Raw genomic sequence first — 72,089 nt, forward strand, 5'->3', positions numbered from 1 at the left:
TATTTCTTATTTATTTAGATGGATAGAACTTAAATAGGATTAGCTAACATTTTTTAGACCTGATTGTCATTTCATCAAAATATAACCATACAAGATCTTATTTTTATTAATTTAATTGTAATTAATACAATAGTACAATCGAATCGCAAATCAAATAAACAGTTTAAAAAATAATATCATTTAAAACGAGTTAAAAAATATTTAATCTAACTAACCAAAATAGATAATATCAGCAGTGATAAAACTCAACCAAAATATAGATAGCTTCGTCAAACATTTTTTGACAGCATTTCAGAGACATATTTCCTCAAATTAGTCATACCATTCAAATTGCCCTCCAACCGAACATCTAAAAAAATTGAAGTCATATCCCATCCAAAAATATAACTCATGAACTAAACACACCCTAAGTGAATGCCTTCAGAACACATAGAATACAGGCTTCGTCCAAACTCTCCCTTAGATGTCCGTATCATAAATTGGGTACTGATGGAAATCCACATTCCTCATTTTTGTTACTCTGATTCTTTCCAATACTACATATGCTTAGTTTGTTCCTCCTTTGTGATGAATACATGTCATTTGACCTCCAGACCTCGTTAAAACGATTAACAATGCTCTCTGCACAACCTGATGCCCGACCAGCAATGGAGGTTTTTTTTTTACACGCGACCAGCACTGATGTTTAAACTGTAAAAGAATAAGAACACATGCACCGCAGTCAGCTGTCAGCAGACGAGGTTCCAACCTTATACAGTTTTCCCAAGGGAAGTGTAGTTTAGAAAGAAAAAAAAGGGTGGGGGGGGGGGGCATGAAAACTTGGTGAATCAAATCTACACTATTGTGGTTGACCTCTGCTCACGGTAAACTCACTACCAAAGGCTCATAATATGTAAGTCACTTGTGCAAAAACAATACGCCAAGTAAAAGCATATGGCATCGGTAACCATCAGAACAACACGCCAAAATGACCAAAATGAAAAATAATACAAAAAAGGATAAAACAAGTCACTTGTGCAAACTAGGAGACTAGTGAAGGTAAAAGCATATGGCATAACATGTTACTTCTCAGTTGATCCAAGGTACCTAAATTAACCTCACGCAGCAGCTTAGACCTTCTGGGCCTTATTAGAATTCTTCTCAGAGTCGGTGTTCCTCCCTCGCTTCCCATTGAACTGCTTTCCTCCTCTGTAATTCTTTCCGGCCCTAGAAAAAGTTGCAAAAAAGAAGTGGGTAAGCCTCATTATCTTATGAAGAATAATGAAGATAACTTCTATGGAAGACGGGTATATGGCACCAGATAAGAAAGACTCTTCAACATAATTGAATAATAAATTGCAGCATCTACGACTTATTTGTCCAGAACTGCCAGATAGCATCACTTTGTAAATGAAAACTACATGTAGTTTGAACTTCTTGTTGGCTCCGCACCAGAATTAAGAGTAGAAAAGTAGGGGGTTTCACTTAAAAATGGTGCCGCTAGTTTTACATAAACAAGACTGCAATTTACTCTAAATTAATTATATTGAGTAAAAGTTGGTTAGAATTTTTTTTCTAAACATAGCATAAAACAACATGGTGGGTTGTTCTGTTGTGAACTTCCTGAGATAATACTGTGCCAAGCAGGACAAACACAGATAAAATCAAAGAATGCCAACCGAGAACACATTAATACCTTCCCTTGTAGCTTCTATTATCCTTGTGCTTCTCTTGAATGCCGCGAATTGTGTTCCAATAAGCCTTCTCAGCTTCACCTGCAGAAACAGATGAGCACGATCAGCAAATATAATTCATATCTGGTGAATTTAGTTACCACTGCCAAACATTAACGAAAACTGATCCCATCAAGTATAGCACCATTGAGTGGAACTACAACTTCTACAGCAAGGATGCTATTCATTAATTAGCTATGAGAAGTGAATCACCAAACAAAATTATAAAAACTTTACATGCAGTGTTTAAATATTCCCCCACATGGTCAAATATAAGTGTGTTCTTAGAATGGGTGCAGCCAAATTATTTTAAATTTGACCAATAATATCTTTACGAATATCAAGATCAACCATAGAAAAATGATTTTGATTTTTTTTGGAAAAGGGCTTTCATCATATCAAAATTTTATTAGGTTTATAAATACAACAGGATAGAAACTGGAGGTCAAATTAAGTTGCCTTTTCAAGCCTCATAAATGACCAAAAGGACACTAATGTGTTAATAGAGTGAATACTTTAAAGGTAAAAATTAAATTCAAGCTTCAAGAAATCAATGCCGATAAAGAAAAGCTGCAGTTCCTACCGGTCACGGGCTCCAAAGTAACAATGTGGTCTTTTATCATCAAGCCACCTTCATCAGCTAGTACAGCAGACACACGTGCCTTTTCAGCTGCCTTAGAATCTTCAAAGCGAAGGTATCCTGAATCATCCCCAATGCTGAAGTCCACAAACTTCAAGAGGAAAAATATTGTAAGAAAATATATAATATCAACAAGTGCCAAACAGTAAATAAGAAAACAATTCCAAAATGCAGAATCCATGCTCACTACAAGACAATGAAATTTCATTGAGTAGCAATGTGGCTATAAAATGTCAGGTTTGAATCAACAAAATTTCATAAGCATTTCCCAGTAAATAGTCAATTGATCCTAAGGAAGTTACAGCATCTTGAAAGGCAAAGGAAAGTATATGGAAAATATCATAAAAGAAAATTCCTTATTTGGCACCAAATAACTCAGTTCCATGACCTGCCACTGAAAAAGTGCCTACTCCTCCCATCCCATCTGTTTTCAAATTTTGTTCACTCCATACCATTGGCGTCATCATATTGTTCGAGTGCAGCCATTAAACATGTCAGAAGTTTCCAAAAACGGAAAAGCCCACAGCATGGCTACATCATTCTTCCTCCATTCCTCTACCTCCATGGCTGCAACTCCATCATTCTTCCTCCATTCCTCTACCTCCACGGCCACACTCCATCATTCTCCCACTTCCATGGCCTCCAGCCACTACCATGACGAGCAAAGCATCGCGGCAAGGGCAATGGTGAGGATGACAGAAGTGTGAGAGAAAAGGAATTCGGGGAGGTAAAGGCGAGAAAGGGAAGAGAGAGGTTCAAGCAGCACCAAGTTAGAAGACAGCACAGATAGAGTAAGATGGTCATGGTCTATCTATTTACTTGTGGGGCACTCATGGGCCCCACTGCAACAAGCATAGACAGAGCAAGATGAAAGAATGGCGTGTAGGGGCATGGCTGTTATTCACATGTTATGGGGCCGAAATGGTCTTTGTATACCCTTAATGGCAAACTATTGACCGGGTGGCTGACAGCGATGGCATGGATTGAACAAGTTATGAAACATGGTCTTTGTACACCCACAGCATACCCTTATAACTTATGAGCTGAAATTTGAGCACTCAGCTTCATATGTGAATTTAGAAAAGCGGTATACTTGCAACTTATATGATAGACTATGTAAAAGTGAAAAGAAACCCTGACTCATGTTATACCAACAAAAGCAAAATCCTGAAAGTGGTGTGAATTATCATTACCCGAACAGTTCCAAATTCTTTGAATGCTTCTTTTAGATCCTCCCTTGAGATTGGGTTCTTCATATTGCCAGAAACTCTTCTGCCATCCCTGCTCAATGATTCACTATCGCCACGCTTTTCACTTTCTACCAAGGCATCGCCAGTGCAGTTCTCCTCAGATTCTGTACCTTCCTTAGTGTTTACCCCTTTGTCTTTGGTCATGTCATTTGAGGACTTCTCTTCCTTTGTATCACTGTTCTCAAGGATCCTCTCCTCAGACCCCTCCCCTGATGGTTTCTCCATAGAATTGGAAGTTTCTAATTTGGTGGCAGAGTCATTCACTTTGTCTATGTTATTTTGTTGCGCCGCGGAATCAACCGTAATTTTCTTCAACTTGAAGGCCACAATTAGGCCTTTCGGATAGCTGCAACCAAATTTCCAGGACTCTTAATTTTAATTTGAACTCAAAAGAACACAATACCAATAGGCCAGATAGGCCGTAGGAAACTCACCCTTCATCCTGGCAGTCCTTGATAGGGTGTGCCTTTTCATATTTTTCTTTTTTAGACTCATGTTCAGCATCAAACTCCTTCCTTCATAATTCAGGCAAGGAATTACAAGTTAAAATATGAAAGGCGTCGCTTAATTTACATATCATCAAAACATGTAAAAAAGTAGGACGAACAACCTGTGTGAATAAAATGTTTGTTTGAATTTGAAATATGTACAAAAGCGGTTGTCTAGAATCAAGATACTTTTGGCTTATTTAGAAGAATCCATCCAGAAAACTTCACTCATCAACTCTTAAATAGATAGTAGCATTATGGCTGCTGCACTTAACTTTGGAAAGTTTTGTCCTAATACTCCTGTGGTGCATCACAGTATACTCTACAAATGCCCAAACGGATTTGTCTGACTTGTGGTCAACCAACACTGCTAAAGTTCTCTTTTGCAAACTCAAACAACTAACCAACACTGCTAAAGTTCTCTTTTGCAAACTCAAACAACTAACCAACACTGCTAAAGTTCTCTTTTGCAAACTCAAACAACTCCCAACAAATGGCCGCTCCTAGTTGGCAGATCTTTAACTTTTACCATATTACGGCAAGCATCTATTTCACTCAATCAACGTAAACTAACCTGCTTAGCACAGACCTTCATGATGAGAAAGAACCAAGAGAACACTTTCCCTAGTATCTTTAGGGTACAGCAAGCACCTAAGTGCCTGATAGTCTACAACTCAAAAAGATAATACAGGACAATGCAGCTAAAATTCGCATAATTCATTCCATGGCACTAAAAAGAAAGGAAAGCAAGTTCCCTATGGCAGGTGGCAGGAGGTTTGATCATTAGCCAACAGCTTCCCACTTTCCCAGTCAATGGAGGGGGCATAAATCAAAACTTACACCGAATTCGATGAAAGTATTAATGAAACATACAGGAATCCATGCAGTACGATAAGTTAGTGAGCTTACTTTGGTCTTATTTCCAAATTCACCCCAGCAAAAACCAAACTATTCTCCAAAATATTTGTTGCTTCCTCTTCTTTAGAAAACTCGACTAACGCAGTGCCACAGAAGTGTTTTTTGTTTGCAATATGGCGTGGCAGTCTCACGCTGTTCACCTATGAGTTTAAACAGGAGTACATAAGACATGTAACCATTATTGTATTTGCATTATATAATTCATCTATTTGCAGTACAAGATAACTTCAAAAGTAATCATAACACCTAAAAATCTCCAGACAACTATTTCACTTCATAAGCTAACAATAGAGCAAATGGAATCCTAATAGAACAGAATATATCCACTCCCCCTTGGATCTGAACACCAAATAATACAACAGCATTGCAGACCAGATATTTATATTGCTTTATGCTTAGCAGTTAGTCATGCTGCTTAAAATTTTGGTTAGGAAGTTGAAAATCTTTATATCATATTGAACAGATTGAATCTATGAAACCAGGCAATGCTATTCTCCACATTGTATTTCAATTCATTTCTTAACCAGACACTAGAACATTGACTACAGTATTTGAATGAAAAAAAGATACAGCACACCTTTGCATATTGTGTGAAGAAAGATTGGACATCTTCCAGCTTTACATTATAAGGCAGTGGCGATACAGCAACTGTCCTACAGTCTACTTGCTCTATGATCTCATCTGGCTTCAACAGCTCACTAGCTCTACCAATCCTCTTTCCTGCATTTTAAAATATGACAATGAAGTTAAGAGATACTAACCAATGAAAGTGAATGACTCTATTCATCCCAGTTCACACCTTAGAGCAATCATCCATTCTACAGCATTTTGTACCATGGCTTACAATAGAAAATTATACTAGCTTCTTGTCTATATTTGATGGCATGTGCTACACCAACACCTTTAGCTTTAAAGAATGTATACAAAAGAATGATATGGTTTACCGAACTAAACAGAAGATCCTAGATACTAGACTAGATAGAACACATGTGTAAGTGATACAAGGAAGACATGTGTAGCGTACATATACATAGACTTAGCATTAAGGAGCTCCAAAGTAAACCATGAACAAATAGGAGCAGTGATCTTAATCAAGTGCAAGGCAAGGCATCATCTTGACATGTGCTAGTTGTACATTCAAGTGCTAACCACAATTTAATCCCAATTTAAGCTCCAGGAGTCTATGTTCATAGCTACTGTTGTGGGGAATAGAACGATTTAAAATCACAATAAATCAGCAAATTGAGAAACACAAAGTTTACAATTGAAGAGAAAATATCTGCTATAAAGATAAGCAGTTTAGCATGCGGTAGTACTAAACCATACTCTCTAAAAATGGAGAGAAAAGGGAACGAATGGGGCTTACCATCCTCAGATACGCGGAGCAACGAAGACCCCCGGAGCACCTCAGCGACCGCGAGCACGGTCTCCTCCAGCACAGTATCAGGCTTCACAGCGGCGTCGAGCCCCAGGTGCGACTTCATCCGCGAGAAGGAGCATATCAAAGCCAAGCTAACCACTGCAAAGTCGCAAAACAAGACAAAAATTCAGCCGCTCGCACACAAAATCAAACAAAGTAATCAGCGGGGAGATGGAGCGGGCGAGAGATTCGTTACAGCCATCGTCGCTCTGCTCGACCGTCTCTCGCAGGAACTTGTCCCTGGGGAGGTTGCTGTCACTGAAGTAGAACTCCACCTGCGGCAACCAGGCAAAAATTGCTCAGAAGATCGCTCGAAGAAAAAAAAACAGCGGAGAAAAAAAGAAGAAGAAATCTGCAGCGGGGGGCAACAAGGCGGGATCGCGAACCTGGCGGAGGACGCTCTTCGCCTTGATCTCATCAAGCGGCGCTGCGGCTGCCATGGATGACTCCGATTGCGATCGAGCTGGAGACTGGAGAGGAATCGGCGGTTAGGGTTTAGGTGGTTTTACGAGGAGCTCTCCGAGAGGTATCTAACCCGGACCAGCCCATATGCCTAACCAGCGCCTTCAAATGGGCCGTTTCTTAATTGGGCCAGGCTCGAAGGAACTTGGAATTCTTTATTTATATTTTTAATATAAAAATACAAAACTATACATCCATTTTGAAATTTTGCAAAATAGGCTCCTCCCATCCGTTGGATGGCCAAAAAGTTATTTCCCACCCATCAAATAGGTGAGAGGTTTAAAATCACAAAAATATCGTGTTCTAATACGTATAACCTTCAAAACACTATCAAAATAGTCATAAAAAAATTCTAGAAAAAATTTGATGATGTACCAAATGCCATAATCTAGATGTCTAAAAATTTTCAGCTCAAATAATTAATTATACAATAAGAAACAAATAGATAAATTTCAGGATCTCTAAAATTACTTCTCATCCAACGTACAGGATGAGCCTATTTTTACAAAAAATTTCAAAACAGCCATGTAAATTTGTAATTTTTGAAATTAGAAAATATAAAAATAAAAAAGGCTCAAGGAACTTGAGCTGCGATAACCTCATAACCCGGCCCTCTAACAAAATTCTAGAAGTGGGGAATGCTTTAACTTGGACTTCAGAGTTTTCAGACAGAACCGTGGCGGCACGCCGGCACTGAAGAACTGGGGAGCCGTTGGCAGTCGCCGTCATCGAGGTGCCAAATCGGAGCGAAACGGGCGACGCGTTCATCGCGCTGTGCCTGTGTGGATCTGAATCGAGTCCGGATAGGGATGCTGCCTCCACTTACGTGTAGAATTCTAGTGTGGATAACACGCTCTAATCTCCGAGCAATTCTGCAATTTCTGATAGAAAACGGCACTCTAGTCTCTTCGGGAGAGGGATGCAAGTGGGGCGGGCTTTGAGGACCGTTTAATTATAATTATAGTTATATTTGTATTTATTTTTTATAGTAGGTAAAAAATAAAATAGCATGTTTGTATCTCTATTTCGTTAGCATGCTTGTATGTCCCCATGTCGTGCCATTTATGTGCTGATGTCTCTTTCCTTTCGTTCTAATCTTATCTTATTGCCCTTATGCATGTATATTTAGGTTTATTGGTTTCAGTTAGAGATTATGAAAAACAGTTTGTAGATTGTAGATTTCAATAAGTTGGATTATAAATTTGAATTGTAAAAGCTGAATTATGGATTGTTATAATTTGGTGAAAAATGAATTGCTGGATTGTTATAATCTAGATGTTGAATTGTAACAATCCAGTTTTTACAATTAGCTATTTGTTTCAGTTTTTGGATTATGATCACAATCCAATTTTTATAATCTAACTATTTATTTCAGTTTTTAGATTTTAGTCACAGTCTAGCTTTTATAATTCAAAACAAACAGGATCTTTATCAATTTAGCTTGCTTACATCTTCTCTTTCAACAGTCGGCATCCATTTGTGGAAAAATGAAACTGTCCTTTTTGTTGAGGTGATAGTGAAATATAGTACCAACTCAGAATTTCGAATTCCACCGAAGACTTCTTGTGGCACTAGTGATGCAAAGAAGTCATGGGATCATTGGTCCAATGCTTTGGCCAAAACCAATTTCGAGGTGTGACGGACGGTATGTACAGGGCCTGGGTACATATTCATAGCTTTTGTAATCCTTTCAGCTTACCAGAGCCTCCCTTTTTTATTTTTTTACTGAACGCATGGTGGAGGTAGGTCAGACACCGAGATGGGCTAGGCTAGGAAATCTTATGCCCTGTTTAGATCAGCTTTTTTAGCTTTTCTTTCCAAAAGCCGGAAGCCTATTCAAACGTGCTTAAGCCAATCACGACATTTTCATATATGTGTCTAGCTTTTTTCACGTACCGTAAAAGCCAGTCGAAGCTGGCTTCTGAGCTTCTTCCGCTACGAATGTACTAAATTATTCTCAAAGTTATATATTATTTACCCGTGTTTATCATCATATAAATATGGTTCCCCCACCTCACGTTCGGTTCCAGTATCTTCCATTTCTTCCCCACTCGCCCAGAGGTATCACTCACGTGCTTGCCTGCAACGTCGTTGCTCGTGCGTCCGCCCTCGCCGCCGCCTTCCACAGCTAGTGTTGTCATAGCAACCCGGCCAACCCCGTCTCCCGTGGCCAGTGCTTGGCCGGCGCACCGCTTGGGTGGGCCCGTCGCCCTCCTCGACTAGATCTAGCTACATGACCAACCTCTCGTCGCCGCTGGTCGATCACCCCGTCCGCTCGGCCCCCTTCTTCATCATTGCTTGGGTCCCTCCTTCCTCGATGCTCGGGCCATCTTGATGCCCCTGGACCACTAGATGCCGCCCAATAGTCGCCTCCTCGAACGCCCGGACAGCTCCATGACGCCTCCTCAACCGCCGCTGCTAGACCGATCGCCCGGAGGTCGCCTGGACACCTCCTCGACGGCACAACGTGTTAGACTCCGAGAAGCACAAGTGCGCCTCCACCCCCTTTTCTGAATGTGGTTGATTCTCTATTGGATGCATTTTACCATCAATTGTATCACTTGTACCCTCAATTTGCATCCAAATGGCTTACATGTGTTGTTGGTGAATCTTTGCCGAATGTGTTTATATCAAAGGATAGATGTGATGAGATTGATTCTAGTACTTGTAGCCTCATTTCGCATCTGCAGGTTACATGCGCGCTAGTTGATTGTTTGCCGAATGCATATGCATCAAAGCATAGATGACATGAATTGACTCATTTGATTGCATATTAATGTGAGTATTTAAGGTTTTCTTTCCCTCTATGTTCTGGACAACACTTATGCTCGATGATGATAAGTATTTGTTGAGATTGAGCATGTTTATGAGTACACTAGCATTAACATGTGTTGAATCTAGTTCTGTGATATAGCACCTTGCACCTGGAGGTTGTTTGGGTTGTATCTTGATTCTGTTTCTGTAGACCGAAATCTTTGTTGGTTTTGTACTCCAGTGCAATACATGTTACTTTGATCCCTGTGTATGTGTTGTTATGAGCTCAGTTTAACTGTTCTGGGGCCAATTATTGTTATGTTTCTGAGAGCACTCTTACTCATAATTTTATCATGTTGTCCATATCATGTTTTGCGCATGATTAGTGGTACTGAGAGTTCATTTTTTACTGTTTCTTACTATTAGGCTCACAACAAACTGGTTATGAGTGGACAATGGGACAACTAGTAGATGACAGGGATTGTTATTCAATGTTCAGGATGGCTCCAGAAGTATCCTATGCATTGCATGACACTTTAGTTGCAAACTATAACCTCAAATCAAGTAGGTTATGTACCTCAGTTGAAAGTTTGGCTATATTTCTATGGATGATAGAAGCAGGAGAATCAATTAGACAAGCAAAGAATAAGTTTAAGAGGTCTGAAGAAACAATTTGTAGAAAATTTCTACATGTCTTGTGTTCTGTCAATGTCTTAGCTGCACAAAACATTAGACCTAGGGATCCAAACTTTACCATCATGCATTCCAAACTGCAAGATGGTAGGTTTTTTCCTCATTTTAATGGATGCATCGGTGCAATAGATGGCACACATATACGGGTCATTGTACGTAATGATGAGATTGTCAATCACACCGGTCGACATGGCTATCCAACGCAAAATGTGATGGTTGTTTGTGACTTTGATACGAGATTTACCTTTGTGGTGGCCGGATGTCCAGGGTCAGCGCATGATACACGTATATTCAATGACTCATTAAGGAAATATGTGATAAGTTCCCCTCCCCCACCTGCAGGTAACCATTTTCACTAATCCATTGACAATTCAACTTTTTTTTAACTCACCGCTGACATGTGACCTTGCATGTAGGTATGCACTATCTAGTTGATTCTGGACATCCAAACAAACACGGATACCTTGCACCTTACAAGGAAAATAAATAACATCTTCAGGAATTTTGTCAAGAATGACAACTAAGCGGGAAGTATTAAAGTCATGCTCATTCCTCTCTACAAAATGTAATTGAGAGGTCATTCGGTATTTTAAAGATGAGATGGAGGATCTTATTGGGCATACTGACGTACCCAATGGTGAAGCAAACTCAAATAATTCTTGCATGTATGGCCCTTCATAATTTCATACGTGACAGTGCCTTACGTGATGAGGACTTTGAAAAATGTGACATTGATGAGGACTACATTCCGAAAGTTGCTCAAGTAGGAGGTGATGGCGACACCGCTATACAGCACAATGAGCAAGACATGAACCAGTTTCGTGATAGTATTGCTACCTCTTTGATGGCAAGTAGAATTTAGGAATAATTTGATTACATGCTACTACTAGTATTTGCCAAATAAGACTTCAGTATTGTAACGAGACATATCCTACTAATTGTCGAATATTTCTATTACATGCTACTAGTACTATTTGCCGAATTAGACTTCGGTATTGTAACGTGATATCCTACTATTTGTCGAATATTCTTTGTTAGGAATGCATGTATTGTTTGATGTCGTTGTTTGTACATATGTCCTTGCAGCTTTATCTATCAGGGTTCAAACAAGTCAATTACACTTTAACAACATATTTACAACTAATCAGCTAAAGCAGGGGTATTCCAGACATTTCCTCATTTAGCCACAACTACAGCAGATAGCCAGCTATCCAAACGGCTTTCTTCCCAGCTTAGAAGCCCAATAGCCACAGTCACTTTCCTAGCCAACCAGCCAGTAGCTGCTTCTACAGAAGCCGCAGCCTATCCAAACGGGGCCTTATTTGATCCTAGATATGTTTTGCTTCACGCAATTAGGAACTTCGCAGGCATATAGACCTCTATAGAGTGTGGAATTAGCTAACACAAATCAAAGAACTATTCATAGCGTGAGTTGTTCCTAAATAGTCTTCTAGATTTGCCAATATTTATGGTCATGTGCTACTAATATATAGTTTGAAGCATGTATGTATTGTATTCGGTGTTGGCCTAAACGATCTTCTAGGCGGTACAGATGCTAGTCAACAGGTTGGTGTCTAGTTTAGGAGGTAAACGCTGGATTAGTCACATATAGCATCTAAACCATCAAACTTAGTCATAAACGGTATACACCATAGGAGGACCGACCAATAGGGCGAGGTAGGGTTGTCGCCCTACTTTCCCAGCGATGAGACCTCCACGCCGACCACTTTGCACCGTATTTTTCATCTCGGTGGCACTGATTCATGGCTGAGCGGTTGACTCTGCCCTACCTATATTTTTAGGCTGGATCCGCTACTGCTACACAATAGGATTAGACTATTTCTAGACACATCTAGGCCGCAATGCGGGTGTTTGGATGGTCATCCATGAGATGGAGGATTTGGTGTGGCTACGCTGGAGTGGAAATTTTGGTCCCACGTCGATTAGTTTACGGTTTGGTCTAGGGCTAGTGTAGTAGTGCGGTGAAGATGGTTCTACTTCATGTTGCATGCAACTGTTTTAAAAATTACTAGTGGTTGATGCTTATAAGCTCATTATATATCTATTTATAAATTTAGAGGATGCCTCCAATATCACTTAAAAAGTCTGACATATAGCTATTTGTTTGCATATTTATTGCTACAGTACAAAACATCTAAACCCTCTAGAATTATCTAAACAGTCTAGACACTAGTCAATAGGTGCCGAACTGTGTAACATTTAAGTGATAACTGATTGTATTCTCTAGTGGCACACTTGTGTTGCGTCTCGTGCAAACATTTTTATGCGTACATTTCCATTAGTAAGCACTAATCGTGATTTCATATGTGAATGAGGCTGGTTGTCTCCCCATCCTATGGAAGAATTGCAAGACACCTAGAACAATCAGTGAGCAAGGTGGGTCCTCCCCGGTCCTCTCGTACTATGGACAAAGTTGCAAATGCACAAGGAAGCCCTGTCCTACGCGTAGGATCTGAATCTCACCGGGGAGCCAATGTTGACCTGGCACCTGCGTATCCACAAGGGATAAGGCCACTTCCAATGCTAATTTCTTAGACATTAATTAGATATTCATATAAATAAAAAGATGGCATGGCAAGTAATTTACAGATAATAGAGAATGAGCTTGTTTCTTATAAAAAAAAACTGGTTCTTTGAGCAATTCTAGATAATTGTGAGATAATAAATTGCTTTAGGACATCTTAAAAAACTAGTAAGACACATGCATACATTGTAAGCTTATTTTTTAACATTAATTTCTTACTTCCTCTCTCTTCTTAGACACCATCTAAGAAACAAAGCATTGGGAGTGGCATCTCTTCATCGTCACCAATTAACAAACTCTTGCTTCGATTTTCTAGGGTACCTTTCAAGTGTACCAATAAATATCTTGTTAGTAAAGTTTTGATTGCACGAGCAGCATAACAACATAACAGTTTTTCAAATCAGGCTAAGCCAGCTGGCGTCAAGCAAGCCACCATGGGTGAAGGGGACAGTTGGGTCGGACGCCCAGGACACTGTCTCAGTCGCACCAGCACCCCTATCTCGTGTCGCGCAATGGCGTATCGACAAGCGGCAACCATCACATCTTTTTTTGGCGCATCCAAATAGCTTTTCGCAAGCGAAAAGGGACGTGCAAGTGTGAAGGGTATTTGCGCATGAGGGTATAGAAACTATCACAACACATGGAGGAAAAACTGAGCCTTCATTTATTTAGGGCTTGTTTGGGAACTCCAATCCCGAGGGGTATCCCAGCCCATTCCCTAGGTGCGAAACCCACGAGGCAAGCTCTCTCGGGTTGGATGAATGCACCCTTTGGAAACTCACTGACATGGATTTCATGGCCCAAAACCCGCCATTTCCATGTGGGAATGATCCACATCTCAAGAGGTTGGGAATGATTCCCCGTCGCTGAGTTACAACCTCACCTCAGCCTTTGTTGCTCACAACGTGAGTTGCGATAGCCCCATCTTCGCCTCCCTCGCTCGCCGTCTCGTGGCCCCTTCCCTCACTCCGGTGATGGCATCCCGCGCATAAGGTGAATCTACTCTTCTTCCTCCCTCCTCCTCCTCCCGCATTTCATCTTGCGCTGTGAGTGATTTGGTTCCGCACCTCTAAACTTCTCAGATCTTAGCAACAGAGAGTAGGAGCTCGAGAAAGGCAACGATGGAAGGGAAGATCGTTTGGGCACGTAGGAGCTCGAGGAAGGGGACATTGCTGGGGGCTAAGCGGAAGGCCGACGTGCTTCTTCCTTCTCCCTCTGACCGAAGGTATGGACCAAAATCCTCTCATGTACCTCAAATGGGGTGGCGATAGAGGAGGACTGTACTTTTTCTTGGTTGATCTGGTAGTTACATGTGTTGATTTTGCGTAAAATTTGGTAGATCTGGTCGGGCTTTGTGGTTCAGTGTGATTTTGTGTTGGTTGTGTAGCTTTCCGGTGAATTAGTCAGATTTCTCTAGTTTGTACATATGTCTTTTGTGGTCTTTCTCATTGTGTGCTTTTAGTTGAATATGGTGTGATTTGCAAGGTTCCTCTGTCAATTGCGCTTAAGAATGGCAGTGAATGATCCTTTTCTTCGTGTCTTTCAAACCCAACTAGATATTTTCCTCCGATTATATGAGTAATTACAATAGCATGTTGATATTGTCCCCACTACTTCTCTCTGCAACCCTGTCGTTGCCTAATCGCCACTTGCACGAGTCTGTCATTGCCTATGCGATTGACCGGTAAGATGCTTTCTACATGTCTAGTTCGATCTGGTAGTTTGTGAAGATGTATTGTGTCATTTTTGTTTATATGTGTCTTCATGTTCGTCTTCAGTTCTTCGTATAGGCATATATGATCCATTTACACTGACCTTATTCATGAAACATTTGTATCTATGATTCTTTTCTTGTAATTCTTTTTATTTCCCTAATGTAGATATTATATATTTTCATGTACACTTGTTTACGAATCTTGGTAAAACGTGTGCTTCAATCTGATATGGTACACACATATGTTGTTTTTCAGGTTGTGTTTCGACATCCTAATCTGACAAGGATCATTCTTATGTGGTCCTTCTCATTGTGTCTTTTTAGTTGGATGCTATGTGATCTGCATATAGACTCCCAACATCATTGAATCATTAGTAGCTAATTTCTGCATTTTTTCAGTTTGAACAAACTCGTTGGGCGTTGTGCCTAGTATCTGCTATCAATTGATAAGGCAATAGGATAGGGTTTTCCACCATTATGACAATTGAAAAGCATGGAATTCAGATAAAGATGGAGTTTGTAGCAGACTGTATACAAACTCAATTGATTAAGTGGTATGATGTGTTCATGTACACGCGTGTATCTAATCTAGTTAGCTTTTGTCTATAATATGGGTTTATGGAGTCGCAGATGCTGCTTTACTTTGAGCTTGTGAGTAGGAGTAGGACTCTGCAAGAGCATTAATAATATGAGACAGATTATAGTAAGCAAGATACACCTGCAAAGGTGCAAAATCATGCTGACATTACACATACCAAATGAGCAAATGCATGTAAAGTTGTTGCTGCTTAATTTTGAATCTACTATGTGCAAAATAATCATATGCCGCCTAACCGAATTTGTTTTACTTGCTCCCTTGCAATTTCAGGTGCCGAGGGTTGAGATATCCAAATGTTGATGCATCATGGAGGTGTATGAGAGAAGGTTTTCTGACAACTACTTTACAATTTATCTCTTGAAAAAGTAGATTTTTTTAGAAGCAGAAGAGGATAGGGACATGCAATTTTTTGGATCAGAGATCTAGTTCAGTTGCAATAAGATGTATATGAGCATACCATAAGTATCTTAAGTTTGCTAGATAGAATGCTAATGTCATACTGTTCCTCTTCATAATTACGTGTGGTTTTGTTTATTACATCCTCATGCTCATGTTCTAAAAGACTTCTGTGAGGCAACACTAATGAAGTCACATATGCCTCATTTTGTTTTTGAATTATCTATGTGGATGTATGGATCGAGATTAACTTGGCTAGATGTTTGATGATACTTTAATTCAAAGTTTGCATGAATTGGACTCATGTCTGATTTTTTTATATTTGAAATATATGTGTGGCTATACGAATACAGCTCTAATTTGAATGTTGGTACAAATTTGAGCTATTTTTTTTCTTTTTTCTTGAATATTTCATGATTTTGTGACGTTGATGTAAATCATGTAACAGGTTTCTTATGTTATCGAATTTTTTGAGTTTTCTCTCTCTGTTTTTTTAATATTTTAGAACTTTTTTGTTACTAGGATTTTGACCCCTCCCGCTCCCAAACAATACCACGGGAAGGCTGTAATTCCATAGGGAAATGAAGTGCCCTCTAAATCCTCCTTAGTGATCCCCCCATTTCCCTCCTCTTGCATCCAAACAAGGACCGGTGTATTTGGTTGCCCGAGTCTTTTCATCCTAATTTGGTAAATACATATAATTTCATGTAGAAATGTGTTTATTTGTCTACATCTATTGTTTCAGTCTGAGTCGGTAGATGCAAATATACAGTATTATCTTGGCTCGGAAGTGAAGCTCAAATCGAGCTTCACTTTGCATCCTTTTTCGATAGATGTAAGCTCTACATCCGCTCATGCAGGCAGATCTATTTATTAATATCACAAATTATTTTAGTACGAGTAACTAATCATAATATCAAATCTTGCATCTACTCATGCGACCTCAGATTCAGTCAAAAAAAAATCAGCTCAACCTATCTAGACAGAGACAACAAATCAAATATTCTTCTTTTGAATAAATATAACTACGCTCAGCCTATTTATACTCCTACCGTTCAGAAATAATATGCGTATTTCTTTTAAAAAATCAAACTTTGTGCATTTTGACTAACATTTAATCAGATTATAAGAATATCTAGTGTACAAAAATTATACAACTAGGTTCACAATTCCAAATAATTTTATATTATATATGTTTTGTAACTATAAATGATATATTTTGTAAGAAAATTTTAATCAAAATTCAACTTCGAAGATCAAACAAAAAAATACACCTAATATTTTTAAACAGAGAGAATATGATACAACTTACGAAACCTTGTTCTGAAACCAAACACACCCTTAAATTTACAGCAAGTACTTAGTTCTTCTCTACTACTTAAAAAGTACGTAGTGGTTTCCGCACCCGACATGACGTCCTGCCTCCATGTCCTGCAAACTATCCTCAAACTTTACAGAAATTACTCACCCCATACCAACTCATTAAATACTCAATCATCCCCCCTGCCCCACACCTGCGCACTGAACCGCCGCCGCCCTCCCCCCTCCCCTGCGCCACCGCCGCTAGCACATCTCAACCAAATTAATGCCGCTCCCTCCACCCCACCTTCATGCGTCCCCGTGCGCCTCCGGTCGCCCAATCCGCTTGCCGCCCTCACGCCAAAGCCGCATGTCGCCTTCATGCCGAAGTCGCGCAGCCTTCCCGTGGCCCTGGTCCGCCTACGCGTCAAACCCGTTGTCAGTCGTGGCCCTCCGCTCCGCACAGCCGACGTCGCTGCCACTCCTCAGTGCGGCCCTTCGCTCCCCCACTCATCTGCGCCTGACCGCGCCTCCGCACCTCCGCGCACCCCACCGCTGCCCCCTTGCCATACCGCGCCGCTTCCCATGCGTTGCAACCCCCCGCGCCCAGCTCCCCCGATCTAAGCCCTGATTGCCTCCGAAGATGCTAGGCATCGCACAGAGGCGGCTCAGATCCGGATGCGTGAGTGCTCTCCCTTCTCTACTTACTCATTGAGATTTCTCCTCGGGGTTTTTCCCATTTCGACGTTGTTTGACTGCGATCTGTTCTGGTCGGTGCAAGTGCTGGGCAGCTGATGCAGAGTCTTCGCCCAACGGCGATGGCAAGGACCTACTCCGCCGCCGCGAAGGAGGTGAGCGTTTCACTGCTGTACCCCAGTTGGCTCCTGTGATTCTGCACGTCGTGCACGCGCACTCGTGGTGTCAAATCCATCTCCTCTGGATTTTTTTTCTTCGGTGGGGAATGGGAACTATCTCCTTGCCAATTCTCGCCTTCCCCAGTAGGTCTACGCCTCCAGCAGTCCGGTAGAGTGTTCTCTGACCGGCCAGCGTTGGGGTTAGCCAATGAAACGCGTTGTGTTGCACCTATTTTGTGTCGTGGTGGTTCAGTTCTAGAAATGGCTGGTCAGTGTGGGATTGACAAATGCTCTTGCTATGAGCGTCTTCAGATGACAGAAACTTTGTGCTGGCGAATGGTGTTTGTTGTTGAGCTTGATGGATTCGATGGTAGCTGTATCGGGAAACGGTTTGGTGGCATCTAAGTGTTTAGGTGATGAAGTAGCAGTGTATGAGACTGATAATTAGTAAGGTCATGGTGAAAATCAGCGGCAGTTGTAGATTATGGATTGTACTTCTGCCCCAAGAATACCTTTGCCGGTTAGTCCTCTGCTCCACGAATAATGTTGAGATATCTACCCCAGGTAGACTGTTGCGATCTCTCTGTTGGGGCGCTGAATTAGGGAATTTCAAGACGAGATCTCGTGTTGGTAGGGGATGCAATTGTGGAAGTGTTCGGTAGAATATCCGCATGTGAGTACGATGTACATCTCTTTGGCATCTTGACGTTGTTTCCAGTCCGATAATACCTAAATGCTCTTTTGCTAGAGTTGTGTCACGCTTGCCATGGTACCACGTCATTTTTATTTAACAAATTTTTGACGTCCATTGCATTACAACACACCGGTAGAAAACTTGTTACAGTAATAAAAAAAACACCGCTATTACGTGTGCGAGTAAATTGTACTAGTAAACTGTCCTGCGCCTGCTGATCTATTTGCCACTGCAAATTCATCCAAGATCTGCTAATACGCTATGCAGTCGAGTACACAGTTGTGAAAAATAAATACATGCATCGACTCGTCGAAATCGAAGTCCTTTTTCCGTGAAGGGTACCAACTCGAGTTGCTCGCATCGGCGGACAAACGAACAAAGGAGCAACCCGAGCCGCGGCCCAGGGGACAGCGAAAGGACGGCCATCCACTGGCCGCCCGTCTCGTGGCCGGGAGCCCCTCCACGAGCCGGCCTGGTCCCTCATAACGCCCCCGCCCGCCCTCGCGCGCGCACCAACCATTTCCGACGCAAACCCCCCCAAGATCCGCGACACCCACAGCTCTCGCTCGTGAGGCCAGACTCGGACGCCCGCGGCCTAAGCATGGACAAGGCGGAGAAGAAGCCGGCTGCGGGGTACTGGGGCGTGGGCGCTCGGCCGTGCGACGCCTGTGCCGCGGAGCCGGCGCGGCTGCACTGCCGCGCGGATGGCGCGTTCCTGTGCCCCGGGTGCGACGCGCGCGCGCACGGGGCCGGCTCGCGCCACGCGCGCGTCTGGCTCTGCGAGGTCTGCGAGCACGTGCCAGCCGCCGTCACCTGCCGCGCCGACGCCGCCGTGCTCTGCGCGGCTTGCGACGCTGACATCCACTCCGCCAACCCGCTCGCGCGGCGCCACGAGCGGATCCCCGTCGGGCCCTTCTTCGGCGCGCTCGCGGACGGGCCGCGGCCCTTCCCATCCCCGGCTTTCGCCGCGGCTGCCGCGGGGGTTCAGGAGGCAGCGGACGATGACGGGAGCAACGAGGCCGAGGCGGCCTCGTGACTCCTCCCCGAGCCCGACAACAACCACGAGGACAGCGCCGCAGCCGACGCGTTCTTCGCGGACTCGGACGCGTACCTCGGCGTCGACCTGGACTTCACCCGGTCCATGGACGGCATCAAGGCCATCGGCGTGCCGGTCGCGCCGCCTGAGATGGACCTCCACGGCGGCGGTTTCTTCTACCCCAAACACTCCATGAACCACAGTGTAAGCCTTGCCGCTATACTTCCTGGATCCGCAGTGGGAAACACGAAATGGTTTCTTTGATATTCCTCAAAAAGAAGGATTCTTTGTGTGGACGTGGTGATAATGTACAAGCTTTTAATCGCTTACAGGTGTCGTCATCGGAGGTGGCTGTGGTGCCGGACGCGGCGGCGGTGCCCGCGGTGGCGAGCAGGGGGGAGGAGAGGGAGGCGCGGCTGATGCGGTACCGGGAGAAGCGCAAGAACCTGCGGTTCGACAAGACCATCCGGTACGCGTCCCGCAAGGCGTACGCCGAGACGCGGCCGCGCATCAAGGGCCGCTTCGCCAAGCGCTGCTCCGCGGATGCCGAAGACGACGTGCTGGAGCACGAGGAGGCCTGCTGCTCGCCCGCGTCGTCAGACAGCCACTACGGCGTCGTGCCGTCGTTCTGATGAGGCCGGCCGGCGACTCTGCCTGAACTTTGGCGCTCCTCATGCACGCGGCGCAATTCAATGCATGCTCCGTGTAACATGAATAATTGTACAGTTGAATGGGTGAATATGCCTTGCATCTTTGAAGGAGATTGCACGGCGCTGCATGCGGGTTTGTCGTCTTCTGAATGGGATCGAGCAAGCTTCGGTTATGTGCTCAAAGAAGCAAAGGAGATCACTCGGATGCTGCCGGATAGACGCTTCAATCAAGTGAACAGGGAGAGGAATAGAGTAGCTCATGAGCTAGCACAGGTTGCTAAAAGGGGTGTGGCAGCTGCGGTTTTGCGGCTTGATTCGTCTCGATGTATTGAGAAGCTTTTCTCCCTGGAGATTTAAAGACATTAGACCTTTTTAATAAACTTCCTGCTCCACGCAAAAAAAAAAAAAAAAAAAGTACAGTAGTTCGATGCACGAACTCAATCGCAATCACACGGAACCCATGTACTCCTCGCCATCTGTGTAATCCCTAGCCTTGTACATTACTACCATCTAGCCTCTAGAGGTGTTGTTTTTGATGATCACGTCTACAACCTGCAAGTTCTGTCCATGCATCAGTGCCACATTGTATCATTCGGCTTTCAGAAACAGTATTCAGTAGCAGAGTAGCAGTAGTGTAGCTTCCCCGTTCGTTACTTCTGCAGATCGTCATGTACAACAAGAGGAAAGTAGAGCATTGAATTGAACATCAAAACTCGTGAAGTGAAGCTGTGAACATCAGAACATCAAGAGAGGTTCAGGGTTCACAAATTCAAATTACCATCGAAAACCGTACAGGTTGGTAACTGTACAGTAATTTGTTGAAATTTGGTAGAAACTAGTTAAATTCTTTTTTTTAATTTTAAATTCAAATTTGATCGGTAACTGTTTGGTTTCTAAATATGGTACGAACCGAATTAGCTGTTAACCGTGCTAATGTAACGGTTACTGTCGTATTTTCAAACCTAGAGAGGTTGCGGTAAATTTCTCAATCGAGCCATGGAATGAGAGATTGATGATCAACGGAGCCTTTTCAGCTACGTTGATTGCTGCCCGTGTAGTTGTACTTAGCCGCCCCTACCACATAGCAGGGTCAGTACTACAACCATGTGACTTGGAAGTGCACGCCCGCTGCCTGGTTTCATCTTTGGTTGCACAGGTGCTACGACACGGGAGCACGAGCACACCCAAAACCCAAATGCGGCAAAAACCTTTTTGGCAAGAGACGCGACAGGGATGGACAAGGCTACGCTCAGCTGTGTCCTGGCGCGCCACCCGGGACTGAAAGAACGAACAGCTTGTTTGCTAGGCTGCACGACCACACCAGTGTCGCGTCGCGGCCATGATTCAGTGCTGCCACCGCTAGCCGTCACTACGTGCTGGAAGCAGCAACAGGTTTGAACACGCCGCCCAACTATCTTGCTGTCATATGGGAGTGACCCTCTGAAATCACTACCCAACTGCCCGGCTTCCGCGATGAACATAACGAGATAAGAGTAGAGCATAATGCAACATTGCGCAAGATAAGCATTTTTGTCCAAATTCCAAGCCATCTAATCATACAAATCTCACAGGAAATAGACATTGTCTTAACAACTACAAGCGCTCAAGTCACATCCAGTCAAAAATCGAAACAGAAACGCTAGGTTCCTACCTCCACAATTGTATCAGCAGCGGTGTCTTCCCGGAAACACATAACACTTGCGAATGCAAAACTGAATCCTATGAGTTACAGTTGTTGAACCGAAGTGCTTAAGCAAGACATGCTGGGCCCCTTACATTTCCAGCATTGTGGAACTAAGAATTCAGGCATTATTAGCATATGGGGACTGCTCACGCTGGGGCTGCTGTGCTGGTGACCTGCTATAACTTTGGGCAGGAGGCGGTGGTGGTGACCTGCTCTGGCTTCGTGCTGGAGGAGGCGACCTGCTGTAAGTTCGTGGAGGAGGGGGCGGCGGCGACCTGCTGTAACTTCGTGCACGAGGGGGTGGCGGCGACCTGCTGTAACTTCGTGCACGAGGGGGCGGTGGCGACCTGCTGTAACTTCGCCTCCTTGGAGAACGATCCCGTGGGCTGTAGCTCCTGAAACAAATAAGGTTTATTGTCAGAAATAAACGCAACCAGCCCATTGAGAAAGCTGCTAGCGTGAGAAAGCAACATATGGGTAAGTGTTTTAACTATAAAGTCTCTCAAAGTGTCTCTAAAGTGTTCCTTATTTTACTTGAAGTCCTAGAATCCGTGCTGTCAACATTTCTAAAGTTTGACCATTAATATGTTCAAAATTATATAGATTTGTTATATGGAAATTATATCATTAGATTTGTCGTTAGAAATGGTTCCATAGCATCATAATTCTATTGTTTGTCTAAATCATAATTCTATTGTTTGTCTAAATGTAAAGCTATAAAAAAGTAGGAGTAAAAGTCTCATCTCGAGGACCGTGAAAAGTAAAAAATGTCAAGTAAAAAAGAATGGAGGTAGTATTATGTTTAGGTCACAACGCTAATGAAGCCGTAACAGACTGAGGGGTGTAATAAAGAAGCATCGGATCAATTAGTATCAATGCAAGATAAAGAATCTGACTCGGAATGCTCGTTGGATATGAAAGTTGATACATACCATTCAGCGAACAATTCAGTCAGGGGCATATTTAGTGATTCAACAAACAATTCAGTCAGGAACACTTATGTAGTCTTCATGCTTCATTTTTCCACATGCCATTTTAAATTTTCCTACTATATATATTTTTAAAATATCAATGAGTATAAGGGGCATGGAAGGGGAAATGTGGCGGCGACTAGACTGGTCATCAAACAAGAATATGGAGATGTCCAGATAACCCTTGTGCGATCTACACAAACTGCTTTTGAAACCATTACGTGTTACTCCCTCCGTTCTAAAATAGATGTCGTTTTAGGAATTTGGTTTTGTTCTCCAATAGATGTCATTTTAAGGTTTCCATGTGGTGTTTCCCTAAAGAGCCCTTACTAGCTATTGGAAATTGTAGTTGATATTGAATAAGTGTGATGGATTGGTGCTATTACCTTCTGCTGTAGCTTGGGCTCCTCCGATATCTTGGGCTGCGGCTGCGACTTCGGCTGCGGCTGCGGTATCTAGGACTCCGACTGCGACGATTTCCACTACCCAGGCCTCCCGAACCAATCCGTAAGCGACATTCACGTGCAAAGTGACCAGGTTCACCACACTCATAGCACTTCATATCAGAACCTCCATTGCGTTCTCGGCCACGGCCACCACCAGCTTTGGTTGACAGCTCAACCCTCCATCCATTCTTACCTATCAAGCACAAATCAAGACGAATATAAGCACGAATTCACAAATTGTTGAAATATATGAACATCACAATAGCTAACGCGCAAAACTTGTTTCAATCACCAACAAAAAATAAAAAAGGGTGAAACATTCTTCGTCAAGTAAGATTTGAGTAGATTAGCAGTTTAAAATGAACTTGACAGTTTATTTAAGTAAGTCTTGTACTAAAATCTTCCAGTTGTAGTACTTGTTTTTCAGGACATGGACATGAGTAGCACTTGCTACAATGTCAGCAAAGACATGGACCGGCAATGTAGAGTAGCACCAAGATCTTCACCATCCCAGTCATGTTGTAAGTGCTACTTGTTATCAACATATTACATATTGTATACTGGACACAGGTTAATTCCTACTCCTTTGTAACAGTACAACTGCCAGGTATCAAAACACAGGAAGTAACTTTGCTGGTTTCCTGCCGAAGACAATTTTTTCCTGTGTCATAAACAATAACTAATTTATCAGAAGGCAGTAAAAGCAGGAAATACATATGAGACCATCCAGCATGTATACTGCATTATATGGCCTGAATTTACTCGCAATACTTGCTAGCTGCAAGACTAAGCAAGGCTCCAGGGACCCAAAAAGATGTTCCGCTGCTAGCTGTAAGAATGTGTAGACAAGTGTACTAATTGGAATGTGGCACAGGGTTGATAAGAATAGGCATTGTCAATATTTTTCAACGCTGACCTTGTGTAAGCTAAAGCTACAACTTTATTGGAGACACAACTGTTGTGGCAACAAACGACTATATATTTGCAGAGAGATTGTTGAAGTGAATCTCAAGAAGTTTCTTTAATATTATGAACTTTAAGTTTCATTGTTACTACAAGGAAAAAGCGAGGAATTGTAAAAACGGTTTAATTAAAAATAATTTAATGGGGCCACAATATGCATAATGAGACTATCAGAATTAAAACAAACCACTCATGAGAAAGATGCACAGTAATAATCGCTGCACAATAGAGTAACGAACAAACATCCATGACTATTACCATCCAATTCACGAATTGCATCTTGTGCATCCCTGCGGTCATCAAAGTCAATGAAGGCAAATCCTGGTGGTTTTCTAGCAACCCATACACTGCATCGGAAAAACAAATTAGTACAAGTGAATGCATCTAATCATCTCATGTACAGAAAATATCTAAGAAACCATACTGTATGAAGGTCAATACCTTACTTGATATTGAATAATGAACAAAACAATTTTCTTATCAAAAGTTAGTGCCATCTTAATCAACAGCAACCAAGTGACAAACAACCCTTTGGCTTGCAAATGCAAGAAACAAAGCTTGATATGTTCAAACAGAGTTACCAGATTCACTGCACATGTCGAATGTATGTTGTTTTGGACAGGCTGAAGTCAAACTTTGACTACTAATATGAGGACATATCTACATTGACACTCTGACAGGGTACAGAATGTGATAGAAAATCCTTTCGACCAGAAGAATAGAAATATGTGATGTTGAGAAAACGTTCTTTAGAGTTAAGTATGTCTGAAAGTGTCATCTACTCTTAAATCAATTGCCGTACACTTCTAGTTATAACTCATAGCCATATAAATGCCCGGTCAGCAGTATGTTGCATGCACTTAAGAATTCCGGGCATGATTCCATCTTTTGCACAATCATCACAACTTACCTTCATTCTGCCTCTACATCTCTCACAATTTGTTTCTTACTCTTCATGTTCACCTAGTGCCTTTTACTGTGTTATCTTCATTACCGTGCAGCACAACAAATAAACTGTACAAATGCAAGTACACTGGACTAAGCCATAAATGCGCAAAAATGTACCTTTAATCTTTCAAAAGAAGTCCTACCGTTCCTTAAAAGAGGAAAATCACAAGCCTTTTGAGCTACTTCTGCAGGTGACCAAGAAAGCAGCTAAAAGCCTAAAACATAAAGTGGAGATTTTATGCTTGAGCTGGAAGCTGACTTCAGCTTGATATACCTAAAAGAATGCAATCAGCGTGGCTAACTAGATAAGGTCAAGCCCCATATGTTTTCATATGTTGAAGCTGCACTTGCCAACTTATCATGCAGAAGCCCAAATCCTCCCAAACTTGGCCTTAGCTCACATCAGGGCATAGGACTCCCACTTTTCCCTTCTATTCCAGTATTCCTCAAACAGTGAAACAGTAGACTTGCATTACACCAAAACCACCAGGTTCATCAAGAAATGGTCTTAACTCTCTACTGAGACCTGGCTACTCAGCAAACTAACAACCGCATATACATATGCATTGGTGTCGAATCACTACAACATCGGCCTTACTGATTTCTATACAATATCATATCACATGAACAATAAGTGGACTACTGCCCACCGTTCTACCACTTTCTCGCTCAGTTAAAAACTACGATACCCCAAAAGCCACAAATTATTTAGCATGCCTGAAAGGCATTCGAACGAACAAGCAAGCGCACAAAGACCAATTAATAGTTCAATAAAGGCAAGTCGGGAAAAGTATATGCGCAGTACTGCTAGCTTAGCACTTCCGCCATCAAAAAAGAAAAAGAAAAAAAGCATAGCACTTCCGAGCAAAGGTGCCAGCATCTCACCTCCTCAGAACCCCAAACGTGCGGAACTCGTCCTCGACCTCCCGCGCCGTCACGCGCGGATCCAGGTTCCCCACGTAGACGCGAGCCATGAGCGCGACTCTGCAAGAGGGGGAAAATTCACCAAAACGCTCACAAATCCAATCCAGGGCGCAGCAGCACTCACTAAGCCGAAATTTCTCTCGATTTAGGCCGAAACAGAGAAGAAATTAGACACGGGCTAGCCTAGGAACCAAAATCAATGGGGGATCTGTAGCGCACCTGCCTTCGCGCGCGAGTTCCCCTCGGGGGATTTGAGATTTGGGTCGCGAAAGCGACGGGGGTGTGGCTCTAGGGTTTAAGTTTGAGCCGCGGCCGGAGGAGAAGAGGGGAGCCAGGGGAGGGTCGGGAAGTGTAATTTTAGGCGGAAATAGTTGACGAGTCAGGGGATTTTTCGGAATCCTAAGTTAGGTGGAAAGAGGACCTCGTTGCTATTTTGCACTTTGGACTCGCTTCAGGAGATACGGATCCTTTGCAGATCACTGTAGCAGTCGATATAGTGATATGTGAGAGACGAACAATTATCTGCTATAGCAAGAGAATTAATAGATGAATGAATATTATAGATGATTAAAATAGATTATATATACGTAAGAGTATGTGAAATTGAAGTTTTTAACCCACCAATCCAGATAAATTTTAACTCCTTCACAAAGTACAGTTACATTTTAGTACCCATCAATTCGTATCAAAGTATGGTGAAAGGGAAACACGGTCCTACCAAAGAATACAAACAAATTTTGGAGAGTGATGGAGTTTGTGATTTAAGTGTTCGATATATAGAATGTTAAATTTCCTCGTAAAATCTAAATTTTCATCTAGATAATGTGTTATAACAAGCTTGAAAGTCTATATTGTTATAGAGTTAAGAAAATGAGCTAGGATAAAAATATCAATACCAATCTTTTGTTGTGTTGTTTGGACAGTAAATGGTATACTATGTTAGGCTACTAGCAAGATTTGTTTGGTGTTGAATAAGCGATGAGTTGGTTGGATAGTGATGATTAGCTCGCCGGCTCTTGCCCACAATAGATAATTGTACGTCATTATATTGAGAAAAAATAACGATTTGAATACAACACATAATTGAAAGTGCATCTAGACCTCTTGTGGGTTTTGGCTAATTGATAATAAACGATTAAGGAAATAATAAGTTTATCAAGTTTATGAACATATTTTAGTCCTATTGAAAAGAGGTTAAAAAAGTCAATGTCTCTCAAAAAGAAAGTAGAAGCGGCATGAAGAAACTCATAAAGTTCAATTCATTTTAATTTTGAATTTGAGTTTAGAAATATCGTACTGTAAAGAGGAATGCTTTTTTAAGTCTTGGTAGTGTCTCGGTGCTCAAAGTATTTTGTGAAAACCAATTTTGAAAGACACCATCGCTCACGAACACTGGGAAAATAGTGCAGAGTTGTCTGAGCCCTAAGTCTCCGGGTTGGTCTGGAAACTCCGAATTCTGTTAGGTGTCCCGGAGTCTCCGAGTGAGACTCCGAGAAGAGCTCTTGGTTTGGTTTTAATTCTGAGCCCGGAATCTCCGGGTTAGCCGGATACTTCGGACTGTGCTAGTGCTTCGGAGTCTCTGAGTGAGACTCCGAGAGAGAGTCTCGATTTCTCTTTAAAGTCTGAGTCTGGAGTCTTTGGGTTAGTCCGGATGTTGTTAGTATCCCGGAGTCTCCGAGTGAGACTTCGAGAAAGACTCTCGGTTAGCCAAGGGTGTTTTAGCCGGAGTCTCCGAGTTGGTCCGGAGTCTCCGGGTCCTCATGTTTCTGGACCTTCTGGGTATCCTCTGAACTAGCTTTCTAGCTGGTTTTCTCAAAGTGTTACCCGGAGTCTCCGGGTGAACCCGGATACTCTGGGTCAGTGTAACGGCTAGTTCTGACAGGTTAGGTGCGTGAGTTTCTGTGCTACCCGGAGACTCCGGGTGAACCCGGATACTCCGAGTCTGTCTGAATAGCACAGTAACAACTAGTTTTTGCGGGAATGGTATAAATACTTCTTCACCCCCTTTCATGTATGGTTGCTGAACCACCAGTGAACAGACACTCTCTAGAGCATTCAATAGCCCTCCTAAACCCCTCTAATGCTTAATCTTTGCTAAGATTTGTGAGTTAGGTTTGGGGAGTGAGACTTGGAGCAAGAGAGCAATAAGAAAATCTTTGAGCACTTTGAGTTCTTGTCAAGCTACGATTTGCGTTCTTTTCTCTTGAACCTTTGTGCTTCTAGACGACAAAAGGCCACCCGTAGAGCACTCAATCGTTGTGTAGTGTCACGGGAAGTTTGTATCACCCACGAATTGAGTAAGAATCCTAGCTCGGTCTTTGTAGTCGCTTGGGTGAGGATAGGGTTAAAAAGACCCGCCTCTTTGTGAGCTCCTCAACGGAGACGTAGGCACTTCTTTGTAAGATGGCTGAACTTCGGGAATAAATCTTGTCTCCATTTAATTTTCTTGCAATTTACTCGTTTAAATTGTTTCTTGAGGATTTGCCTCAATATTGTTGCGTACAAGTATTTAAGTGCAGGATTATTGTTGAAAGGAACTTATCTATCTTATAGAGATAATGGTAGCTCGTAGACTTCAGTAGATTTACTTAAACTTACTTTGATTTCGAGTTCCTGTATAGTCCGGATAATCCGGGTGAACTCGGATACTCTGGAACCTAGAGTATCCAGATTGAGCCGAAGTCTCTGGACACTGTCTGATCCGCTGCTGAGTTTTAAATTTTAGAAATAACTATTCACCCCCCTAGTCGACATCAAAGACTTTCAGCAATAAAGAAAGGAACAGAGAAAAACCGACAAACGAACAAAAGAAACATATCAAGCATGAACTATCATATTTAAAAGGGATAAAAATGACGAGTATCTAAAAATTTAGGATGAACTATCATTTGTTCACCCCAAACTTTAATTTAACCCCTCTTGATGATAAACATACCTCATGACTAAAAATTACTAAGGTGCGCTATGGCGCATTTGTGGGTTACTCGGAGTCTTTGAGTATATTACTTTTGAAACTAGGGATTATATTACTTTCGAATATCTGGAGGACATCTTCCTTATCCGAGGATGATTTTCGTGTACAACATGATAAACTGTCTGGAATATCAACATATGTCTTATTTACCTAATAGCGTCTATAAAACGTATACGATGGTAATCTATCTTCAGAATATATCGTATTTATAGTAAATCCTTAATTATCAATTATTAAATCCTCACTTTATACAATTCTTATGAAATCCCTTTATTTTAAACAGTCCCTAAAACAAACATGCTCACTGTGAAGTGGAACAGTCCCTAAAACAAACATGCTCAGTGTGAAGTGGAACAGTCCCTAAAACAAACATGCTCAGTGTGGAGTGGAAGAGTGAGCAGAGCATTTAGGAATTCCAACTGTACATGCTCAACCTTTCTAAACAACGTAAGAATCCATACCACATACGCTCAGCTCTTTTGCCTGTAAAAACAAATCCTAAAACAAATGATGTCATCAAGTGCTAATAATCTGTTCCTGATTTTATCAAGTCGAGTTTGAAGATATGCAATGGCGGACGCAGGATTTAAGCAAAGAGGTGCTAATTTCTAAATACTAAAATGACAGTACAACTCATCATAAGGCTAAAGGCCGAGGCAACAGGCGGCGACTGGGCTGGGAACGAGGTATGGGGAGAGCTGGCCACCATAGTGGGGATGCGCAGTGCCAACGATAGCGTAGCGCCAACGATAGCACATAGGCCAGAGGAGGAGGATGCACGGTCGCGATGGGCGTTGGTGGTGCGAGAGCCGGCCGCCGGGGAGGGGGGGGGACAACCACATAGAGATCAGTAGTGCCGCCCGTCAGAGGCTTCCTTGAACCAATGCTGGATTGGGCTAGGCTTTGGGGTGCTATCCCTAGGAATATGCTAGGGCCTCTAGCACAGGCCGTAGGTCCACCCTTGAAGACATGTCACTCTCATATCTTGTTGGCATGTGGACCCTAAATCCACACACTAGCAACATACATACTCAATAAATATAGTTTTCTTTTCTTGTAGTTCAAACACAACTATATAAACAGATGGGAAATCAGATATTTATTTTTACATTTATTTAAATTTTGCAATCAGAAGAAACAAATGCAAATATCCTTTGCTTGGCCTCCAATATTCACCTATGACCATCAGTAAATGTACCAGTAAAAAGAAATCATATTATGAAAGTAATTTGCTCTAGATGATATACATGTTTTTTATAACAAATTCAGACATAGATAATGACATGTGAGGTAAAAATTAGAGAATAAAACATTCTCAATTACATCAAAGGGACCATCATTTTGCTGTAGTATATAAGATATTCAGTCAAACCAAATTCACCAAAGTACTGGGAGAAAACTCACCAAGACATTAATCTCAAATTGAAGTGCTTCTCCTCTAAACATGTAGTAGGTAGGCATGCAAAAATAGACTATGACAATAAACTTTACACCGAATACTGGTACTCTGCTCAACCAACACGAAGGTATACATAAATAACACTTGAGCTGCCCACATTATCATAGTGACATCAAACTTTATATCAGAATACTGATACTCGTACTCAACCAACAAGAAGATATGCTGAAATAACACTTGAACTACCCATATTATCATAGTGACATCAAGTCACGTGCTAGCAATAGATTCATCACTTCTATTTTGCAGATATCATAAGCTAAGGATATACAAGCAACCAGACATAATCTCTAATTCCAAGCCACCTCTCCACTACAAGCTTAATGGTATGGGCAAAAGAAGAAAACAAGTTCTCGATTATTTAAATCATTCCCATTATACATAGTATGAATAGAACCGCTATTTAGTAATTGCTAAATAGTATCATCAGAAAGTGTTGAGTACATAGAATGAATTTGTTACACTGTGTATTAATGTTCAGCCCATGCTAACACGCTTGATTAAACATACAAATCAGCGTGTGTTAACAGCCAGCTAGGATTAACTCGGAAAAAATTTGGGTGGATCCATCACATAAGATTCAGACAAGAGCTCTCCTGACCAAGGAATGTGAAAAGGACATCTCCAATCATGATCCTCTATTGCCCAAATAAACTAGAAATAGCCAGGAATGGATAAGCACGTGATCACATATTATTAGTGTAGAACTGTTGTTAACAGTTTGGTTTCTAAGTAATTCAGGTGTTTAACATCAGATATCACAGCTATCAATTATAACATTTCTCAAGCAGTAATCAAGTTGTTTGTTATGATAAATATTTGTATACTAAGAACCAGAACTCCTCCTACATTCAACTTAAGTTCCTGTCCCAAGATACCCTTTCCTGTCTGACCTTCCACTATCAATCCAGCAGTCAGTCCTATCATTGTCAATGCACCGTAAATCGCTTCTACTTGACGGCATCTCTGCAAAAGAGACCACAATGATTTGGTTAGAATTTGAAGAGTAACAGATATAGATTGATTTTGGAATTTAGACAAGGATGCAGCAGATGGGTTTTTCAGGACAAACAGAGACCAATTAATGGTATTGTATGAGGAAATGACTATTTGTTTACAGAAAGTGGAACTACTATCTTAGGAAAATAATAAACACATATGTATCTTGTAGCACATAAGGATTTTCAGCATCTCTCTTATAACTCATGTCCATGTCAACATTACTGCAGTGGACAGTCCACTAAGTATATGATGTTGCATATCTTTTTGCAATTAGGTTAGATGCCTCAACTGCAAAACATGCCATCATGTTTTGGCCCACACAAAGAAGTTTATTAGGAATTAGGAAATTGCAGGACAATATCTCTAAGAAATAAAGCATGGCAGAATTGAACACGAGACACGATTTTTACGGGAAAAAACCACGGACGCCAATCAGCGATCTTCACTGTATCAGGGATGTGTATAATACAGGGGATTACAATAAGTCTCTCAGCTCTCCTTGCAGCTTTCAAGATATATTTATAGGGGTGGACACATACGACTCGAGTCTAATACGAACTGTTCCGGAATATGAGCCGAATGCGTCCCTTGTATGGCCCAATAAGAATTCGGATCATAATCCAACAAACTCCACCTTGAGATGAATTCCATCTTGTAGCAAATAAAGCATCATCAATGAACTCTCTTCAATAATAAATATCACCGACCCCAAAAACCTATATGACTCAAACTGTAACACCAACTAAACTTGAGCATAACTCAAATTTAGTAGCAGGAACTAACTTTGTCATCATATCGGTAGGATTATCATGAGTGCTTATCTTGCATATTTTAATATCACCTTGAGCAATAACATCTTGAATATAATGATACATCACATCAATATGCTTTGTTCTTTCATGAAATATCTAATCCTTTGTAAGACAAATAACACTCTGACTATCACAAAATATATTAATGCAAGAAGTATCTCCACAAAGCTCAGTATACAAACCTCTCAGCCAAACAATTTCTTTGCATGCTTCAAAAATAACCATATATTCAGCTCCAGTAGTTGATAAAGCAACAATAGCCCGCAAATATGCTTTCCAACTAACAGCACAACCACCAACGGTGAAAACATAACCTGTGAGAGATCTCCTCTTATCCAAATCACCAGCATAATCTGAGTCAACATAACCAATAAGTCCATCTCCAGATTTTTTAAACTGCAAACAAGCATTAGAAGTACCACACAGATATCTAAAAATCCACTGAACAGCTTTCTAATGCTCTTTGTCAGGATTAGCCATGAATCTACTAACAACACTTAGTGCATAAGATAAATCAGGACGAGAGCAGAACATGGCATACATAAGTGAACCAACTGCACTAGAATATGGAACTCTAGACATGTACTCAATATCATACTCTGACTCAGGACATAGAGCTGAAGATAATTTGAAATAAGCAGTTAATGGAGTACTCACTGGTTTTGCATCATGCATATTGAAATGGCGAAGGATCTTCTCAATATAACTTTGCTGACTAAGATATAACTTGTCAGTTTTCCTGTCTCTAATGATCTCCATACCAAGAATTTTCTTTGCTGCACCTAAATCCTTCATCTCAAATTCATTACTCAACTGCGATTTTAATTTGGCTATTTCTGATTTATCCTTTGCAGCAATCAACATATCATCGACATAGAGAAGCAAATAAATAGCTGAACTATTAACAGTCTTCAAATAGACAGAACTATCATAATTAGAACACTTAAAACTATTAGAGAGCATAAAGGAGTCAAACTTCTTGTACCAGTCTAGGAGACTGTTTCAAACCATAAAGAAATTTCTTTAATTTACAAACAAAGTCTTCTTTTCCAGGAATAACAAAACCTTTAGGTTGATCCATATAAATGTCTTCATCTAACTCCCCATGTAAAAATACAGTTTTAACATCTAATTGCTCAAGTTCATAATCATGCATAGCAATAATACTGAGTAAAGTGCGAATAGAACTATGCTTCACAACAGGAGAGAAGACATCATTATAATCAATACCTGTAATCTGGCTATAGCCTTTTGCAACCAAACTTGCCTTATACCTTACTGCTTCATTAGGAGAAATACCCTAATTTCTTTTGAAAATTCACTTGCAACAAACATGCTTATTCTCTTTTATCAATTTGACTAAATCACAAGTACCATTCTTTTCAAGTGACTCCATCTCATCTTGCATTGTAATCATCTAATTATTGCAATCAGCAGAAGTAATAGACTCATTGTAATTAGAAGGTTCTGCATTACCTTCACTTCTTCTACACAACCCAGAGCATAAGTAGGAATATTACACTCCTCAATTAACCTCTTGAGCGGATTAATTTGTCTTCTAGGCCTATCGACTGCAATAGAATGTTGTGTAGGCTGCACAACGGATGAAGAATGTGGAACACTAGATAAATCATGATCAATACATAAATTTTCAGCAATAGGTGTATCTTGGATAACGATATCTGGTTTACTTTCTGCATTAATAAAATGCTCCACCTGCACGCTAGAACTCTGCTGACTCTAAACAGGAGCATTTGGCAACATAGCAGATTCATTAAAGACAATATTCCTGCTAATCACCACCTTTTGTGTTGCATGATTCCACAATTTATAATATTTAACATTAGATTTATAACCAAGAAAGATGCACTTAATAGCTCTAGACTCCAATTTACCATTATCAACGTGAGTATAAGCAGGACAACCAAAAACTCTCAATTCTGAATAATCAACTGGAGAACCAGACCATACCTCAATTGGAGTTTTCTTATCAATGGCAATGTTGGGTGATCGATTAATAAGATAGCAAGCAGTGGAAACGGCTTCAGCCAAAACGCCTATGCATACCTGCATTAGACAACATGCAATGGGCCCTCAAGATGATAGTTCTGTTCATACGCTCAGCTACACCGTTTTGTTGTGGAGTACCAAGAACAGTGTAGTGCCTCACAATGCCTTCAGACTTACAATATGAATCAAATTCATCAGAACAAAATTCCATCCCATTATCAGTGCGAAGTTTCTTTACCTTCTTTTCACTTTGTCTTTCAACCATAACCTTCCACTCTTTAAATGCTTTAAATGCTTCTGATTTATGCTTCAAGAAATAAGGTCAAACTCTTCTTGAGTAATCATCGATAATAGTTAACATATAACGAGAACCACCTAGTGAAGATCTACGAGATGGTCCCTATAAATCTGAATACACATAATCAAGAATACCTTCTGTTGTATGAACCGAAGTATTGAATTTCACCCTCTTATGCTTGTCAAAAATATAATGCTCACAAAAATTTAGCTTGCTGATGCTATGTCCATCAAGAAGACATCTCTTGCTCAATTCTACCAAACCAAGTTCACTCATATGCCCAAGACACATATGCACCCGTGATCGTAGTACCTCGGAGATGATATAAATTGACAGACTTTAAATCACCTTTCATTACAATAAGGGAACCTTTTTTCACCTTCAAAATACCATATCCACCTGACCAATTATACCCTTTATTATCAAGAGTACTCAAAGATATAAGATTCATTTTCACACCTAGAACGTGCCTCACATCTGTCAAGGTTCTAACAATGCCATCATACATCTTTATCATAATTGATCCAATTCCAACAATTGGACATGGGTTGTCATCACCCATCCTAACAAACCAGCATCTTGAACAGAATTATAAGTGGTGAACCAATTTCTATATATGCATATATGGAAAGACGCAGCAGAGTCAACAATCCATTTATCACCACTACTAGCACATCCAGCAGAAGCAACGAGAGTCTCTCCATCAGAACTATTATCGGAAGCAGCTACAGATGCTTTACCTTCTTCATTTGATTTAACTTTCCTCTTTTCTTTATTATTCAACTTGTAACATTCAGATATATCATGATTATTTTTCTTGCAATACCTACAGAATTTTTCTTTGCCTCTGGACTTTGAACGACCCCTGTAACCGTTCGAACTTTTATCTCTTTGGCTATTATGCGAATTCTTCTCCTTTATCCTGCCACGCACAATCAAACCTTCTCCATTGGAAGTAGAGCCATCAGTAGACACCATCTGTTTCATCTTTTCCTTGGCATGCAAGGCTTCATAAACTTCTTTCAAAGTTAGTGTATCATGACTGTATAATATGGTATCTCTAAAGTTTGCAAAAGAACTGGGTAATGAGCACAAAAGAATAAGACTCAAATCCTCATCATCATATTTTACCTTCATAGAGTGTAGGTCAGCAACGATCTCCTTAAAGACCGAAAGATGATTCAACATAGAACCACCCTCCTGTAATTTGTGCGTGAACAACTTCATGTTCAGATGCATTTTACTGGTTAGATCCTTGGACATGCAAATCAATTCCAGCTTTAGCCATAAAGCAGCAGCGGTTTTCTCCTGCAAAACCTCCTGTAAAATATTATTTGATAAATGAAGATGAATTTGTGACAAAGCTTTACGATCCTTTCTCTTTTCTTCATCGGATTAAGACTTTTGATCCTTGTTCCCAAAATTATCAAGAGCATCATCCAAATTAGTATGCGCAAGAATAGCCTGCATCTTTACTTGCCATAAAGAAAATCTTGTATCTCGGTCTAGCAGCAAAATATCATACTTCAAAGAAGTCATGATGAAGAATAATCAGCAACAAAAATAGGTTGCAAACCCTCTGATACAGTCCTGTGTGCACGAAGTAATAAACTGCACAAATCCTGTACACTTCATGTACGCGCATCAATCAAATCAGAAAACAATTCTGGTAACTTTCCTCAGGTGCACGTAGCAAAATCGCAAAAACAGACAGATGTGATCCGCACGGCTGGTTGTGTACGACCGATTAAAAAATCAATATTGAGGAGAGAAGAAACCTGTCGCGTGGAGTAGGAAGTTCGGTGGAATAAAAAAATTGACGATATGACTACTCGCCGCCTTCTGTCTACTCGCTGGCTTTCGTCTACTCTTACGGTGAAACTTCTATCAGCAGCCGTAAGAAAAGAAACTAATATTTTTTTTTCTCGTAATCTTGTGTAGATCCAATCCGACTCTGGTACTACTTGTAAGAAATAAAGCATGACAGGATCAAATATGGGACACGATTTTTACGTGAAAAACCCTTACGAGAAAAAATCACGGGCGCCAATCGACGATCTTCGCTATATCAAGGATGTGTATAATGCAAGGTATTATAATGAGCCTCTCAGTTCTACTTGCAACTTACAAGATATATTTATAAAGGTGGATACGTACAACTCGAATCTAATACGAACTGTTCCGAAATATGAGTCGAAGACGTTCTTATATGGTCCAATAAAAATTCGGATTACAATCCAACAAAATCAGCAGGGGAAAGCCTAGTTCTGTTTCCAGTTATAAGAAATAATGTTGGCTCACATTTAATCACCTAACTATTGGTATAAACAAAAGAAAGATTTTTTCATTATCATGAAGATTCCTTCCTTTAGCAGATATGATTGATTTAGAGGAAGTATATGAAATGACACATTCCAGTACAGCAATAGTGAACCTTCAGCTTTTCTCTGGCTCGAATTTTTTGCATTTGTTTAGCAGCTAGGCGCTTAGCTCCCAGTGGATCAACCATTATCACGTTACCACCTGAGCTTCTTTTGCCTTGTGGTGCCTGATTCATTTGGATAAGAGAATATATAGAATAAGGACGCAGCAACTGGTACTACAGAACGTTGAATAATTTACTCCAGGATCTAGGTTAGAGTAATGCATAAAGTCTAGAGCACGAAGGCAATATGGTATCCTGCTTGGGATCTAGGCCTAGCCAAACTAAACCTTGAGCTTTTTTTTAAGAAAAAAATCAAAATTACACAAAGTTAGATTCAGTAAGCATTATATGTACTGGTAACGGCATAGACCTACCAGCTCGGCGTGAAGGCCGTACCGAGCCGGCGGTGCGTGTCGCTCCTGCCATGGCTAGAGGAGCGGTACGAGACCGTGTACAGCAGCCACCCGGGGTTCTAGACCAGCACCAGGGCCGCCGAAGAAAAATATATGAGACTTTCCATAGAAAGATTTTTTGTAAGATCTTGATTCACGTTGTTTGTTCTGAATTCAACGATCTCATTGAACATATATAAAAAAAAAAGTAGAGAACACGTGTCATACGAAGATAAAGGTCTTTCTGTAAAATCCGATCTCATATAATTTTTTTCTCTGGACCGCTGCTCCCGCTCGAAAACCCCTTCCCCACCACGCTCCCCGAGAACCTCTTCGGTGACAAGTGGGCGTTCGTGCAGCTCCCCTTCTCCGGTCAGTGCCTGCCTGCACGCTTGGAGTAAGATTAGCCACCTGAGTTAGAGCAAGCAGATTGTGCTTAATCGTTGCGTGCTTCCTCTGCAGCTGCGAGTGAGGAGGTGGAGTCATTGGAGAGGAGGTATGCGTTCGGCGCGGGGCTCGATTTGGGCCTGTTGGGGTTCGAGCTTGACGACACTACGCTGGTCCCTGGAGTCGCTGTGGAATCATCGCGCGCCAAGCCTCTAGCTGGTAAGTTCGTGCTGAATCCTCGGCCAACGCCAATTCTAGATTCTGGTTAGAATGCTGGAAAGTTTGTTGTGTTGGCTTACTGATCATTATAATTTTTGGCCAACGCCATGTTAGTATATGGTTAGTATTGAGCTGCATATACCTATTAATTCATCCAAAAGTCTAGACGAGAAAGAGAGTCAGTTGTAAATTTTTTTAATTATGTCAGTCAGTACTCGAACTCGGGACCTCTAATCATGATATCATATTGAGTTGCATGTATCGACCAACTCATTCAAAAGGCTAAGCGATAAAAAAAATAGACAATTCATTTATACTTCAATAGTTAGGAGGGTGGCGAATTTGTTGTGTAGGGCTTGCTGAATCCAGTGATCAGCCAGAACTTGGAAGCTCGCAACACACTCGAAATGCCTGTGTTTGGGTGGTGGAGTATTTTCCATGATCGATGCTGAATTGCTGATGCATAGGAGATTAGGAGCCAGACTATTTCGATGCGTAAAGCGCATAGCTTCAGATTACATGGTGAAAATGTTCTCACTGTTCAATGAAGGAACTCAGTATCCATAAGTACTTGCACATCAGTCGGCCACTTGGCCCCTATCTAGAGGAAATATGTTCTGGGGTAACTTGTTATCAGGATCAATATGAGAACTAATACTAGTTAGTAGTCATAGGTAAGTCCCGGTACGTCAATGGCATGATCTTATTTTCTTATCTTTGTGGAATTGCAGTACTACTAGTTTATCTGTCGAAGAAATGACTGTCCCGGTACCTCATAATGAACCAACTGAAACCACACATTTGATTTTTTACAGGTAATTACACTCGAAATGCCTACTGTTAACTTGTAGCAGAACATTTTGGAAGAATTACACCAGCACCGCACCAGCTGGACCATTGTTTCCATGTTCGACCACATCCTCTTCAGAAACGATGTCAGGCGGCTCAAGCTAAATCTTTGTGTGTTTTCAGCTTGGATGAACGGTCTTGAGATTTGCGCGATGGAGGTGGACACCGGCAGGGCGAGCCTGATCCTGTCGGCCGGGGGTGTCTACGAGGTGGTACATCTACTCCGGCTACCAGAAAAGCCCCGCGGCGACGCAAGAGGCGGAGGCCTGGGAGGCGGCGAAGAAGGCCTGCGGCGGCCTGCACTTCCTGGCCATCCAGGAGAACCTGAACTCCGATGGCTGCGTCGGTTTCTGGCTCCTGCTGGACCTGCCCCCGGATGCTAGTTTGTATCGTGAATTTTTGTCAAGAAATCACCGTAGCATGCAGTGCAAGTGTAAGATTTTTGGGAATGCGATACATGATTTTGTTTCCCCTTTGTATTGTCTACGACATCTGGGGTTTCTTCTCGGGATCGACGTAGGTTGGCTGACTCGGTGCGTGTGTGTGGTCAGGCGAACCGTCGATGGTCCAACAGCACCATCGGCCCGGGGCCGTAGCAGCGCGGCACCAGCCTTCCCTCCCAGGCCCAGCGTATTCCTGGCACCATTTTTTGCCGGGCCCCCACGTGCGAGCGAAGACAACTCAACGGAGCATCTCGTCTCGTCGTAGCAAGCCGGGGGCGACCTCCCTCGGAAGATGTAATAATTTAAAAAAATAAAAAAATAAAAGATAGAGATTTGCATATTAAAAATTTATAATGTGATCATATAATTTCATGATGAAGAAGAATATCGAGTACCTGATAAAAAAGTGAGAGTTGGCCTGTCAGTAGTAATACTGTGAAGATGATCAAGGTAACCGATTTTTTAGATAAAAACAATTCATTAATGTAAATATAGCGCGACGGATGTAACCTCCATGATAAATGGCGATGGAGGTGACGTGTGGGCGGTGACGTACTGTCGGAAGGTGAACTCCCCAAGCAGAGATTCGGATGGACCCCCTTTGAGATTCGGTCGGAGGATGATTCTGAATCTGTTTTGCGGGTGAAATAAATGGGCGTAAATGCGACGCAGGTGGAATGGAAGGATCGGATGCAGAAAGTAGCCAATACTCAGGAGGTTTTTAGACAGGTTCAGGCCGCACTGAGCGTAACATACTACTCCTGTGTGTATGCTATAAATGCTCCGAGAATGCATCTCAGAGGTTCTGTTGGGTTACAAGAATATTTGTCTAGTCTAGAGTTTCGGGCTCCTTGTTCTTCGGTACTCGTCCGGCTTGTCTTGGGCTCAAGCTGGCTTGAAGTCGTACCTCCACTAACTTGGTTGTAACTAACTTGTCTTCTTCGGGGAGCTCACCCCGCCTTAAATACCCGCCAGAGCGGTAGCGAAAGAGAGGGCGCGAGTTCTAAGATGCCATAAATGGAAACTAACCATCATAGGTTGCTGCGCGAGGTAACGGGGAGGGTTAAAAACGTGCCCCCGTCCGGTCTTATTCGTCATCATGTCGTTCTTCAACGGGCGTCGCGGGGAGGGTCCACCGGGCAGCCACCGAGCGGCCTGGCGCGCCTGCCCGGTCTTGTACACCTGACACAGCAGAGCGGCAGGCGGGGCGCATTGGGCTTTGCGATGTTATCCCGAGGCGCGCCGGATGTCCCGCGATAGGACCCGTGCATTAAATGTCCTCACGCCCCTCTACCAGAACGTGGCAGGGACTAACAGCAAGCGTGGGGGAGCAGTTGGAGGTGACAGGTCACGCGCCCTCTTAAATGCAGCATCGAGCCTTTCACCGGTTGACACCTCATCGCTGGACCTCTGTGGGAGCCACCAACGAAGGACTTCTTAGGCCCTCGGGGAACCAAGTGCTCGGGGGCCACTATTCACAGCTCCGAGCACTCTCTCCCGGATATGCCCTTTCTTGTTCCTCGGGGAACCGAGTGCTCGGGGGCCACTATTCACGACCCCGAGCACTCTCTCCCGGAACTGACTGTTCGGGTCCTCGAGAAACCGAGTGCTTGGGGGGTTACTGTTTATGGCCCCGAGCACTCTCTCCCGGAACTGACTTCCCTTGGTCCTCGGGGTACTCGGATGCTCGGGGGCCACTGTTCGCAGCCCTGAGTACTCTCTTCCCGGTACTTAGTCTTCTCGGGTCATCGGGGAACTCGGGTACTCGGGGACCACTGTTCATGGCCCTGAGCACCCTCTCCTGGGACTTAGTCTTCTCGTACCTTGCAAAGGTGATCCCGCAGGAGGGCGCCACGTGGCACTTTGCTGTTCTGACCTCAGGACTTAGGGACCCCTGGTTCTTATGTCACCGACACGTATCCTCTCCAGAAAGTTGATGTTATAGGCGAAATGCGGGAGGCGACGTACCTTATGGAGAAACCTGACGATGTAGACGAAATGTCCGATGACAAATGTATAGAAATTAAATATTAGACATCTAAGTATAAAAGATAAATAATAGAATATTAAATATATTTTTAGAATGTATGAAAAACAAATATTTAACGTATAAATGGAGAAACCTGACGATGTAGACGAAATGTCCGATGACAAATGTATAGAAATTAAATATTAGACATCTAAGTATAAAAGATAAATAATAGAATATTAAATATATTTTTAGAATGTATGAAAAACAAATATTTAACGTATAAATATAAAAGATAAATAATAAAAGATTAAATATATTTTAAAGAAGAAAAGAGATCTAACTATGCACGAGTTCAACTTAAGTAGATAATAAAGATTACCACTACTTAATTTTTATATGAGTATAGATTTGCTCTACGTCGCATGACGCGCACCACGCACGCGTGCCTGCTAGTTAGCATGCGCTCGCTCGCGTATCTTTTGAACAGGATGATATGGCGAGCGCGTTACGAGCGTTGTGCATGCGCAACCCCACTCTCGATTGGGTGCGGCACGCGGCCACAGGCTCCGAAGCACTGGCCGGGGTATCCCTTTCCCTCATCCAACCCCATTGGTCGCGCGTGATGGAGAGGCTATCGGCTGTTCTGGTGTGGCCATCATCGGAGGCTGAGCAAAAAAAAAAAAGAAGAGTGAGCGCAACATAGATAGCTCTATTTCTAGTAGTGCTACTGCTACATAGAGTATACTTACTATGCAAGAAGCTAATAAATAAGATACGATATTAGTGACGATTATTTAAAATATGTTATAATCATACATGAGTGACGGGTTAAAAATGACGCGTCAATAATGATAATATTAGGCTCAGATTCATCTTAAATGACAAGTCATTAGTGACGAATCTCAAGTTGATCTGTCACTAATAATAGCAGTGATGGGTCCAATTATTACCAATCATTTATGCATAAGTAATTGTTGATGCATCAATAAATAGACCCGTCACTGATGCGTTACGTTGAGCAGAGGACAAATATCTCCTCCCACCCAGCACCCTGTCATTCTCATCCACTTACTCATCTCATATCTCTCTCTTCGTCACTATTGCCCCCTCCCCACCGCACCTCAACACCTGCTTACCTTTCCGGCCTCCGCCGCCATGGACCGCCGGACGCCACGTCAATGAGCCTGCTAGAGCTCCTCCCTCCTACATTTATTTTGTTCCTTCTCTCCTTCATTTATTACGTTCCTTCTCTCACACCTCCCCTGTTTTCTCAGATCCAGACTACCGAAGGCGATGACTCTTCCAGGCAATCGCACGGCGGCGCAGAGATGCGGCATTCGTGCAAGAAAAATGCGACACCCACGTGAAGAGGCGGTGCCTACGCGAGGAGGGGGCAGTCACGAGGCCGAGGCCCACCACAACAAGGTGAACAAAGGTAGGACCGGGCCCATCCGGATCCAGCGGTGGCGAGGTTGAACCCGCTCAGATCCAGTAGGTGCAAGGTTGGGGTCAACCAGATCCCGTGGCAAATGGCAGTGGGGCGAGACGACTGGACGAGCGGTGTTTAGGGGTGGGGCGAGGTGGACAGCGGTGGAGTGTGGTCAAACGAGGTGACTCGTGGTGGAGCGTAGTGCGGCAATGAGGTGCATCAAGTAAGCGAGGCACCAATCAACCTCTTGATGCTCTGCTCTACCCTCCTCTGCTCAGGTACCCCATCGCTGTCTCCCTCGCCTCGTCGCGCAATCCCTGACTGACCCAACCCCGTGCCGCCGGTCAACCGCTGCCCCCTCCCCAACACCGCCACGGAGTCGATCCACACCGGCGATGGGGGGGGGGGAGAAAGCTAGATTGACCCATGGCGCTGTCCCTGCCCCTTCATGATGTCCCTGACCTCCTCTGGTCCTCTACGCCGACATCAGCCACCCTTATTAGTGCATTCAACCAGGTCACTGGCCACGACAATCATTGTCATCACGTCACCCCTGCTATCGCATCTGAACGGGTCACTCGCCGTTGAACACTGCCAAGTTTGAATGTAAGTTCTTTTGTCCCTTTCCCCATCTTTTTTCTCTGAACTTGTTCATGTGTTCATGACACACGCACTTGCAATCCAATTAGCCTTCTTTGAATTTGTATTAGTTTTCTCTGAATTTGTCCGTGTGTTCATGCCCTGAATCTCTTTGTGACAAAGATGGCCCTTTTCTAAATGGAACAAATTGAATTATATAGCTCCAGATGTGGGAATCACATTTGCTAAATAATTTAGAAAAAAAATCCAACCATTGGAACCTCATAGGCTACCGTGTTAATATACTCCCCTTTCAATTTATAGTAAATGCTTCTTATAATGTCAAGGTATATCTCCTCTTTGAATTAACACAGTAGGTACGATATGTAGTGCTCGATATTGACTTAACATTGCAAATGCCATTATAGGTGCAACTATAGGTCTTCAAAGGTTACTTAGCATTGCTCAGGAGGAGCTATGTGTTTTTGTAATGTAATGTTTGTTTTGTAAGCTCTATCTGTAACAAGGAAAATTGGTTGGTTCCATTGGCAATTAAAAATGGTTTCCTCCGACTAACAACCACAATATGAGACTGTAAATAACATTAATCTATATGACTACATATTGTGATGCTCTATTCAATTTCGTCTCATTTCTGTATGACTGCATATTGTGATGCTCTATTCAAATCCTATTGCAGTCATACAAGACAATGTATTTTGGGGCTGAGTTGACTTACTGGATAAGACTCTTTTGAATGTGAGATCATTGTTCTTTTGTTTACTTTTTATGTCCAATTTGTAAAGAGAAAATTTAGTATTAAGCTAAAGGCTGATGTACATGAACACTCGCAGAAGGTTGAATTACCATTGCAGCTTGTGCCCTTCTTGAGCACGATGATTCCATTGCATGCTAGAACTATTGTTGTTTGTTACAAGCTTTTTGCTTGAAATCATAGTTGTCTGAATTTGAGAAAGTTTATCATTTAATGGATGTTATCTTAGATAAATTATTTCTTTGATAGCCCTACTCTCACATGAATCGCTTGTAATTCTTAAATGCAAGATTGGCTCTTACTCTAGTTCATATTTGTAACTAATGCATATTTGCTTGTAACCTATTTTATTTTTTTGTTTTTCAAAAACACGTCAGTGATGAGTCTAAATTCAACCCGTCACTAATATACATTATTAGTGATGGGTTTGGATCCAGACCCATCACTAATGATTTGTCACTGATATAGTCATTAGTGACATGTCTGAATCTAGATCCATCATTGATATAGTCATTAGTGACGGGTCTGGATCCAGATCTAAGACTGATATACGTCATTTGTGACGGGTCTGTATCTAGATCCGTCACTGATATATAGTCATTAGTGATAGGTCTAGATCTGTCACTAATGTGTCCATATTACTGACGCGTTCAGAGTGACAAGGATTTTACTTGTCACTAATGAGGTTTATCACCCGTCACTAAAAAGCTATTCTGATGTAGTGACAATCGATTACACACAAAATATGCAATCAGAGGGGGTGAATGATTGCATAACCAAAATTTAAATTTAAATATATCATGATCAAATATTCAATTTAATCTTATAATCAGTTCGAGACAAACTACTATCACGTCACAAAAAATGATATATAAAAAGATCTGACAATCTGATTGCCCTTAAATTTTAATTGTAGAAACTAGATAACGTTATGAAACTATTCCAATAAGATTTAAGTCAATTGGATCGCTTGATAAGAGTTGTGATTTTCACAAGTAGACTATGGCTGATGTTGATAAAAATAGATTAAATCTTAATTTCATGATTATGCAAGAATTACAAAAATTTAGCCAACCAAACTTTTCGGAACTTTACCTTTATGCTCGAATTAATAAATGAGCTAGACGTTTCTCTTTTTTTTTTTCAAACTTCCTCTCCATGAAATATGATGAAAATAATATTATTTTTGAAAACAAATTTCAAAAAAGGTCTTAGAATTGTCTCTAGTTTTTTTAAAAAAATTTATAATTTTTTAATTTTTTTTTGAATTTTTGGGGGTGTTTTTACAACAAAATCAAACCTTGGAGATTTTTTTCGACAAAACAATTTTTAAGGGGGAAAATTAAAACCCAAGTGACTTTTGGGTCTACATTTTTCCCTTTTATTATCGGTCGGCACTATTCCCGTCCGACACGGCTACCATCTGCCCAACTGGACTTGCTCGGCGCGCCTCTGGGCCTCAAGCGCACGCCCGATCCCGCCTGGGACGAGTGCTCCTGCTTCAGCCCGTTCCCACATCAGATCACCTCACACCCTTGGGCAAAACGTCCACATGGGCTTCAGCCAGCAGACCTCGGCCTGCTCCGCCCGCCTGGGCCTACGGCCTCGCACCACCTGCACTGGACCGAGCCAGCCCCGCACGCGACCACTCCACCTTGGGCCGTGTTGCCGGACCGCGCCTAGCGTCAGCTGGGCCATTCTGCGCTGACAGGCCACCGTCGTCCACATGGTGCCACCTGCTCTGCATGGGCTGACTCCACCGTGCAAGCCACCGCAGGCCGAGCCACACAGCAGACCACCACCTTTCACAGTACCACGGGAACAGTACACTTTTTTTTTCATTTTTCTTTTTATTCCAATGCGCACACACTCATGCTCCATGGAATAAAAAACTTTCGCACCATACGCCCAATGACGTAATTCTTCACACCACGAACTATACAACACTTTTTTATACGCCCCTGGTGTAATCTATTTCCACTATATTATAACATGTATATCTCTCATGTACATCTTATAGTGTGATCATTTTCACTTGCATCATTCTCTAGCCTGAATGTTACGCGTGACTTCCTGATCGTCTTGATCTCAGTTTCTCCCTGAACGTAGTCCTGATCCTGTCATTGATGACGTCCGTCCTAATGACACACCTGCACATAACAAAACCAAAATCAATTGTGAGCACAAATTTGAGCCACGTCAACCCGCATAGCACTAATCACACGTGTGTATTACATATATCAAAATCACAAATATCATTATGCTATCATGAGCATATACAAGCTACACATAACAATAACACATGCACATCATCAAAATTCAATTAATTTTTCAGTGTAAGGAAGGCAATTCAATTAATGAAGCGAGATATGGATGCATGAAGAATTTCGTGGGCCGAACAGTGATTTCATAGAGCTTTTATTTCCACAGAATAAGATTTGGCAGCAGGAAGAGCATGCATGGCTATTTCTAGCTGTACGCAGGGGTGCACCAGGCTAGCATGCAAGAGGTAGCTCTTGATGGACCTTCGGTCCGAAGAGAACGAGTGAATATTCTGGGCCCGCTGGCCATACGGTTCGACCTCAAATGCTTTTGGAAGGAAGAGAAACCAACAATATTGGAGTAGGCTGCTTAGGCGCAGCATGTCCCCCCTTCCAATCCCAGAAAACACGCGCCGTAACACGCAGCATCCCATGCACTGCTCCGTTCGTTCGTGGCCAACAAACAAAACGGCCATGGCCGCCGTACGCACGTGCAGTAATGAGACGACGCGACCACTTCTCGTCGCACAAGCAAAGCCTCTAGCTACAGCTAGCTATATACATAGCTTTGCAGGAGGAGACACGTACTGCACGCACGATCTTTTCCCACTCTAGAAAGCCGTACGTGGCAGGGCTGGATGCACCAGTCACCACTCGCACCCGGTCGGCGGCGTACGGCACGGCAAAGTAGCTAGCACTAGCGCGCAGCCGCGCACAGCTACGTACTCAGGCTCTTTTAACTTGGGGTGCAAAATCCTCCTTGGCTGCCGCGTAGACATCGATGCTCGCCGAAATCAACCGGCCAGCGCGCCGATCCATCCATGCATGAAGCATCGAATCCATCCACCCATCCATCAGCGCCTCAGGCGTGCGTGCATGCATGCAGATGCAGGAATCAGGACGCAGCTCGGTCTTGTGTTGTCTCGTCTTGGCCGGCGCGGGGGAAGCTTTTCTGTTCTGCCTGCATGGAAGCCGAAAGCCGGCTGTACGCGCGTGAAACAGCGTGCATGCAGATGCAGCGGCGATGTGAGAGGAGAGGGGAAAGAAAGGAGGAGCTTCAGGAGCATCATCTCATGCAACGATCGATCGATACATCCGTTTGCCAGCGAGAGGAAGGAGACGTAAGACACGGTGGTACTGTACTAGGGGTCGATTCTCTTCCGATGCAGGTAGCGTTGCCCGATCGTCATGATCACGCCCCAGCTAGCTAGTATATAGGTGTAGATCGAGAACTTAACAGAGGCTATATATGGCCACATGGGTCTTGTCCCAATAGCACGTAGTGCACGTAGGTAGATGCATGCAGTAGTATGTTGCATGCATAGGCTGATCGGAGCACGGCAACCCGGTCTGTGTGTCTGTGTTGAGCTCTCAGATCATACAAGTACGTACTCGTACTGCTTGGATATTTGGATGGAACTACGTGAGTGGAATGTGCACCGTGCACCTGTACGTGCCCCCGGCACGTCCAACTGCATTATAATCTCAATCTGCCACAGCCTAATATATAAGCTTCTGAATAGTACCAAGTACGAACAATATTGGTCTCTCAGTCCTGCGCAGGAGATGTATATATATACACCGCATATATATAGAAGATTAAAAGGTCGATTGATCAGTGTGACCGATTAATACTCTCTAGCACATGCACGGCCAACCCTCTAGCTCAATTTTTTTTGAACGAACAAGCACGAGATTGTGCTTATTTCATTGATAAAATAGAAATTTTATCTCCACGGCACCCTGAGAGGCGTCTAAAGAAAAAAGAAAAGGCTATACAATGTGATCAAGAAAATCACTTAGCCACGCTGCTCCCGCTATGCGCCAAGTTCAGGCTTCCTCTCTGATCTTGTTCTCGAGTGATGTTGCCGATAGGTATAGCTGTTGGAAGACGTGTGCATTTCTCTCCTTCCAGATCTCCCATGAAGTTAGCAAGATCAGACTTTGGATGGCTTTTTTCGGCACGCTTGGAGCTGTGGCGATTGATGTCCACTAGTCATGGACCGAGTCACTTGGTGGCAATGCACCGGCCTAAGCTACGGGTACCCAACCCAGCTTGCGATTACATCCCAGATGCGTTTTATGAATCTACATTCCGCAAGCAGGTGGTGAGCCATTTCCGCCGAGTGGCCGCACAGCGCATAGACCGAGTTGTGTGCCCAGTTTCTGGCCACGATTCTATTGGCCATCCACATTCTATTCTAAATGATTAGCCATGCGAAGAATTTGTATTTTGGTGGCACCCATGTTTTCCAAAAGAGCGCATGGTAAGCGACGCTTGTGGACCCTAGGAATTGAGCCTTGTATTCATAGGCCGTTATGTACTCCCCGTGTGGTGTGAGCCTCCATGTTATATCATCTGGGGTGTGTTCCTGCAGCTGGATGCCCTGAACCGCCCCCCATAGTTTTACAAACTCGCCCAAACGGTCTATGGAGAGGTTTGCATGTAGGTTTAGGTCGCGGATCAAGTTGCCATTACTGAGTACATTTCGGATGGTTGCCTTTTTGTTCTTTGAAATGAGGAATAAGGATGGTGTTATGTCTTTGGGGGCGTTCTCCATTTAACCAGGCATTGGTCCAGAAGGTCGCCGTGTTCCGGTCTCCTATTGTTATCTTCATGCATGCCGCAAAGAGGAGCCTACTAGTCTCGTTGCATGGTGACTTTGTCCCTACCCAAGACATGTCCGGGCATTTCCATGCAAGCTAGATCCATCTGAGGCGCAGTGCCCTCGCGAACTTTCCAAGGTGGAGGATTCCCAAGCCTCATGTGGTCGTTGGTCTGCAGCATCTTTGCCAGTTAACCTTGCATTTGCCCTTGGTGAGTTCTTTGTCCCCTGCCCATAAGAATCTTTTCTTGATCTTGTCAAGGTTCTCTAGGATCTCATATGGCACGCGCAGGGTAGTGAGAAAGTAGATCGGCTGTGATGATAGGACCGCCTTGACTAGAGTTGTGCGTCCAGCCTGGTTTAGGTTCTTCCTGTTCCATCCGGTTAGCATGTCGACCGCCTTGTCAACCAAGGATGGAAATCAATTTTATGCAAGTGGTGTAAGGAGAGTGGTAGGCCTATATATTTCACAGGGAAGTTAGTTCTAGTGATTGGGAGGTCAGCGAGGATATCTTTCAGGTCTTCCTACTCGCATCTGATGGGCATCACCTGTGTCTTCTATAGGTTTGTGTTGAGAACCGTGACTGTCGGTGACATGGGAACCAGAGGTCCCCGAGTCCCGAGGCCAGGATAGCAGAATGCCACGTGGCGCCTTCCCTTGGGGACCATCTCCCCGATGCCCGAAAAGACCCAGTTCTGGGAGAGGTGCTCGGGGCCATGAACAGTGGCCCTTGAGTATCTGTAGTTCCCCGAGGACCCGAGAAGTACTAGTTTCGGGAGAGGACGCTCGGGGTCATGAATAGTGACCCCCGAGTACCCGTAGTTCCCCGAGGACCCGGGAAGAACCAGTTCCGGGAGAGGACGCTCGGGGCCATGAATAATGGTCCTCAAGCACCCGTAGTTCCCCGAGGATCCAAGCAGAGACATATCCGGGAGAGGACGCTCGGCGCCATGAACAGTGGTCCCTGAGCACCCGTAGTTCCCTGAGGACCTAAGAAGCCCCTTGCCGGTGGACCCCACAAGGGCTCAACGGTGAGGTGTCAATCGGTGGAAGGTCCGATATTGCATTTAAGAGGGAGTGTGTCCTGTCACTTCTAACCACTCCCCCTCACGCCTGTCGTACCGAGTACGCCGGCCCTTACCACCGCCTGGCAGGGGCGTGGGGATATTTAATGCGACGGGTCCCATCGCACGTCACCCTGCGGGGCCCATGAAGGTAACAGCTTGGAGATAACATCACTGGGCTCGAGGCATATCGCCTGCCCCCCTGCTGTGTCAGACCAGCTCTGACCGAGCGGGCATGCGGGGTTATTCGGCGGCTGCCCGATGGGCCCCCCACTGCACCGGCTAAAAGTTGACGTAATGTGCGACAAGACTGGCCGAGGGCGCATTTTTAACCCTCTGTAACATCAAACTGCAGCCCCATGATGGTTGCTTTCCATTTATAGCTCATAGGAACTCGTGCCCTCCTTTCTGGGTACGCCAAGCCTTCCCGAACAGGATAAAAGGGGGGTGCACCCCGGAGAACCAACCAGGAGAAAAGCTGAAGGAAGACCTGAACAAGCCAAGCATACAGCACACAAGTCTGAGAAGCTGAGCAGAGGTTCACCAAGCTCGAAGCAAGACCGAAGCTATAGACTTAGACATAAAACATTGTAACTCAAAAGATCCAGAGAGAGGCATTTTCAGAGCATTAATAGTATACACACAGAAGTAGGGTATTACGCTCCGTGCGGCCCGAACCTGTCTAAAATCCCTCAAGCATTTACTCGCACTAGCAGTCGATCATCCATCCCACCTACATCTCATATACTCGTATTTAATCCACGTACGAGGTAGATTCAGAATCATCCCCCCTGTCGAATCTCAAAGGGGGTCTCATAGGATCCCCGTTTGAGGAGTTCATCCTCCGACAGTGACTTTCCCGAATCCCTATAGGAGTCACGCGAGACCCTGTACATCATCCCTTGTCACTCTGATGAAGATCGCTTCATCATCAGCATATATGGATGCCCAAGCCTAGGTAGCCTGCCGCCTCACTTGGACAGAATTCTCATCTCATTCGTCTCAGATAGCAGCGCTTGTAGGGGATCAATTGCGAGGACGAATAGGAGGGGGGGAGAGGGGATCCCCTTGTCATAGCCTGCGTCCATGCTATATGGCGATTGATGGAATGCCATTCATGAGTACTTTGGAGGAGGATGTTGATAGTAGTGCTGTGATCCAGTCACATTAGCAAGCTAGGAAGTCTCCTTTTTCCATAAGCATGAGTAGGTAATCTCACCTAACTGAGTCAAAAGCTTTTGAGATGTCAGGCTTGAGGAGAAGGCTAGGTCATTTGCAACGATGTAGGTGTCTGGCCAAGTTTCTGACGCATAGAAAGTTATCCTGGTGAAAGTATCGAATGGCCCAAGAGGGGGGTGAATTAGGCAATTAATAACTTCTACCGAAAACTAGAACAAATAGCAACCTTAGCCTAGATGAAAAGAAATACAACTACACGAACAAGTTAAGAGAAGACAGCTAAACAAGAAGGCAAAGACACCAAGAAAATGCGGAATTGAAAGCTTGAAAGAATGTAAATGCTCAAATTAAATTGCAGAATAGTAAAGAAAAATGGACAAAAGAACAACAGATTTTTCCCCTAAGGTATCGAGGAGTTGGCACTCCCCCTAGTCCTTGTTGGAGCATCCACCAAAGATATTGCTCCCCCCTTGAGTCACTAAGACTCAAGTTCTCCCTCATGATTGTCACTTCACCATCTCCAAATTGGTGGGCATCAAACCAAATACATAGCTCTTCTTGGAGCTCCCATAAGAACTCCAAGAGCTCACCGAGACACCACCAATCACCAAAGACCAGCTAGATGTTGCCAACCACCAAGAGTAACAAGCCAATAGCTTCAATTGACTAAGATCAATCCTAGACTATAGCTAGATGCACACTTGCTACTCTCCAAGCACTAATGATGTCATTAATCTTCAAATAGGGACTTAGAAATCAACTCAAGTGCTCTCTCTTGCATTTTGATGACACACATAGTGTATGAACTCCTCTGAATCGTGAGAGAGCCTAATGAAATCAAGTGGAGAGGTATTTATAGGCTAAAGATCCAAATTGTAGCCGTTGTCTAACCACCTACTTTTTTTCTGTTTACACCAGATGATCTGGTGAGTATCTCCTTACTCACACCAAATAATCCAGTGAGTACAAACTTTCATTGCCATTGTGCCTGTTGTTATTAGCCGTTACTGCTAAGAAATAGTCTGGTGTCATACTCCGGTGAACACAAACCTAACACCAGACCATCCTGTGCGTACAAACTAGCTAATATTGCCCGTTGTAACCCTCTCTGGAAAATATACGCTCGTGATGATTTCATTGCCATCACTGGACTATTCGGTGGGTTAAACTTGTTCTTCCTTCAAAATCTTCTATGGTAGAAAAGCTCTGATGTGCATATATGTCCATCACTAGATTATCCGGTGTGTAGAACTCCTTCAATCTAACCAAAACTACCCTCTCTGGAAATATTATTCCGGTGATCTATTCTTGCCTTTACCGAACCATACGGTGAACTGAGGTTTGTTCTGCCACAAAAAATTGTTCTATGCAAGGATTGGTCTGGTGTACACACCATGATCACCAGACTATCCGGGGAACTGAGCTTTTGAATTCTTATCTTTGAATCGCCTCTGGAATAAATAGTCTGGTGCTATCATCATTGCATCACCGCATCATTCGGTGAGTTGAACTTCAATTTTTCCAGGTAATGCCCCTTCTGCTGAAAATAGACCGATGCTCTCACCACACTAACACTGGACTATGCGATGTAACACTTCTAACAATTTTGGCCATGTGTCAACTAGAAAATCATAAGGTGATTACATCACTTTTTTCATTGGAGCATCCAGTGCATCTAGAGTGTTTTCTGTCTGAGATAACCATATGCTCCGGTGAAATCACTTCACATAGACCGGATCATCCGGTGAGGTAAATTTTCTCTGAGCTTGTCCAATTCAAACTTTCTTGAGCTCTAGCTTCTCAACATGTCAACCATGGGCTTCTATGAGCTACCTAGTGCTAGAATTAGGCAGCCTGCCACCTAGCTTGGACAGAATTACCATCTCAGTCGCCTTAGAGAGCAGCGCTTGTAGGATGGGGAGAGGGGATCCCCTTGTCATAGCCCGCATCCATGCTGTATGGCGATTGATGGAACGCCAATCAGGAGTAATTTGGAGGAGGATGTTGATAGTAGTGCTATGATCGAGTCACGTCAGCAAGCTGGGAAGCCTCCTTTTTCCACAAGCATGAGTAGGTAATCTCACCTAACTGAGTCGTAAGCTTTTGAGATGTCTAGACTCACTAGGTCAAGCTACCACTCTTAGCTTCTCTTTATAGTACAGTCAAAAGACTAAAGAAAAGTTACATATAGTACTCTAAGTGTCGTTCATCTCCTTTATAACACTTAGAACTAGAAGATCCTTAATTTTGATGCACAAGTCATTTGATCTTCCACATAATCGCCTTATGAACCAAGAATACCTAATTATCATTATGAACTAAATTTTTTATTTCCTTCAAAACAAATTATTAGTCACAATGATATGATTATCATTAATCACCGACACACTTATCACTTACCTAGAGGCCTAGATGCTACATCTAGATACTCATCCCTTTTATGAAGGCGCTCTGTCTGGAGGAGACCAGGCTATTCATGTGAGGTGTAAGATGCAATCGCCCAGCCACCTTCTCTTTGAATTCTTTGGATGTGTTTTTTCCATCCCCTCCCATTCGCTCTTAGGTGGAAAAAAATGTGTGTTGGCATCTCCCTCCTTGAGGTAGCTTATTCTGGAGATCTATTTCTTGCGAGCTCTTTCAATGACTCAAGACCAAGCACCTTCTTCTTCAACTCACCTTCTTCTTCAACTTGTCCCTTAGGTTGTGTTCATTCATCATGAGCGCTCTGTTTTCCTGGGCAGTGTCTAGTTATAGGATAATTTCTTGGGCCATATGTAACTTGAGTTTAGCCTCAGAGATGATTGTTTTGCTCTAGGCTTTGAGATGCCTTGTAGTGGTAAGGAGCTTGGAGTGTATTCTGTGGAAGGGCTCCTTGTTCTGGTTTGGTTTGTTCCAATCTGTTTAGATTGCCTGTTGAAAGCCAGGCAAGTTGATAAAAAAAATTCTCGAATTTGAAGGTTTGGGGAGGTCTAGGGCCACTTTGATTGGGGAGAAGAAACGAGCACTAGTTAGAGAGGGAGGATGAAAGGGTGGGGACCACATAGTTCTCAAAGGAAAAGTCCCATTCTTCATTGCAGAAGATCCTATCAAGGCAGACTAGGGCGGGGTTTCTGCGCTCGTTGCTCTAGGTGTACTTTCTGTTTTGCAGGTTGCTCTCTTGGAGTTTGCATAATTTTAGAGTCGTTCTAAAGCGCCGCATGAGGTTGAGGTTTAGGTTTCTATGTTTTTGTCTTGCGCATGATAGATTTGGTTGGAGTCTCCCATAATGAGCCATTTTCCATCGTTATCGGGTCAGGCTCGTTTTATCTCTCTTAGGAAGAAATGTTTGGCGGTCTCCCTCATGGGGCCATACACCACCGTGAGGAAGAAGGATGTATTAGATTCTTTGACTGTCACTGCCATCGTGACTGAGTAGCGCCTAATAGTCACATCTTTGACGTCTATGTTTGTGTCATTCCAAAGGATTAGAATGCCCCTCTCGTCCCCCTGGATGGCTTGAAGGCGAAATTCATTAGGCGATAGGCATCGAGAAAGGTTGCGAGTTCGGCGTCGACATTCCTTAGTATAGTTTCCTGAAGGCAGACCATGTAACATGGCGTTGCTGCTATTATCTCATGGACCATGTTGTATCTTGCCACATAATTTAGGCCTCGCACGTTCCAATATATTGTTTGAAGATTGACATTATTCATTGATAGTCTTTGGCCGCTCTCGATGGCATCATTGGCATAGCTCATGTGGCAGGAACGGAGTGTGAAACTTGATCTCAGTGCTAGGATCACGGGGTTGGCAATTCGAACTGTTGCTGCAATGATCATTAAGCAGGAAGGTACCACATTGCATGTAGATGATATTCATGGGTGAGTAGACATCTCTAGTTACAGATGGGGGCGCTCCTGATCAGGCCGCGTCTCCGATGGCCTGCTGTCCAAGGTTGGCCGTGCTATCTCTTGTGTACGCCAGCAACGCCTCGTCTAGGGCTGCTCCGTCATCATCGATGATGTCAAACAGGCCCGTGAGAGCCGAGATGATGTGTTGCTGTAGGGGGCCCAGTAACATAGCTTGGTACTACGTGAGGATGTCCGCTACCGGTGCTTCTCCTTCATTGAGCTGACCCAAGCGACGCCATAGATTGCATTGTGTGTGTTCCATAGCTGGCATGGTCGGCATCTTAGCGAGGCAAGCACTGTGTCAAAGTGTTGATGTTTCTAGAGAGGTCGCACACTGCTATCTTTGCTGCTGCAGATTGTGCTTGTGGTCCTATTGTGGCTCCTCACGACGCATGAGGTCCGGTTCCTATTCCATGAACAGCCGGTCAACCAGCTGTGCCTTGGTTGCAGCTGGCGTGGTCGGCGTCGGCTCAATAGCCGGTAGGGTGTCATTGGCGGTTGGTTCAGAGCTCTGGATTGGCCTTGAGAATGCAATCGTGAGGGACTTACATAGGGACCCAAGCTAGATCCAGGCCTAGCTAATCCTTCTAAGCTATGCCCATCATTACAACGAATGGCCACATTCCACTTGCCCTGTCGGTCTGCAGGGTCTGTCCCATTGCTCCCATGCACACGCCATCCTTATCGCCTAGTCTGCCAGGTCTCGTCCCCACATGCTGCCTGCGCTCCTACAAAATCTATTGCCACGCCTTGTCAGGTCGTCCCATAGTGTTTAATGCTACGGGACGAGACACGGCAAGTTTGTGCCAGCCACGCCTAGGTCCGCCCGGAAGGACGATCTAGATAAGAGGAAACACTTGAGTGGAAAAGTATGTAACGAATTATACTGATTAGGCACATATTTCCCTTTGAGACCTAGGGACTGATCGAGAAACTGGTCGTGTGGTCGTTGGCTGGACGCGCCGGGGGACCATGCTCCTACTCAATCATAACGTGTAGAAAAGGTTGATATTTGACTACCGTGGGTCCCCCTGCCATGGGACCCTATTATTCTTTACACCGACATCACTATTCTTGTCGTGCTGGTTGCGGCCCGTCCCACCAGGACTGCCCGTGTGACGTCGTTCGTCGGCGTCAGCCACGTTGCTGTCATCTTCATATCGGTGATCATGGCCACAGTAGTGCCTTAGGTGGTCATCTCCATAACCACCCCAGGCAGGGTGCGGACCACGGCGTCGATCCTCGTCGTGATTGGCTCCTCTCGACAAAGCGTGGACAGAGCTCCAGCCATCAACACTGAAACGTGATGAGAGGGGGTGCCTGGCTGGGACCGTGGATGGCGCATCCGGTGGTGCCCCATTGACCACACCGTGTCGCCAGTCCAGCCGGCGGTGAATCGGCTCGAAGGTGATCGCATGAACATTGGTCGACCGAGGGTTTACTTTGCTTGATGCCATGGTGTAATCATGCACCCACTCGAGGTGTACGATCACCTGGTATTTGTTTTCATGCTGCCATTTGGAGAGTGGCACAGAGGAGACGAGGACAGAGGAGGCTCTACCCGACACTCGATGAGTGAAGGTAAGCCAAACAACCTTTGGAATTTTGCTTGGGTTGTTGGTCCAGGCCATTGGTCAATGGTGCGCGTGTCAACGGGGTTGCCGAGGCCAGTCTCCACACACTGCATAGAGCATGAGCGACATAGGATCCACTCGACCACATCTGATGACTACGCGTGGATGGGGACGTCGTCAAGGCGCAGCCGTGCCCTGCAGAACATCTCGATGTCGATAGCCTGGCTAAGGCTCCTCCACGGGCGGAGGCAAAGCTCAATGCCATTCTTCTTGATGCAGCACTGCTTGTAGGCTTCGACGCAGTGGCCACGGTGTCGAAACCAGATCAAGAAAGGCTCCAGCTGGTGTCTGGTCACCGAGATGACGTCACCACGCCGTAGACCAAGGTCCGCCAGCATCGCATTCTCTACATCCTGTGCCGTCACGCCCCGCGGTAGACTAAGTGCCCAGGGGATGAGGGCGATGCCTTCCCACTCCCGAAGCTCCCTCTTAAGGTCAATGGAGATGGGGATGTAGCAGATGTCATCGTCGGATCGCATCTCTGGGTCTCCGATGCCCATTGCCGCCGAAGCTGAAATAGCATGGCCCGTCGGTGGTGAGTTGCGTGTCACTGAGGCACGGTAGCGGGAGGTTTTGTAGCCGTAGCAGGAGCACATGAAGCGCCGAACGGGGCCACGACACTGTGCAGCCCGGTGGTCGTGGCCAAGGCACATGAAGCAGCAGCCTTGTGTGAGCTTTTGAAAGCACATGAGGGCAGCAAGGTCTTGGCCTTGCCCTGGTGAAGTGCCGCACCGGTCGAACGGTAGGCTGCCAGGGGTGAGCGCCTCGGTCTTGTTCCCCACGAAATGTCGTGATACATCCCCTCTCGTGATGAGCGGCGAGTGGCGTGGGGGTCTTATCGTGCAGCGACACCCTGGCCGGGGCCGCTGCTGACATCTTCGGTGAGGTGTAGGCATCCTTGGCTCTCCATGCAATAGAGATGGCAGGGATGAGCCATTGAGGGAGGGGGTGGATGGCAGTGAAAGGAGCCCCTCTAACCACATCCGTGTAGGACAGCAACAAATCTGGCGCTGGAGGCATGAGATCCACCTCATCGGGCCTCCAGTGAGTGGGTCTTGGTGGCGGGGGAGATGGGGTTTCTCGCCAGAAGTGATGGATCGGATCTGGGCACGTTGGGGATTTTTTGGTGGCCTCGATGCACATCACATGGCGCTAGGGGGGTGCGGGTGGCCAAAGTGGTTGAGGAGGGCTGGACCGTGTGGCTAAGGATGCAGATTGGCAGTGGGTTGCCCGACAGCAGCGCCATGGGGAGGGTGAGGGACGAGTGACATCTCCCCTTTACTGGTCCCACCCAATTTTATGCATAGCTCAAATAATAATTGCTGCATCATGTTTATCTTCATCTAAACATGCATGCATGATTGGTCCGTAATGAAAAAAATCGATTAAAGCCTTAAGCTATCTCTGTCGAGAGGAGCCTATATACACTAGCTATATATCATTTGGTGATCGAGCACGTTCAATTCGGGTCTTCAGGATCGGTCATAGTAGCATATATACGACCAGCAGCCCGGCCCCGGCTGGTACGGTACGCACGTGTTGTTCGTAAACGCCACGTACGGTCTGGGAAGGGAGCAATTGGCAAATGAATGTGCAGCAGCATGCATGTAGGGATCCGTAATCTTATGCCAACTCTTCAGCGTTGAGCATTCAATACGCGCGGGCGCAGCAGCTTGCTACGCCTGTCCTTTGCAATGCTGCATGTCTGTGTAGATCACTAGGTCCCCATGGATCCTCCGCTCGGGAATCGAAGTCCAAGAAAACGCAGCAGATCGACAATGAGAGTTAAGCTGCAACTTGGATGGCAGCTGCTGCTCTGTGCATGCATGTGTATGAGTTTGTGTGTCCGACTGAGAGAGAGACTTGATCGAAGAAACGGGCAATGGCCGGCCCTGTGTCTGTGTGTGTGCATGAGAGGGAGCAATGGGTGTGTAAATGCAAGGTAGCCGAGCATGCAAAGAGGAGAGAGGTATAGGCATGCAGTTACATACAGAGAGGGGAGGGGCAGGCATTGAAGAAGGGGTTCAGTGCTCTCATCATAGCTACCCAATGGCGCCCCGGCCATCGATCGACGATCGTCGCAGCTGCTCGCATTTACTTGCGGCCGGTTTGCTGTGTGTTTGCTGTGCGTGCATGCATGCAGTTTTGTGTAACTTTTGCGAACCCTATGCTGCCAAAAAGGTGCAAGTCAAAATTCAGGCGACTCACTCATATCTACCCCCTCCTCAAACTTTGGGGCCTCTTCATTAGTTCGATCGATTATCTCCCATCCATCACCAACACTGCAGTCACTGACATGCATGCAATGCACGGGGTAAAATCCAAAAATAAATAACATATGATACCATATTTACTAAAATAAACAATATATTAACATATTTATAAAGTTAGCATATGTATTTGGCACCTCAAACACTAAAAACCCGATTTTGAAATGTGAGACACCGAAAACGGATGGGCATGACCGTTTTCGACACCTGAGCTGCCGAATACGGCACCGTGCACAGTATTCAGCACCTCAGATACCGAAAATAGTCTGTCAGGTGCCGAATATGGTGCATAGTGCCATATTCGCCATCTCAGGTGCCGAATAGCTGTGCGCTGTCGCTCTCTACTGTGCGTCATCGCTTGTGAAGAAAAGCTAGCAGCTGTGTTGTATATGTGCATTTGGGTTTTTTATTTAACTCTCGATTTTATTTGAAAGTATAAAAATAGTTAAAAATTCTAAATATTTTCATAAGTAAACTAGAGCTCACTATCAACCCATTTTAATTGGTTTGATCCAAAAAATCTGAGCCAATATTTAATTAAAATTCTCCAAATAAGACTATTTTTATAAATTATAGCAATTTTTAAGGCCTCAAATAAATTCCCAAAAATTTAGAAAAATTCACTAATATTCTTCTCATGTGATGTACTAATTTATAAAAATATTTCCAACCCTAGGTTATTTGGGGAAAAAGTGAGTTCTTTTGTAATACTCTATATATATATATTTTTACCATTTCATGTCATATTCTCTTTTTAATTCAATTTTAATAAAAAAAATTAAATATGCACAAACCCTAAAAAAATCATATTTGAAGACAGGCTGCACCGGCCGGGCGTGTTCACCGCCGGTGACTTGTTCCGGTTCTTGCCTGGCATTGATTCAAGTGAATGTGCATAGGCGGCAAGATGGATGACTTCAAGGCTTTCCTGGATGTGGAGAAGCAGACCAGGTCATGTTAAAATAGGTATAAGATGATTGAGATTAGCATGATCTAGCTAGCTTTATATAGTTGTTTGCTCCGTCCTGACCTAGCCAGGTGAAACATGTGCTTCCTGGTTCTGCAACGCTGATATGAGCAGTATAGAACATTAGACTCATATCTTGAGACAGATGTATTCTTTAGTTTTGTTGTATGATCGTATTATGCTCTAAGGTGACAGATAACTATATTACTCCCTCCATTGAATTCGGCAAAAATCCAAAATAGACAAAATAGGCGGCAAGATGAGAAAATTCTGATCCACCATTTGATCATTCAAGTATGCACAAAACCTAAAAAAATCAAAATAGACAACATACACACCGTATTTAATTTTTTATTCAAATTGAATTAAAAAAATAATTTCACATAAAATGATAAAAATAATATATAAATAGAGTATTACAAAGGAACTTACTTTTTCCCAAATAACCTAGGGTTGGAAATATTTTTATAAATTAGTACATTACATGAGAAGAATATTAGTGAATCTTTCTAGATTTTTGGCAATTTATTGAGGCATTAAAAATTACTAGAATTTATAAAAATAGGCTTATTTGGACAATTTTAATTAAATATTAGCTTGGACTTTTTAGATCAAACCATCTAAAATGGGTTGATATTGAGCTCTAGTTTACTCATGAAAGTGTTTAAATTTTTTTAAATATTTTATACTTTCAAATAAAATTGAGAGTTAAATAAAAAAAAACTCAAACGCACACGTCCAACACAGCTGCTAGCTTCTCTTCGCAAGCGACGACGCACAATAGAGAGCGATGGCGCATAGCTCAGCTATATTTGGTATATGAGGTGCTGAATACGATACTGTGCACCTAATTCAGCACTTGAGGTGCCGAATACAAACTGTTTTTGATATATGAGGTGTTGAAAACGGTCGGGCCCATCCGTTTTCGATATCTCTGTTCTGAAATTGGGTTTTTGGTGATTGAGTTACCAAATACCAGTACTAAATTTATAAATATATTAATATATTATCTATTTTAATAAATATGATTATCTATTTTTGGATTTTGCTTGAGTTCGTAGCATCTATTACACTAATTTTGCATGGTCACAAGGATCTCTCTCTCGTCGCTGTTGTTGCGTGAGTTTGTAGCAAAGAGATCGATGCGATGCACCAGCTAGTGCTAGCCAGTAGCTGAGTGCATGCTAGCTTACAGGACGGTACGAACAGCTAGTGCTTTCTCACACATCCTCCTCCCTAGTGGTCTGATGTGTGACCATGCATATACGGCTGCAGGCAGTAGCGGCCTTAGGATGCTGTAACACATACTGTTTCAAACCCTGAAGCGTCACAATTCACGGCAGCAGCAGCAGTAACAACAATTCTTTTTCTTTTTCATCGTCGTATCGATCGCTATGGCATGGCTGGCCCTTTAAATAATTATTCATCCGTTTTCTTTCACATGCAGCTCGTACCGGTTAATTGCAGATTAAATTGAAACTCGTTCTCTGTTTCAAATACGAAGACGGTTTGGAAAACCTTGCAGATTAATTGCGATGAAAAGCCAGGGACCCCATGAAATTGAACTGAAACGTTTGCCTATAGCTCCGGCCTCACTCTGATGCATGCATGCGCCCCTCTTGATTGCCGGTACAGTCACTCACGCTATTCCTCCGGCGCTGGCAATGGCATTTGCATGCATATATGTCCAAGCGTGGGGCCGGTCTGACCCCACCTGTCAGCCACTGCTGCTGCTCGTCCCGTTCAAAGGCTTTTGTTGCGATGTTCATAAAAAGGCACTGCTTCATCTTACCACGCCATTCTGTTCCACCTATATGCGATCCACCGTCCACGTGAGAAATCAAGGACTGTCCTGCCAATGCATACAAGGGCATGCGTGCAATGGTCCGTGGAATTGACGTTCTGTTCCTTCGATTCTAGCTGAAAGATAGACGACCAAGTATCCGTAGAATTGACGTTCTGTTCCTTCGATCCCAAAGTACTACTCCAACTAGTTTTCGTTGCACCTACAATATGTAGTCACACGGTCAAGCTGATGACTAAGACTTTATATATATAGCTCACACATTGCCATTTGAAAGTAAGAAAAAATAAAGATCCATTCTCACTATCAGCCTCAAGTTCACTGGATTGCTAATAAATTGTTAGCCAGAACTTGATTAAAAAGTCACCATCAGCCTCAAGTTCACTGGATTGCTAAACATCAGTTAAATGCTCCCTCCAATTTTTCCTGTATAGAAATTGTTGGGTTGTGGGCCAGTGCAGGGAGCAGTGCTTTTTTTAATAAAAAAGAAGAACATAAAAGAGAGAAAGAACTAGTGCAGGGAGAGCATTGTTTAACCGGACGCCTGCTTCCTCCCTTTTGCCTCACTCCCCAGCTATAGCTCCTCGTTTGAGCACCGCCCTCTCTCACGCTATATAAAGGGAGGCCAGCCCCTCTTCTCCACCGTTCTTGCCACGCCCGTTCCCCTCTCCTCTCCTCTGGCCACCAAAATGCCTAGCCCGAGCAACCACTGCCGCTTCGTCCTGATCTTCCGCCCAAGCTTCTCGGCTGTAGGTGATCCATCCTTGGCTGCTTCCATGGGGCGCCTCTGGATGATCATGAAGAGGGAACGGCTGAAACCTCCGGGTTGCCGGTGCTACGGTGATGTTCTGTGATGGCGCTATCCTTGCTGAGTTTTTCTCTTCGCTTTTTCTTCATCGTTCTTTGCTCCGGTGGATTCTCTTCTTCTACCAGGAAGGGAGGTCAACGTCTTCTTGACCTTGCAAGACTTTTTGTTAGAAGATGATTTTCTACTTCTACTCTATTTCACTCTTACGTCTACCTCTTGTTATCTCACGCCTATCAATCCTCTCATCTCTTTCATCCCTGTCTATCCCTCTTGAGCTTGTAACACTTACAACTAGCTAGCTACTTTCGAGTGAACTCTGCTACTCGGTGTAATAATGGAAGTTTAAGTTTTTCGTGATGTATTTCCGTGCCATGCATTGCATGCCTTTCAGAGCAGCCACTTACGCATGTACTTTGCTATTCGGTGTAGTCCAAGTTAAGTTTATGGTGTATTCGTTGTGTAATGGAAGTTCAGTTTATGATGTATTATTCCCGTGTCACGCGTTGCCTTTGCTCGTGATTTCTGTATATATGCCTCTTGTACTGGTCGATGTTCTTCTTGACCCAACGGGCGAGGTAGGAGATATATGGACACATTGAGGCATGGCCCAGCTGTGGTTAACTTCGATCTGCGTCAGTTTATGCGATCACGCTAACATATATGCAAAGCTGCCAGTAAACTATCTCTCGCCCTCCTCCCTCGCTCTCATCGTCTCGATATGACGCACACGCGCGCGCTTGGGTCAGAGACCACGAGACTAAGAAAAAAATGGACGAATAATGCATAGCACAGGCAAGGCGTTCAAACTTAAAACAGATTAATCCTCAGAAAATAAAAGTTCAAACAGATCAGAGAATACACGGGCGAACGTCACGCCCCTCCGTTTGGGCACGCATCACGTGCTACGTACTATATGTATATATTTGAGTGATGCTATACTTAGTACGCCTGAAAATTGACCAAAATATCAGTTGACGAACGTAGTTCGTCCGATTTCCATCGCACTATCTTCTTTCTTCTTCCTCTGGACGCATTGTGCTTCGTCTTTCACGCGACAGAGCGCCAGACTCTCGCCCCGCCAGTCTTCACCGTCTCCGATGGTGCTCCTGCCGCCCCCATCATCTCCACCAGACCGGTCTGTCGTCCTCCGACCTTTCTTTAAGCCCGGCATTGTACAAATCCTAACCGGAAAGCCGCCGTCCTCCGATCTTTCTTTAAGCCCGGCATCGTACAAATCCTAACCGGAAAGCCACCGTCGCCAACCCCGGCGGAGTCCTCACGCCACCGCCGTCACACTGTGGCATGAAGAACAACGACACAAATCAGACACCTGAACTCTAGGAAGTGTGGTATATACGGTCTTTCACACACACACACAAAAGGCATGCTGCGTCCAATGGGACTGCACGTGTCGTCCTCAGAACGCACGGACGCACGCACGCCGTACTCGATCGATGGATCTCATTTAGCGTCCCCAGCAACTATAATATCATCGCTGATTGGGCAGCACCGAATCAATCCGCACACTGAACGACCGGTGAGAGCCGCCAACCACCTGAGCTACGCACGCAGCGCCGGCACGTGCGCCCCCCCCCCCCCCCCCCCCCCCACGATTCTCCCGCGCGAACCTCCTCCCTCCATCACGCAGGCGCAGGGACGCTATCGAGCAGGCGGCGGCGGCGGCTTGAAGCGCGAGGCGCGCACCGTGTAACAGCGGGCCGGGGTGAGTGAGACCTGGAAATAAACAGGCGGGCGCGTGCTTCCGATCCCCCGGCCGGCGGGCCACGCGCTGTTCCTGCAGATGTGCGCGCGCGTGCATTGCAATGCAACCTCCCCTCCTCGCGCGCCATGCCATGCAATAACTCGCTCCGAACGCGATGGGTGCTTCAAGTGGCGCCGCTAGCTGCTCGATCGGCGTTCCTGAGCCGGCAGGCAGGCACAACGTGACCGTCCATTAATACCAGCAGCTGGAGGAAGGCTTGTGCATGGCCGGTCGACGCATGCAGCGACGGCCAGGCCCTTTTGGCAAGCGAGCGGATGAACGGCACAGGCGTGGCTGGAGTCTTTTTTATTTTTTATTATTTTTATTTTTTAATATTTGCAAAAGTATATGACTATTTCAAAATATTGCACGTTTAGACCGTAAGGTGTCACCTTTAAAAATTTAAAAGATAAAAAACAATGCGTCCTATTGCTCTTAAAATTCAAAATACTATTGAAATAGTTAGATGAAAAATTCTGAAAAAATATATGTTATAGATGATACTATGATCTAGCTCTAAAAAAGTTCAAATAAAAATATAATTTATACAATAAAAACAAAAAAGACATCTTATTGTACACTATTTCGATAGAGTTTGTAAAAAAAAAATTATCATTGTAAAAGTATTGGTTTGAGTTGAAATTTTTGGAGAGAGAGAGATTATAACATCCTGTACAATATATTTTTTTTCAAATTTTTTTTACTATTTTGATAGTGTTTTAAATTTTAATAGCAATAAACGTATTGCTTTTTTAATTTTTTAAGCTAGGTGTTATCTTTTTTTTAAAAAAAAGTTTCATTGTCGTATAACCAATAGACGGTGCTAGGTTAAAGATAAAAATCCAAAATTAGATAATATAAATGAGCATATTTACTGAAATAGATAATATATTATCGTATTTATAATTTTAGCATTCGTATTCGGTACATCATTTATTAAAAATAGGATTTTGGTATACTGTACGCCAAAAAACCACGGAACCGATCATATTCGGCACACCGTGTACCGAATATGAGCTACAGCTCATATTCGGTACAACATATGCTGAATATCAACCGTATTTGGCACACCGTGTGCCGAACAGGCTATAATACCGTATTCGGCACACGGTGTGCCGAATATAACCTTTGCCTGCCGTGCGGTCATTAATTCGGCACACGGTCATATTTGGCACACTGTGTGCCGTATACGGCACTGTAGCCTGTTTGGCACACCGTGTGCCGAATACGGTTGATATTCGGCACACGGTGTGCCGAATACGGGCTATAGTACCGTATTCGGCAAGTGCCGTATTCGGCACACGGTGTGCCGGATATGGGTTTCTCGGCGTACGGTGTACTAAAAATCTATTTTCGGTGAATGATGTGTCGAATACGGATGTTAAATTTGTAAATACGATAACTTGTTATTTATTTCGGTAAATACGCTCATATATATTATCTAATTTTAAATTTTTACCTAGGTTAGATGTAACAATAATTTAAGATGAATATGTACTTTTGTAAATATTAAAAATAAAAATATAAAAAAATCGGCGTGGCTGTGCGCTGCAGCACCGAGTGCTGACTGCAGCATGGCACGTCGTGGAGCCTACCAAGAATTGAATGGCCCCTGTGCCGTGGCAGCGGCAGAACGAGCCTTTTTGTATGTGACTGTGCTGAGTGCTTTGCCGCCCAGTTGGGATTGGACCCGGCAAGCAGCGGCCGATGGAACTTCACGTCAAGAATGAATGGCGGCCAGAAGTTCCTAGATGGCAGCAGTGGCACACCGTGCCGTGGACTATTAGTCTATTAGCAGGTGACAAAAACTTACAACTCTGTATTACGAAACCTGAACGTAAGGATATATACACCCGGAAGCGCAAGGCAAAAGAAACTACTCAGAAGAGAGCGCATTGGCTGCTATTCACCAACCGCTCCATTGCTGACCAGTGAGACTGAGGGGCCGTTTAGGATACCTCCAGCTTCAATTTTTTTAAAGTAATGTATTTATAGCTCTAGATTTTTATAGAGTTAGAGAGCTAAGTATACACTAAGAATATTTAGACAAGTCATCTTATTTATATTTTAAATTAAAAATATATAGTTAAACTACTTTAATAAATTTATTTAAGAGTGCTAAACAGTATCTGAATGTTTCGCACCACACCCTTACTAGCAACAAAAGTGTCGGTACCATACACAGTTACTCTAGCAACGAACAGCGGGTTGCATTGGGTTTCAAACAATCGGAGCATCTGCGGCCAGTAAATGCAGCTCGACAGCAAGTAGAGAGGGAACAGGAACGTCACCTGGCGATTGATCCCGCGGTCAAAATAGGTTTCGTGTGCGTGCCTGTAGTTTCCAGGGCACAACAGAAATTTACTCTACCTAAGGAATACTAGCTTTTCTCTGTACCATTCAGCACGGCACAGGTGAACAGGACAATCAGATATCTCGGGAAGCCAATGACAACATCTTCAACCGCATCTTTAAATTTGACTCTATATTGTTCTACACAGGGAGCTCTCTATAAATATTCTACTTCTTATTTATCAACGCATCTAACCGATTCTGTAAATCTCGCTTTTTAAATTTTACTTATATATATTTTATTAGTATTTTATATAAAAAATATTTGCAATGACTATATTTTCAACTGTCAAATTTTGTATATGCTTAAATCAAATTGAATTAAAAGAAGAATATTACATTTAATGATAAAAATGCATAGAAATAGAGTATTACAAAATAACTTATTTTTTCACTATATAACCTAGGGCTAGAAATAATTTTATGAAATAGTCCATCACATAAGAAGAATATTAGTGATTTTTTTTAGATTTTGGGGAATTTATTTGAGACACTAACAATTGTTAGAAGTTATACAAGTAGTTTTCTTGGATAATTTTAGTTTAAATTTTACATAACTTTTTTTAGATGAATCCAATTAAAATAGATTGCATATGGATTATGAAACATGTATAAAACATTTTAGAATTTTTTGAACAATAAAAAACTACTGTTTTAAACAGAGAAGATGTGAAAATAACTTAGAATTGTTGAGTATGGTTCACAGCAGGTACACATGTCATCATCTGCTTCCTTCTAGCAAACTGGAGATGGCAAGCCTCTCCTGCTAGCTGGATGTGGGGAGTGAGACGGAGGGGATAGCTAGTCGGTTGGATCGTTTTTTCGTCCGGCTCGGCAAATTTAGTGATAACAAGCCAGTTAGAGTTGCTCTTAAATTAAAGGACTACTTAAATTTTGGAGTATAATTACAGATATATGACTCTCCAACCTTACAACTTGGCCTAAAGTGAACCTCAGAAATCAAATAGCTTACATTTCAAAGAGGTCAATGCAAAGATGCAGAGGCACAAGGCTACCATTCACCGTTGGTGACGTGCGTTTGAGATCACGCACATAAAGTGGTCATTACGTGTATGAATATACAGAAACATGAAGTGGCGATTCATAACAATCAAGATCCCACGAAAACGCAAACTGATTATGATCCGAGAAGAACATTCTAAACTGAATGAATGATTATCATACTTTCCCATTTGACATCTACCAATTCCCCCAAACAGGGCTATACACTTCCTGACAGTTGATTCTTCCCAAAAACTAGACTTCAGCAGGGTAAAACCCTTGTTTTCAAAATCTCACCCCAGGAAAAGTACAGCCACATTCATAGGCAGTATGTAATCATTGTCCTACCCTGATTCCCAACAATTACTACAATTCTAGCACATATTGATGACACGAAAGGCGCAGTACAGGATGGAACAGTTGCAGCACGAAAGAATACAGGCAAAAATTCAAAAGTGGTAACAAACGCTATTATATTTATAAAATAGGTAATGTATTGGTGTATTTATAAATGTAACATCTATATTCGACATCTAAAATATCAAAAAATCAATTTCGGTACCTGATGCACCGAAAACTCCTGTATTCAGCATATAAGGTGTTGAATATGGTGAACAGTGTCGTATTCGGCACTTTCAGGTGCCGGATACAGGCCGGCTCTGCTTCGTCCCTCACATCGCTTGTTATCATGTGTCATATCGGGGATGAATAGAATACAATAGTGCAACTTTATTTCATTAGGATATAAGCGAATAAATAAAGAAATGATCTTGATGAGTGAATGTATGTCATTTCGTGTTATCTTTCTGCATAGAGTGCAATATCTACTGGTGATAGTAGGGCTGAATAGAGTGTAGTAGCATAATTTAGTTTTATTAGGATATGAGTGAATAAATAAAGGAACTGGATGAGTGTGTGTAAATTTGTTTCAATGTAATTTTTCTACATTTTATTATTCATTTAATATATTTATGTATGTAACTTTTTAGGGAAGTAACATCAGGAGTATAAAAAAATTAATCTGTCAAACAATAATAGTTATGAAGTAAGATTATCATATTACCTGATATAGACGTTACATACGCTGATAAACATTACATGCAATATGAGGTTTTTCGTCGCTGCGCGAATGGACTCTAACCATAAGGAGATGATGACAATAAATATTGGCATGCATGGTATGCCTAAAGACTAACTTAATAGCATGTCGCTGCTAAACAAAAAATATTCCTTAGAGAATGAAAATAGATTGGATTACAATAGATGCTCTCTAATGAGTGCACTTAGGATATTTGGGCTTCACAGGGCATCGAGGCTCTCTGCTTTAGCGCGACAAACCCTCTCCTGTTTTCTTTTCCTCTTTGCTTCGCGTGCCTTAGCCACGACGCGTTTCTTGGCTGCCTTCCTCATATGCTCCTCTTCCTGACACTTGAGTCGTATTTTCTCCTACTATTGCTCGTACTCCTGGCGTTCATATGCTTTCCTCCTCTACCGTATGCTCATGTCGACCCACCACTTCTGGTGCACATTTTGCTTCATGTCTAGCCATTCCATCAAGTCACAGATAGGTGGAAGAGGCTGCACAAATTAAAAAAAAGATTAGATTAGTAAGACAATGTATGAAATCGTACGGAAAGTGCCACATTAGTGTTATACGTTGCTATAACGGTAGTGTCGGTGTATCGGGAACCAGGGGTCCCTGAGTCCCGAGACCAGGCCGGCCGTCCGCCACGTGTCACCATCCCGCGAGGTCCCCCCTGTAGGATGAGGAGAATCTAAGTTCCGGAAGAAGGTGCTCGGGACCACAGCCTCTGGTTACCGAGCACCCCAGTTCCCCGATGACCCACAGAGTCCAAGTACCGGGAAGAAAGTGCTCGGCAGGGTTCCCACTCACCCCCGAGTACCATAGTCCCCCGATGGTTCGAACAGCCAAGTGCTCGGGAGAGAGTGCTCGGGGTTGCACGTGGCAGCCCCCGAGGACTCGGTTCCCCGAAGGATCTGCTCAAGTGCTCGGAAGAGAGTGCTCCCGAGGACTCGGTTCCCCGAAGGGTCCTACAGGAGTGCTCGGGAGAGAGTGCTCGGAGCTGCCGTGTGGCAGTCCCCGAGGACTCGGTTCCCAGAAGGGCTCTACAGGAGTGCTCGGGAGAGAGTGCTCGGGGCTGCCGCGTGGCAGTCCCCGAGGACTCGGTTCCCCGAAGGGTCCTACAGGAGTGCTCGGGAGAGAGTGCTCGGGGCTGCCGCGTGGCAGTCCCCGAGGACTCAGTTCCCCGAAGGGTCCTACAGGAGTGCTCGGGAGAGAGTGCTCGGGGCTGCACGTGGCAGCCCCCGAGCACTCGGTTCCCCGAAGGTTCGCGCAAGATCGCCCGACGACCAGAAGGGTCCCGTCGGCGGGGTGTCAGCCAGTCAAAGGTCTAATGCCGCATTTAATAGGCACGCGCGGCCTGACATCCTGACATCCTGACATTCTCAGCTGCCCACGCCCTAGTGTCAGTCCCCGTCATGCTTTGGCAGGGGGGCGTGGGTCCATTAATTGCACGGGTCCCGTCCCGTATCATCCGGGTGCCTCGGGATAACGTTGCCAGGATCGAAGCGTTCTGCCTGCCACCCTACCCTGACAGAAGAACAAGACAGGGTGGGCGCGCCGGGTGCCTCTGTGGCCGCCCGGTGGGCCCTCTCAATGGCGCCGGAGGACGTCCACAGTGGCGGGTGGTCGGATGCGCACCGCATTTTTCCACCGCCCCTGTCACTTCGCCAAAACGGAATGATGACGCCTTTCTCCGTGGCGCCTTGGCACTCGCGCCCCCTCTTTCCCATTCAGGATAAGTCGAGGTCGGCGTGTGTATAAAAGGAAAGGATGGAGAACACATGAAGACACACGAAGTCTAGCAGAAGACTAAGTGCTAAACCAAGTTCGACAAGGAACGAAGTTAAGTCCAGTCCCAAGCCAAAAAGGGATCATCAGAAGCCCAGATCAAGAGACGAAGAACATCACAAACCAGCTCGAGCAGAGCTAGAGCACGGGAGCCTCAAGCTCTCTGTAGACAGTACACCCTTGTAACCAGACACATCCTTGAAAAATTCCCTTCAAGGAAAGATATTGCACTCACACAGGAGTAGGGTGTTATGCCCCCGTGCGGCCCGAACCTGTCTAAACCCCGGTGCATCTATCTCTTTTTTGCACTAGGTCGATCATCCCCCACCACCAGCCGTTGCATTTATTTCCGTTTCCATTTATTTCCCCGACGAGCTCGTTCAGGATCATCCCCCCGGCCGAATCTTTAAAAAGGGGTCTCTCGGGATCCCTGCGACAGGAGTTTATCCTCCGACAGCTGACGCGCCAGGTAGGGGGGAATATCCCTGGATTTATTCGTTTGCTTTTTTCCACAGGAAAAGATGGCTGGTGGGCACAGTCTCCAGCGTTCCGGCTCCACTTCTAGTGACGGAGTGCTGCCCGACGCCCGGGAGAGCCCAGTCGCTGCTGCGTTCCAGCAGCAGCCGCTATCCACGTGTGCGGTTTTTCCCTCCCAAGGGGATCAAGGCGCTGGGCCCAGCAGGGCCGCCGCCACCGCTGCTGATGCACTTTCCGACCCCCAGCAGGAGGTCGGGACCTCGGCCGCTAGGTCCGCCTCTGGACAGCATCGGGTGCCACTTCGGCGCAGACTCGCGTTTAGCGAGGCCGGCCCGGGGAGCGCGCTGCTTGCAACGCATGCTCTCCTCAGGCACCCGCCCGTTCAGGCCACGCCGAACACTCCGGAAGGACGGTGGATCCAAGATGTCGTCGCCTTGGTTGGCACTGCCCGCCGCCAGGTGCAGGCCGGGAGTCCTCGCACCACCTCTCAGCGTGGCGCCGCCAGAACTGGCTCCTCAACGGGCAACGTCCGCACGGGTCGAGGGGCCTCCAGGCGGAGCGCCGTCCCCCTGGCCGTGTCCGAAGCCCGGGACCTCCGCTTGCGCCTTAACAAGCGGAGGGGCCACGAGGACGCCCGGGTCACTCTCGAGCGCCAGCGGGAAACCCGGCAGGAGGTCGGGGCAGAGGACCAGGCTTCCTCTTTCCCGGCCCACGATCACCGGGAATCCCCGGCTCGCCGCCACTCGCCACCGAGGACCCCCGCTCGCGCTGCGGGGTACGGCACCGGTTGCCGTGCCTTCACCGCTGAGCTCCGTCGGGTCAGGTGGCCTTCCAAGTTCCGCCCCGAGTTGCCGGAGAAGTACGACAGGTCCATCGACCCCGTCGAGTTCCTCCAGATCTACACAACGGCCGTTCAAGCGGCCGGGGGCAGCGAAAAGGTGATGACAAATTATTTTCATGTTGCCTTGAGGGGCTCTGCCCGCTCTTGGCTTATGAACTTACCCTCAGGGTCTATTAGCTCCTGGGATGACCTTTGCCACCAGTTTGTGGCCAACT

The 72,089-nt window shown here is 44.0% G+C and overlaps 2 protein-coding genes and 2 pseudogenes across 4 annotated transcripts; 2 read left to right on the forward strand and 2 right to left on the reverse strand.

Moving 5' to 3' along the window:
• Window positions 1-261: 261 nt before the first annotated feature.
• On the reverse strand, window positions 262-6,956 carry LOC133919268 (la protein 1-like). 2 transcript variants are annotated; one of them, XM_062363617.1, is made up of 11 exons: window positions 6,815-6,956; window positions 6,625-6,703; window positions 6,375-6,527; window positions 5,586-5,728; window positions 5,000-5,148; window positions 4,037-4,117; window positions 3,546-3,948; window positions 2,296-2,443; window positions 1,676-1,754; window positions 1,087-1,206; window positions 262-690 (listed from the first exon to the last, which is right to left on the reverse strand). In XM_062363617.1, the coding sequence occupies exons 1-10, from the start codon at window positions 6,866-6,868 to the stop codon at window positions 1,110-1,112; spliced, it is 1,386 nt and encodes a 461-aa protein (XP_062219601.1). In that variant the 5' UTR covers window positions 6,869-6,956; the 3' UTR covers window positions 262-690; window positions 1,087-1,109. The 2 variants fall into 2 exon arrangements, with proteins under 2 accessions (XP_062219601.1, XP_062219599.1); XM_062363615.1 differs by lacking the exon at window positions 262-690 and having other exon boundaries at window positions 820-1,206.
• An 11,989-nt stretch (window positions 6,957-18,945) lies between these two features.
• LOC133917588 (zinc finger protein HD1-like) lies at window positions 18,946-20,450 on the forward strand (annotated as a pseudogene).
• A 1,184-nt stretch (window positions 20,451-21,634) lies between these two features.
• Window positions 21,635-26,439, reverse strand: LOC133919269 (serine/arginine-rich splicing factor RSZ23-like). 2 transcript variants are annotated; one of them, XM_062363618.1, is made up of 5 exons: window positions 26,279-26,439; window positions 26,021-26,119; window positions 24,446-24,534; window positions 23,165-23,417; window positions 21,635-22,202 (listed from the first exon to the last, which is right to left on the reverse strand). In XM_062363618.1, exons 2-5 carry the CDS (start codon window positions 26,107-26,109, stop codon window positions 21,926-21,928), a joined length of 708 nt encoding a protein of 235 aa, XP_062219602.1. In that variant the 5' UTR covers window positions 26,110-26,119; window positions 26,279-26,439; the 3' UTR covers window positions 21,635-21,925. The 2 variants fall into 2 exon arrangements, with proteins under 2 accessions (XP_062219602.1, XP_062219603.1); XM_062363619.1 differs by having other exon boundaries at window positions 26,283-26,438.
• A 3,214-nt stretch (window positions 26,440-29,653) lies between these two features.
• Window positions 29,654-54,610, forward strand: LOC133917988 (protein TAB2 homolog, chloroplastic-like; annotated as a pseudogene).
• The last annotated feature ends 17,479 nt before the right edge of the window (window positions 54,611-72,089 follow it).

The sequence above is a fragment of the Phragmites australis genome, chromosome 5 (assembly GCF_958298935.1).
Source record: "Phragmites australis chromosome 5, lpPhrAust1.1, whole genome shotgun sequence".
Classification (NCBI taxonomy): domain Eukaryota; kingdom Viridiplantae; phylum Streptophyta; class Magnoliopsida; order Poales; family Poaceae; genus Phragmites; species Phragmites australis.

What these genes read in the sequence shown, in the direction of transcription:
- LOC133919269 (XM_062363618.1), bottom strand. Translation starts at nt 26,109, where the DNA reads ATGGCTCGCGTCTACGTGGGGAACCTGGATCCGCGCGTGACGGCGCGG. An exon ending in ACGTTTGGGGTTCTGAGGAG is followed by an intron (nt 24,535 to 26,020) that starts GTGAGATGCTGG and finishes TTTCCGATGCAG; the next exon opens with TGTATGGGTTGCTAGAAAAC. An exon ending in AGCCCAAGCTACAGCAGAAG is followed by an intron (nt 22,203 to 23,164) that starts GTAATAGCACCA and finishes TATTTGTTTCAG; the next exon opens with GAGCTACAGCCCACGGGATC.
- LOC133919268 (XM_062363617.1), bottom strand. Translation starts at nt 6,868, where the DNA reads ATGGCAGCCGCAGCGCCGCTTGATGAGATCAAGGCGAAGAGCGTCCTC. An exon ending in AAGGACTGCCAGGATGAAGG is followed by an intron (nt 3,949 to 4,036) that starts GTGAGTTTCCTA and finishes ATTTGGTTGCAG; the next exon opens with CTATCCGAAAGGCCTAATTG. An exon ending in TACTTTGGAGCCCGTGACCG is followed by an intron (nt 1,755 to 2,295) that starts GTAGGAACTGCA and finishes CTGTTTCTGCAG; the next exon opens with GTGAAGCTGAGAAGGCTTAT.